This window comes from Garra rufa, chromosome 9, assembly GCF_049309525.1.
Source record: "Garra rufa chromosome 9, GarRuf1.0, whole genome shotgun sequence".
Lineage (NCBI taxonomy): Eukaryota > Metazoa > Chordata > Actinopteri > Cypriniformes > Cyprinidae > Garra > Garra rufa.
In genome coordinates, this window is record NC_133369.1 from 28,058,762 (window position 1) to 28,122,590 (window position 63,829).

Here is a 63,829-nt window from a genome sequence, read left to right on the forward strand (position 1 = left end):
TGTCAAATGACACAGATAACAGTAACTCATACTATTCACAATGCATATATGGCCTGCAGGAAACTTGAAAACAATACCACATCCTACCAAAAAGGGGTCTCACGTGTATTAGTAAGAGAGAGATGTATATTTTTGTAGTACATTTATACCTTTAAGGTCCCAAAATGCACCCTTTAAGCAGATAATAAGATTTTGAAAATGCACCACCTCAGTGACATCTTTTGTACATTTTTTTTTTTTTTTTGTATAAAACTGCAGAAATATTAGAGGTGCCTCAATGACTCATGTCCCAGTTCTGTTAAAATTTGAAAGAGTTTAAATCATTTGAAATGTGTTTAAAATAATTAGTTTATAATCTATGATAAAAAGCCACATCGTGAAAATCGAAATGAGCCTCAAATGTTGTTGATTTGATGCTGACTCGTCTGTCTGTGCACGTCGTGTCATTGTTACATCCAGCTCTCAACTCTTCCTTTGACAACAGTAAAAGCCCAGTAGCCCCAATATGCTGTGGTTTAGGCTAGAGTGGTTTTAGAACAGCTAGGGGGCGTTGTTAGGCACGACGAGGAGAGGAGTAAATAATCAGTAATAAACTTTTTGGCTGTTCGCGTGCGGTCAGAAACCGGTTTAGTCGGCGGAGTTAAGGACTCAGCAAAGACAAACAGATGCCTATTCCCCCTTCCCCCTTTTTAGTTTAAAGGATTGAACAGAGTTAGAGAGAGGGGCATAAATGTAGGTGCGGTCGGTTGTGAGTTAAGGGTTGGATGGTGTGAGGTCGTGAATTCGGGGGCGTGACATTTCTCTGCATAAAATGACCAGTCCGTTCCGCCACTTCTCACTCGCTCCGTCATCTTTTCTTTTTCTTCTTGCTCGCCGTGAACTCCAGCATCACCATGTCACGTAAGAGACTTTTAATTTTATGCACTTTATTGTTTTACAGCTTAAAAATAAACTAATGCATATCACTGCACTATAAGACCTTGATGGGTTCAAACTTTGTAGATTGGCATGTGGTAGTTTGGTTTATATGTTTGCTATATGAGTTTTTTTTATCCATTAATTATTTAGTAGAATAGTTTAAAAGTTTGAATGTGAAGAAAGCAGAGGCAGGAAAAGAAGGCAGTTGATGGTGGATCAAATGTCCAGTGACAAAATCATTTGATCTTTTTCTTTCTGTCTCTCTATTCTGTCTTAATTAAAGGGTATGTAGGGTGTTGGCCGTAATCCGCTTGCGCTTAAAACTGATGTTTTTTCTTTGTGCCTCTTTTTCTGAAAACTCCTACTCTTCAGACAATTAAGATCCACCCCTTCTCTTCCTACTGCTTGCCTCCAGAGGGCTGTAACCAGTTCTGTTTTAAATTGTTGTTAGCCATGACATTTCATATAGTGTAGCCTACTTTTGACATCTCCTCTACTAATATTTTTAGATGTTGTGAACATGATTATTAATATTATTGTTTATGATACACCTACTTTGTATCACACTCACAGAAATCCAGCAAGGAATGGCTATGCTGATTGCAGCATTTCACAAATACTCAGGAAAGGAGGGAGACAAAACCACCCTGAGCAAAGGCGAGCTCAAGGAACTGCTCACTAATGAGCTGGGCGACCTCCTCGGGGTGAGAGGCACTGCAAAACTGTTTCAAAAATATAACAGTTGAAATATAATATCCCTTTTCATTATGACATTTTAATACAATTATATATATATATAAAGTTGTCCTAAAAACAAAATAATACCTGTTCTTGTTTTAGGACAACACACTGCATATATATTTTATTATTAAATAATAAATATATTGTGCAATAATATTAATGTAATTTGCATCACTGTTCTGACAGTATCTCTGATTACACTTTTGTGTTTGTTAAAGAAATCCAATGACAAGACAGCTGTGGACAAGATATTTAAGGATCTGGATGCAAATGCAGATGGCACAGTGGACTTTCAGGAGTACATCACCTTGGTCGCCTGCATCACTATGCTTTGCAATGATTTTTTCCAAAAACAATAACCTTGTCCTTACAGAAAGGATTTATCTGTAAAGCTATGGTATATCTGAAACTGAAAATAAAGGTTTTTAATGTTTTAAATTAAATCTGTATTCTGATAATATATGGGTGTGAGTGTTCTTATTCCCATAGATATATTAGAACTATTGCCTACCTACCACTGACGCTCCAAACATAATACTGACATACAAAGAGTGTCAAATGACACAGATAACAGTAACTCATACTATACACAGTGCATAAATGGCCTGCGGGAAACTTGAAAACAATACCACACCCTATCAAAAAGGGGTTTCACATGCATTAGTAAGAGAGATTAATATTTTTGTAGTAAATTTGTAGTTGCTTTATACAAACTCTGAAAAAGGGTACAAAATCTGTCACTAGGGGAATACTCTTTTTTTGAAAGGCACTCTTTAGATAACATCTTTAAGGTCCCAAAATGCACCCCTTAAAGGGAAAATAAGCTACCTTTTGAAAATGCACCACCCTCAGTGACATCTTTTGTACTATTTTTGTATAAAACTGCAGAAATATTAGAGAGGTGCCTCAATGACTCATGTTGCAGTTCTATTCAAATTTGAGTATTCGAGTATTTAAATTATTTCAAATGTGTTTTAAATTGTTAGTTAATAATCCATGATAAAAAGCCACATCATGAAAATCAAAATGATATTGTTAGGGAGATTTGATACTGACGTCATCATTTTGATACGTCGATGAAGAACATCCAGCTCTCAACTCTTTATTTGACGACTATTAAGGCATTAGAGCACCAAGATGTGTGGGTGGGAACTCCAAAATGAGGTGGAAGCTCTAAAATAGGGTGTGGCTTCCTCCCACTGACAGACAGGTACATGACACGCAGGCACAATTTTTCACCCAATCCACTTCGGTGCAAACTCCGCCCCACAGCTGATTTCAAAGATTTTATTGGTTGTCAATCACAGGGTTGATTTCCTACACTATGCTACCAAAATGCTAACCCCTAAACCTACCCCACACCTTACCCTAACCGTAACCAGTGAAATTGACTGCACAGCAGGATTGGTGCTGTATAGTGTGGTAGATAAAAGTTAATAAGATTATGCGATATGAGATGGCCACGCACTTTGGGGCTCTGCTCTCACTGAGCATATTATTATATCAAATATTTTAGCTTAGTTTAGATCAACTAGAAAACCATGTTTAATTTATAAAGTTTTATTTTGAAATGTAAGTCAATAACAATTGGCTAAGGCCAGAGCCAATGGTGAAAGTCTTTGCACGAAAAGACCCTGCCACATTTTGGAGGTTCTGCCAACTTTTGGAGTTCACACCCCATTTCACCTGATTGGCAGACATCATAGTGACTGTAGGTTTAAGGGTGGGGTTGGGTAAGGGGGATCATTTTGATTGCATGAACACCCACAAATTGCTCTGCAGAGACCTCAATCTCTCCCTTTTTGGAGAACTCTGGTCTGCAGTTATACCTACTTGGAGTATGCTGTGGTTTAGGCCTACGGTGATTTTAGAACAGCTAGGGGGCGTTGTTAGGCAACCAGTAATAATTTGTTGGCTGTTTGCTTGCAGTTAGAAACTGGTTTGGTAGGTTTCGTTAAGTGCTCAGCAAGGACAATAGATGCCTATTCCACCTGCCACTTTTTGTTGTTTAAGGGAGCAAACATAAATGTAGGTGCGGATGTGTGTTAAGGGTAAAGACGGTGGGAGGGCGTGAAAATGGGGGCGTGACAATTTTTTCTGCATAAAATACCCAGTCTGTTCCTTCACTTCTCACTTGCTTAGTCCTATTTTCTTTCACCTTTTGCTCGCCGTGAACTCCAGCATCACCATGTCAGGTAAGTGACTTTTATATTTTTCACTGCATTGTTTTACAGCTTAAAATGAACTAATGTATCTATCTGCTGCACTATTAACCTTGATGGATTGAAATTTTATAGACTGACATTCTTTGAAGGGTAGTTTGGTGTATATATGTTATATGCTTGTCAGTCATTAATAAGTAGAATAGATTAAAAGTTTGTGTGTTGAGAACAAAAAAGCAGAGGCGGGAAAAGAAGGCAGTTGATGGTAAATCAAATGACGAGTGACAAAATCAAGTAGAAATTTTTCTTTCTGTCTCTCTATTCTATCTTAATTAAAGGGTATGTAGGGTGTTGGCCATAATCCACTTGTGCTTAAAACTGATGCTGAAAACTCTCACTCTTCAGACAATTAAGATCCACCCCTTCTCTTCCTACTGCTTGCCTCCAGAGGGCTGTAACCAGTTCTGTGTTAAATTGTTGTTAGCCATGACATTTCATGTAGTGTACTTTTGACATCTTCTCTACTAATAATTTTGGATGTTGTGAACATGATTATTAATATTATTGTTTATGATACACCTGCTTTGTATCACACTCACAGAAACCCAGCAAGCAATGGCTATGCTGATTCGAGTCTTTCACAAATACTCAGGAAAGGAGGGACAAAAAACCACCCTGAGCAAAGGCGAGCTCAAGGAACTGCTCACTAATGAGCTGGGCGACATTCTCGGGGTGAGAGGCACTGCAAAACTGTTTTAAATATATTGTGAGATAATATTGATGTAAATATGTGCTGTTTAATTCCCATCACTGTTCTGACAGTATCTCTGATTACACTTTTGTGTTTGTTAAAGAAATCCAATGACAAGACAGCTGTGGACAAGATATTTAAGGATCTGGATGCAAATACAGATGGCACAGTGGACTTTCAGGAGTACATCACCTTGGTCGCCTGCATCACTATGCTTTGCAATGAGTTTTTCCAAGAACAATAACCTTGTCCTTACAGAAAGGATTTATCTGTAAAGCTATGGGATATCTGAAACTGAAAATAAAGGTTTTTAATGTTTTAAATTAAATCTGTATTCTGATAATATATGGGTGTGAGTGTTCTTATTCCCATAGATATATTAGAACTATTGCCTACCTACCACTGACGCTCCAAACATAATACTGACATACAAAGAGTGTCAAATGACACAGATAACAGTAACTCATACTATACACAGTGCATAAATGGCCTGCGGGAAACTTGAAAACAATACCACACCCTATCAAAAAGGGGTTTCACATGCATTAGTGAGAGAGAGAGATGCATATTTTGTAGTAAATTTAAAAAAAAGGTAGCTTATTTTCCCCTTAAAGGGTACTCTTTAGATAGTACCTTTAAGGTCCCAAAATGCACCCTTTAAGGGGAAAATAAGCTACCTTTTGAAAATGCACCATCTCATCTTTTGTACTATTTTTGTAAAAAACTGCAGAAATATTAGAGAGGTGCCTCAATGGCTCATGTTTCAGTTCTATTTAAATTTCAGTATTAGAATATTTAAAATTTGATATGTGTGAAATTATTAGTTAATAGTCCATGATAAAAAGCCACATGATGAAAATCCAAATTTTATAGTAAGGAAGATTTGATGCTGACGTCATTTATCTGTGCACGTTGTGTCATTTTGATACGTCGATGAAGAACATCCAGCTCTCAACTCTTTATTTGACAATTATTAAGGCATTAGAGCACCAAGATGTGTGGGTGGGAACTCCAAAATGAGGTGGAAGCTCTAAAATAGGGTGTGGCTTCCTCCCACTGACAGACAGGTACATGACACGCAGGCACAATTTTTCACCCAATCCACTTCGGTGCAAACTCCGCCCCACAGCTGATTTCAAAGATTTTATTGGTTGTCAATCACAGGGTTGATTTCCTACACTATTCTACAAAAATGCTAACCCCTAAACCTACCCCACACCTTACCCTAACTATAACCAGTGAAATTGACTGCACAGCAGGATTGGTGCTGTATAGCCTGGTAGATAAAAGTTAATAAGATTATGCGATATGAGATGGCCACGCACTTTGGGGCTCTGCTCTCACTGAGCATATTATTATATCAAATATTTTAGCTTAGTTTAGATCAAGAAAACCATGTTTAATTTATAAAGTTTTATTTTGAAATGTAAGTCAATAACAATTGGCTAAGGCCAGAGCCAATGGTGAAAGTCTTTGCACGACAAGAGGTTCTGACAACTTTTGGAGTTCACGCCCCATTTCAAGTATAGGCCTTCCTCCCAATGTGCATACTATCCATCCTAAATTCTATGTGATATTAGTAGTGTTCAATACTATTTAGGGCAGATAGAGTGGATAGTATGCACATGGGGATGCAGGGTAGGTCTCTGCAGGAAAGTAATGGGAGTTACCAGATCGGGGCATTTTTAGACTATGTTACCTGATTGGCAGACATCATAGAGACTGCAGGTTTAAGGGTGGGGTTAGGTAAGGGGGATCATTTTGATTGCATGATTTAGAAACACCCAGCGGTTTGAAAACACCCACAAATTGCTCTGCAGAGACCTCAATATCAACCATTTTGGAGAACTCTGGTCCACAGTTATACCTACTTGGAGTATGCTGTGGTTTAGGCCTACGGTGATTTTAGAACAGCTAGGGGGCGTTGTGAGGCAATCACTAATAATTTGTTGGCTGTTTGCTTGCGGTTAGAAACTGGTTTAGTCGGCGGAGTTAAGGACTCAGCAAGGACAACAGATGCCTATTCGTCCTGCCTCTTTTTTGTGGTTTAAGGGAGTGAACAATAAGAGGGAGGGAGCATAGTAAGGTAAGAGTAAGAGTAAAGGACATAAATGTAGGTGCGGTTGTGTGTTAAGGGTTAAGACGGTGGGAAGGCGTGAAAACGGGGGCGTGACATTTCTCTGCATAAAATACCCAGTCTGGTCCTTCACTTCTCACTTGCTCAGTCCTATTTTCTTTCACCTTTTGCTCGCCGTGAACTCCAGCATCACCATGTCACGTAAGAGACTTTTACATATTTTACTGCATTGTTTTACAGCTTTAAATGAACTAATGTATCTCAGTGCTGCACTATTAACCTTGATGGGTTCAAACTTTATAGATTGACATTCTTTGAAGGGTAGTTTGGTGTATATATGTTATATGTTTGTCAGTCATTATTTAGTAGAATAGTTTATGAGTTTGTGGGTCGAGAACAAAAAAAGCAGAGGCGGGAAAAGAAGGCAGTTGATGGTAAATCAAATGACGAGTGACAAAATCAAGTAGAAGTTTTTCTTTCTGTCTCTCTATTCTATCTTAATTAAAGGGTATGTAGGGTGTTGGCCATAATCCACTTGTGCTTAAAACTGATGCTGAAAACTCCCACTCTTCAGACAATTAAGATCCACCCCTTCTCTTCCTACTGCTTGCCTCCAGAGGGCTGTAACCAGTTCTGTGTTAAATTGTTGTTAGCCATGACATTTCATATAGTGTACTTTTGACATCTTCTCTACTAATAATTTTGGATGTTGTGAACATGATTATTAATATTATTGTTTATGATACATCTGCTTTGTATCACACTCACAGAAATCCAGCAAGGAATGGCTATGCTGATTGGAGCCTTTCACAAATACTCAGGAAAGGAGGGAGACAAAACCACCCTGAGCAAAGGCGAGCTCAAGGAACTGCTCACTAATGAGCTGGGCGACATTCTCGGGGTGAGAGGCACTGCAAAACTGTTTCAAGTTGAAATATAATTTCTCTTTTCATTATGACATTTTAATGCAATTTTATATGTATATATATACACACACTATATATATATTTTATTATTAAATAATAACAATCAAAAAAGTTGAATTCTTTTGTATTAATTCTCATAAAAAAATTAATTGTCAGATAATATAGATGTAAATATGTGCTGTTTAATTTGCACCGCTGTACTGATAGTATCTCTGATCTCTTTTGTGTTTGGTAAAGAAATCCACTGACCAGGCAGCTCTGGACAAGATATTCAAGGATCTGGATGCAAACAAGGATGGCACTGTGGACTTTCAGGAGTACATCACCTTGGTCGCCTGCATTACTATGCTTTGCAATGAATTTTTCAATAAAAAGAAGTGATCTTGTTCTTACAGAAAGGGTTTATATGTAAAGCTATGGGATGTCTGAAACCAAGAATAAAGGTTTTTAATGTTTTGAATTAAATCTGTATTCTTACAATAAATGTGTGTGTGTGTTCATATTTGTAAATGTGTGTTTATACTGTTGGTGGCATAATGGTTATTCCTTGAACGTTCACCTAATACCGACACTCCTAACTTAACTTAACTGTCACCCATCCACCCTGTGGGACACCTAAGTTTACTTCACCATTTTACAAATAAATCCTAATCTAACCATGACAAACTATATATCATTGGAAAGGTCTGAGGCTCCTAAATAGATATTTTACAATTATTTTGTGTTACAAATTATTTAGGAAATGTAATAGATGAATTTATTTAATTTATTTATTTAATTTAATTAAAAATCTACTTCATAACAGGTGTTCTCACCTTTGTCACAAACAGACTTCCTTGTTGCCCTTTTCCCATTCACGCTTAGAAATCATAAGAAATTATATTTCAGCTGAAAACTTGAAATCTCAAAATAAAATTCATCCTTTGAAAACCATTTTAAAATCAGACATTGCATTTACATGGAAAATTTACATCAAAATCATATTACAAAATATTTTCGTTCATGAATGATAAAAATGTAAGTTTGAATGCTTCATTTTCACGTCTACATTCAAAAATGAGAGTGACAGTTAAGGGGTTAATACTGACATAAAATGAATTGTCAGTCAGCACAGATTACAGTAACTCTCAGTATACTATATACAGTCCATATATGTCCTGCAGAAAACTTTAATACAATACCACAGCATTACCATTTATAAAATACAATACAATACCATATATATAGATGAAGACACTGCTGGCAGTTTATCTGTTTATGCAATCTGCTTACGCAATCTCAGGCATTTCATGTGTATAAAGTATATCTATAATATAATGTTAAAAAACTCAACCTTTTTAACAGTATAGAATACTATAAACAAAAGAAAATACATCTGCCTCAGTCTATGATAAGAAGTCACATCAGATCACAACAACTGTTATTGTCCCTCCATTCTAATATCAAGCTAACACCAATGTTTATTAGTTTTAAAAACTCATCTCTCTATATAGACATGTTCTCTGTATTTGATCAGTGTCTAAATACCTGCAGGACATTAATAAGAGCTACATTAATCTTCACTGGAGCATAAAATACAACATTTTCCAGTAAATGTCTCCATCTTGTGGTGGCCCTCATAAGGGATCTTATAATTGTTACTTGGGCACGCAGAGCAAAAAAGAATCAACTTTATTTCAAATTAATCTCAGAATGAATTTGTTTTTATAATATTCATTTCAGCTGTAATTATACAGTACCTTTACCAATTATTTAGGCAGAGTTTTCCTGTAATTTTGAAATGCAAAAAATGTTAAGAAAATTACAAATGTTGACGTTCTATTCTCCAAAAACGTATTTAAAACCTTAAAAGTAGACACTTACATTTAATGTGCTTTCTGTGGACATAAAATAACTTTTGCAAATTTCTTTTGACGAGGACATCTTAACATCTTTGACCCATATACTCAGGGGCGTAGCAGTCAATTTAAAAGTGGGGGGGACAGTATGGTGATGTGACCCAAAGCCCAAAGGTGATATTCATACAGTATAATAAATTCTAAATAGAAGAACAATGGGCATTTTACAGCCCCAAAGTGGCAATTTGAGGATGCCCAAGAGATTCGCGCTGTCATTGGCTAAGTGTTAGTTCACTCAAATCTAAGTAACAAATCAGAGAACATGGGCGGAAATATTGGCGCTAGGTCAAAAAAGTGCAGGGGACAGAATCACCTTTTTCTAAAAGTGAGGGGGACGTGTCCCCCCCGGTTGCTACGCCTCTGCATATACTGTATAGGTTCCAAAAGAGTGTTTTTGCAGTGATGCCATAGAAGAACCATTTTTGGTTCCCCAAAGAACATTTCAGTGAACAGTTCTTATAGGGGTCATCGGATGCGAAACTCAATTTTACAAGTTGTTTGAACATTAATGTGTGTTGGCAGTTTTTGTATACAACCACTCTACAATGATAAAAATCTACCCAGTGGTATTTTTTTAATCTTTAAAAGTAATATCCTCTTTTTAAAATCAGGTCATTCTCAGCTTGCCCCTCCCACAAGAGTTGATTGACATAAGCGCTTTACCTTAGAACCGCCCTCACCGAGCTGAAACAGTCCGACTCCGATCGCTATTGTGTTGACTCAGGTGCAGGGGAAGACAAGAATGTCTCCGATTGAGGTGTTCTGTTGTTGGATGTAATAATGAACGTAGCAGTAGTCATTTACTCCCAACATAAGAGTCACTGAAGACACAGAGGATTAGCGTTACTTTCGTTTTTGAAAGGAAAGCGTCGATCCCGATCTACATATGCGTCTATGTTCATGCGAATCATGCGTGATGCCGCTTCACCCACAGCAGAAGTGAGTATATGGGTTTTTTATGCATCTTTGCAAATGGCCTTTCTTAATAATGTGCTTGTTAGCAAGTTTCGCAGCTAAACGCGGCTAAAGTAAACATGATAGCTAGTCATCCAACAGGCAGAGAGGAGCAACGGTTTTGAGTTAAAAATCTTCGTTTGTGTTCTACTGAAGAAACAAAATCACCTACATCTTGGATGCTCTGGGGATAAACATCAAATTTTCATTTTTGTTCAGGTGGTTTTCACTCTTCTTTTACGATGATATCATCATAAAGTGGTTTAATGCACTGAATTCTTGTGCATTGACTCTGACACTACAGCAAAACATCCAGTGTTCTGAAGGATTTTTAAACAAATTAGGCACAAAAAAAGCTGATTATTGGCCACTTCCTGAACATACCTTTTAATAGAGAAGAGAAAGAAAGAAAGAAAGAGATCTACTTGATTCCCAGTGGTTTGAAAACACCCACAAATTGCTCTGCAGAGACCTCAATCTCTCCCATTTTGGAGATCTTCAGTCTGCAGTTATACCTATTTGGAATATGCTGTGGTTTAGGCCTACGGTGATTTTAGAACAGGGGCGTTGCTAGGCATGACAAGGAGTGGAGTAAATAACCAGTAATAATTTCTTTTGTGGTTAGAAACTGGTTTAGGCAGCGGAGTTAAGGACTCAGCAAGGACAACAGATGCCTATTCCACCTGTTACTTTTTTGCAGTTTAAGGGAGTGAACAATAAGAGGGAGGGAGCATAGTAAGTTAAGAGTAAGAGAGAGGGGCATAAATGTAGGTGCGGTTGTGTGTTAAGGGTAAAGACGGTGGGAGGGCGTGAAAATGGGGGCGTGACATTTCTCTGCATAAAATACCAAGTCTGGTCCTTCACTTCTCACTTGCTCAGTCCTATTTTCTTTCACCTTTTGCTCGCCGTGAACTCCAGCATCACCATGTCACGTAAGAGACTTTTTACAATTTTTTACTGCATTGTTTTACAGCTTAAAATGAACTAATGTATCTCAGTGCTGCACTATTAACCTTGATGGGTTCAAACTTTATAGATTCTTTATACATTCTTTGAAGGGTAGTTTGGTGTATATATGTTATATGCTTGTCAGTCATTAATTAGTAGAATAGTTTATGAGTTTGTGTCTCGAGAACAAAAAAGCAGAGGCGGGAGAAGGAGGCAGTTGATAATAAATCAAATGACGAGTGACAAAATCAAGTAGAAATTTTTCTTTCTGTCTCTCTATTCTATCTTAATTAAAGGGTATGTAGGGTGTTGGCCATAATCCACTTGTGCCTAAAACTGATGCTGAAAACTCTCACTCTTCAGACAATTAAGATCCACCCCTTCTCTTCCTACTGCTTGCCTCCAGAGGGCTGTAACCAGTTCTGTGTGTTATATTGTTGCTTGGCATGACGTTTCTTATAGTGCACTTTTGACATCTTCTCTACTAATAATTTTGGATGTTGTGAACATGATTATTAATATTATTGTTTATGATACACCTGCTTTATTTAACACTCACAGAAATCCAGCAGGGAATGGCTATGCTGATTGCAGCCTTTCACAAATACTCAGAAAAGGAGGGAGATAAAACCACCCTGAGCAAAGGCGAGCTCAAGGATCTGCTCACTTCAGAGCTGGGCAACATCTTCGCGGTGAGAGGCTCTGCAAACTGTTTCAAGTTGAAATATAATTTCTCTTTTCATTGTGACATTTTAATACAATTTTATATGTATATATACACACTGTATATATATATATATATATATATATATATATATATATATATATATATATATTATTATTATTATTATTATTATTATTATTATTATTATTAAAAAGTTTAATTCTTTTGTATTAATTCTCATAATAAATATATTGATGCAAATATGTGCTGTTTAATTTGCACCGCTGTACTGATAGTATCTCTGATCTCTTTTGTGTTTGTTAAAGAAATCCACTGACCAGGCAGCTCTGGACAAGATATTCAAGGATCTGGATGCAAACAAGGATGGCACTGTGGACTTTCAGGAGTACATCACCTTGGTCGCCTGCATTACTATGCTTTGCAATGATACTTTCAATAAAAAGTAGTGATCTTGTTCTTACAGAAAGGGTTTATCTGTAAAGCTATGGGATGTCTGAAACCAAGAATAAAGATTTTTAATGTTTTGAATTAAATCTGTATTCTTACAATAAATGGGTGTGTGTTCATATTTGTAAATGTGTGTTTATACTGTTGGTGGCATAATGGTTATTCCTTGAACGTTCACCTAATACCGACACTCCTAACTTAACTTAACTGTCACCCATCCACCCTGTGGGACGCCTAAGTTTACTTCACCATTTTACAAATAAATCCTAATCTAACCATGACAAACTATATATCATTGGAAAGGTCTAAGGCTCCTAAATAGATATTTTACAATTATTTTGTGTTACAAATTATTTAGGAAAAGTAATAGATTCTTCTTCTTCTTTCTTTCTTTCTCGGCTTACTCCCTTCAGGGGTTGCCACAGCGGAGTGATCAGCACAGCCGATTTGGCATGTTTTAAACCGGATGCAGGAAAAGTAATAGATTTTTTTTTTTTTATTAAATTATTTAATTTTATTAAAAATCTACTTCATAACAGGTGTTCTCACCTTTGTCACAAACAGACTTCCTCGTTGCCCTTTTCCCTATCATGCTTTAGAAATCATAAGAAATTATATTTCAGCTGAAAACTTAAAATCTCAAAATAAAATTCATCCTTTGAAACCCATTTTAAAATCAGACATTGCATTCACATTGACAACTGACATCAAAATCATATTACAAAATGTTTTCGTTCATGAATGATAAAAATGTAAGTTTGAATGCTTCATTTTCACGTCTACATTCAAAAATGAGAGTGACAGTTAAGGGGTTAATACTGACATAAAATGAATTGTCAGTCAACACAGATTACAGTAACTCACTATATACAGTCCATATATGTCATTGCTGGCAGTTTATGCAATCTGCTTACGCAATCGCAGGTATTTCATATGTAATACAATGTTAAACAACTCAACCTTTATAACAGTATAGAATACTATAAATAAAAACAAAAAAAAATCTTCTGCCTCAGTCTATGATAAGAAGTCACATCAGATCACAACAACTGTTATTGTCCCTCCATTCTAATATTAAGCTAACACCAATGTTTATTAGTTTTAAAAACTCATCTCTCTATATAAACATGTTCTCTATTTGATCAGTGTTTAAAAAATACCTTCAGTACATTAATACAGTAAATGTCTCCATCTTGTGGTGGCCCTCATAAGGGATCTTATAATTGTTACTTAGGCACTCAGAGCCAAAAAGAATCAACTTTATTCAAAATTACTCACAGAATGAATTTGTTTTTATAATATTCATTTCAGCTGTAATCATACAGTACTTTTACCAATTATTTAAGCAGAGTTTTCCTGTAGTTTTGAAATGGAAAAAATATTAATAAAATTACAAATGTTGACATTTTATTCTCCAAAAACTTATTTAAAACCTTAAAAGCAGACACTACTTACATTTAATGTGCTTTCTATGGACATAAAATAACTTTTTTTTTTTTTATTATTTAAAAAATAATTGTAAATTTCTTTTGACGGGGACACCTTAATGTCTTTGACCCATATACTGTATAGGTTACAAAAGGGTGTTTTTGCAGTGATGCCACAGAAGAACCTTTCAGTTAACAGTTCTTAAAGGGGTTGTCGGATTCAAAACTCACTTTTACAAGTTGTTTGAACGTTAATGTGTGTTGGCAGTTTTTGTACACAACCACCCTACAATGATAAAAATCCACCCAGTGATATTTTTGAATCTTTAAAAGTAATATCCCCTTTTTAAAATCAGGTCATTCTCAGCTTCATGCCGCTCCCACCATAGTTGAGTGACATGAGCACCTTACCATAGACCCGCCCTCACCGAGCTGAAACAGTCCGACACTGATCGCCATTGTGTCGACTCAGGTGCAGGGGAAGACAAGAATGTCTCCGATTGAGCGATTGCGCTGTTCTGTTGTTGGATGTAATAATGAACATAGCAACATCCCAGCATCAGAGTCGCTGTAGACACAGAGGATTAACATTACATTCGTTTTTGAAAGGAAAGCGCCGATCCCGATCTACATATGCGTCTATGATTGTGCGAATCGTTCCTGATGCCGCTTCATCCACAGCAAAAGTGAGTATATGGGTTTTTTTAAGCATCTTTGCAAATGGCCTTTCTTAATAATGTGCTAGTTAGCAAGTTTCGCGGCTAAACGTGGCTAAAGTAAACATTATTACTTGTCATCCCACTGCAGAGAGGAGTGGGCGAGCAGAGCTCATTAGCTCATTAGAACATGCAACAGAATAGCTTGCTCCAAAAAAAAGGGCTGATTTTGATGAGGTAAAAAGAGTGTTTTTTACACTACCATTGAGAAATATTAACCAAAGTATGTTATTGACTTCTCATTAAGACTCTAAAGAATCATATCAACTTGTGGAAAATGGGCATCCGATGGCCCTTTTTATCTATAAAGAACCTTTTCTGCATTTGAAAGGTTCTATGGGTGTTCAAGGTTCTTCATGGTACCATCAATGCCAGTAAAGAACCATTCTTTTTTAAGAGTGTATGGTCCACTCGACGAGCGAATAAAATTAAGTGAGGGAATTTAGAAAAAAACTGCTATTAACAAGTAGAATCACTGAAGTGAAGACAACAACAAGAACAGAAACATAACAACTACAATGTGACGATATGAAATGAAGAAGGAAGCAAATGCAGTGAAATGAGTATTTATTGAAGTAAAGGTGAGTGAACAAACATTCAATGGTGACGAAGTCTCTCGGCTGGGTGATGCAGGGGCAAGATGGCTGGAGGTGAAGTGGCGTGAGTCCCGTGGTGGTGGTAATCCTGGTGCCGAACACGACGAAATCCCAGACACGAACAATCCACAAGAAGACCGGCACAACGAAGACAGAACCAACAGCTCCAAACATCCAGACGAACTATCAGACGGGGAAAGAGAGAATGAGGTGAGTATTTAAAGCCTGAGGTAATGGGAGACACATGTGCCGGACTGATTGGCAGCTCAGCTGAGCGAGCATGACATCACATGACAAACCCACAGATCACGAGACATGAGAACACGGCGGATGCGTGAACCGTGACAGTACCCCCTCTCCGAGGAACATCCCTTAACGTTCCCAGATCCCTTTACCTGTTGATTGTAATCATCAATAAGGGAGTGATCCAGGATGTCTCTGGCACGTACCCAACTTCTCTCCTCCGGACCGTAACCTTCCCAGTCCACCAAGTACTGGTATCCGCGTCCCCTCCGCCTAGAGTCCAGAATGCGATTGACCGAATAGGTGGGTTCCCCGTCTACGAGTCGCGGTGGTGGGGGAACCAGGGCTGGCGGATTAATACGTGAAAAAAATACGGGTTTAAATTTGGAAACGTGGAAAACGGGATGAATTCTCCTGTATACTGGAGGAAGTTTGAGGCGGACTGCCACCGGACTAATGATCTTGGTAACAGGAAACGGGCCAATAAATTTGGGAGCAAGTTTATTAGACACGGATCGGAGCAGAATGTTCTTAGTAGAAAGCCACACTTTAGAACCGACGACGTATACGGGAGGCCTCGACCGGTGGCGATCAGCTTTGGCCTTGGTGCGCGCTCCCACCTCAAGTAGAGTCTCGCGGTCTCTAGTCCAGGTGCGATGACACCTCTGGACGAATGCGTGGGCAGAGGGGACCGCAACTTCGGATTCCAGACTAGGAAAAATTGGTGGCTGGTACCCTATACTACATTCAAATGGTGATAGGCCCGTGGATGATACTGGTAATGAATTGTGGGCATACTCCACCATTGAGAGTTGTTGGCTCCAGGAGGAAGGATTTCTGGTGACCATGCATCGCAACGCTCTCTCCAAATCTTGGTTGGCTCTCTCAGTTTGACCATTGCTCTGAGGATGGAACCCCGAAGAGAGACTAACAGTTGCCCCCAGTAATTTACAAAATTCTCGCCAAAATTTGGACACAAATTGGGGTCCCCTGTCGGAGACCACGTCCGTCGGGAGGCCATGTAACCGAAAAACGTGGTCAACGACAGTGACCGCTGTCTCCTTGGCTGAGGGTAATTTGGGCAAGGGGATAAAGTGGACCGCCTTCGAGAACCGGTCCACCACGGTCAAAACTACCATGTTGCCCTGGGAGGGGGGGAGGGCGGTGACAAAATCTAGAGCGATGTGGGACCAGGGTCTCGAAGAGATCGGCAGCGGTTGAAGGAGCCCATCAGGGGGTCTGTTAGACGTCTTACCAGTGGCACAAACTGAGCAAGCCAAAACAAAACTGCAAACGTCATGAGCCATGAGAGGCCACCAAAATCGTTGTTTGACCAAATGTATGGTTCGATTAACTCCTGGGTGACACGCTACATTAGAACAATGTCCCCACTGAATAACCTCGGACCGTAAAATAAACGATTCGGTGGACAAGCGACCGGAGGCGTTACCCCTTCTAAGGCCCCGATCACACCGAACGCGTCTTTTAGTTCTAAAAACGCGAGGCGCACAGCACTGCCTTTTTTGGTGACTTTTAATAAAATAGCAGTGTGCTGCGTTTTTTTTATGTTGCTAAGCAACGACCAAAACAGCTGTCCTGTCAGTCAAATCAAAGGATTATAGCGCGAGCGCTCTAAAATCTTAGTTTTTTTGCTGTTAAGTAAACTGTCATATTAGCAGAAACCCTAAATAATACAGCTCCGGGTTACCCACGATAGACACCAAAGGTTTCTCCTCTAATTCTTGCAGTCTCCGGACTTTTTAAGCAACGGTAAACTTGTCACCACAACAGAAGGCCCGCCTCTCCATTCATTCGATTGGACAATGGAAAAGAACGCGAATGACGTTGGACGTTTTTTCCGCTCAGAGTTGATTTTTTTTCAACTTCAGGCGCTCAGAGCGCTCCTGCAAAAACGCGAGGCGCAGCAGGCGGCGAAAACGCGAGGTGCCGGAGGCGCATAAACAGCCCGCAGAACGCTCACTGCCAACAGAAAACCATTCAAAAGAGGCGCCTCCAACTGCAAAAACGCGTTCGGTGTGATCGCGGCCTAAGGCTGTTTTAACCTTCGCTTCGACCTCCCATGTGAGAGTTGAAACGATAAGCGTCTCTGGAAAAATACTCTCGGGAGTGGACAGGCGATCGGAGTGATCAAAAATACGCGATAAAGAATCGGATTTGACATTTTTGGAACCCGGGCGGTACAAAAGTGTAAAGTCAAAACGTCCGAAAAAAGTGCCCACCGAGCCTGCCTAAAGTTCAATCTTTTAGCAGTTTTGATATATTCGAGGTTTTTATGATCGGTCCATACAATGAAAGGCACCCCCGACCCTTCTAACCAGTGACGCCATTCTTCCAATGCCAACTTGACTGCCAACAACTCTCGGTTACCAATATCATAATTTGACTCAGCAGGTGACAGACGATGTGAATAAAACGCGTAGGGATGCATTTTGTCGTCTGTGGTTGAACGTTGGGACAAAACCGCACCTACCCCCACCTCTGACGCGTCAACCTCCACCACGAACTGACGTAATGGATCAGGGGTAACGAGGATGGGAGCCGAAACGAAGTGGCTCCTCAGTTTGGCAAACGCAGCCTCAGCTGCATCTGACCAACTGAACGTCGTCCTGGGGGAGGTTAAGGCGGTCAGAGGCGAGGCTAGTTGGCTGAAATTGCGAACAAAGCGCCGGTAGAAATTGGCAAACCCCAGAAACCTCTGCAGGGCCTTACGGGAATCTGGAGTTGGCCAATCCACCACAGCCTTAACTTTCTCCGGGTCCACACGAACTCCCTCAGCCGACAAGATGCACCCTAGAAAAGGAACAGACTGTGCATGAAAAACACATTTCTCCGCCTTGACAAAAAGCCCATTCTCTAACAGCCTCTGAAGCACTCGTCTGACATGCTGCACATGTTCCTGGAGAGATGAGGAAAAAGTAAATATGTCGTCCAGGTAGACATATATGAACTGATCGACCATGTCTCGCAGCACGTCATTGACGAGTGCCTGAAAGACCCCTGGGGAGTTGGACAAGCCGAAGGGCATGACCAAGTATTCAAAATGCCCCCTGGGGGTATTAAAGGCAGTCTTCCATTCATCTCCCCTCCTGATGCGGACCATATGATAAGCATTCCTTAAGTCCAATTTAATGAAGACTGACGCTCCCTGCAACCTCTCGAAGGCTGAAGATATCAACGGCAAAGGGTAGGTATTCTTTACCGTGATATTATTCAACCCCCGGTAATCAATACAAGGTCGCAGAGATCCGTCTTTCTTCCCCACAAAAAAGAACCCCGCCCCCGCTGGAGAAAAGGAGGGTCGAATGAACCCGGCTGCTAGAGAATCAGAAATGTATTTCTCCATAGCCTCTCTCTCAGGGACTGAGAGCGAATATAATTTGCCCTTGGGCGGAGACGTACCTGGCAGTAACTCTATAGCACAGTCATAGGGACAATGAGGAGGGAGAGAAGCAGCCCGAGACTTACTGAACACTTCCTTCAGGTCGAGATACTCTGCGGGCACGTTACACATATCCACCGCCTTCTCCTGAAACATAGAAGCAGAAACAGATGGACAAGCAGACACAAGACAAGACTCATGACATTTAATGCTCCACTCAAACACAGACTTCAGCTGCCAATCAATCCGGGGGTTGTGTTTGACGAGCCATGGGTGTCCAAGAACAACGGGCGCATGGGGGGAGTCCAGAATTTAGAAGGGGATACTCTCACTGTGGTTGCCAGATACAGTGAGAGTGACGGGTTCCATGGTGAAGGTGATCTTGGGTAGAACTTGGCCAATGAGAGCGTGGACGGCGATGGTGCTGGTGAGGGGAATGAGAGGAACATGATTGGAACGTGCAAAAGAATAGTCCATGAAGTTACCTTTAGCCCCGGAATCCAGAAGTGCGGTGCAGTGATGATCGTGATCTTGCCATCTTAACCTAACCGGGAGGAGCGTGGAGGTCGAGCTGGATGAGGTCTTCTTAGCGGAGATCCCACCCAACAGTAGCCTCAGATTTACTGTCGGGCTGGCCCTTTTACCGGGCAACTAAATGCAAAGTGTCCCGCTGCCCCGCAGTACAAGCAAAGGCCTTGGGATCTCCGCCTCTCCTTCTCCTCCCGGGAAAGCCGAGCTCGACCCACCTGCATGAGCTCATGTTCGTCGTACTGGCTGACCGCGTCTCTGCCGCTGACTCGAGATGGATTTCCCTCCCCAGGGGGGAGCCGAGCGTCTACCCGCAGTGAAAGATCGATAAGTCCGTTGAGGTTGGCGGGTAGATCCAGGGCGTAGATCTCCTTTTGGACGCGATCAGCCAACCCATGCAGGAACATATCCCACTGCGCCTCCTCGTTCCATTGACACTCCGCCGCTAGGGTGCGGAACTCGATTGAGTAATCGGAGACGGACCTCTCCCCCTGTCGGAGATCCGCCAAAGTCGAACACCCTCTTCATTTCAGCGGAGAGTGTCGAGAACGAGGCACAACAGGGATCTTGATTTTCCCACACCGCCGTACTCCAAAGTGCCGCCCGTCAGTAGGGTGAGAACGAATGCCACCTTGCTTTCCTCACTAAGAAACGTGCATGGTTGTAGAGCAAAATGCATAGAGCATTTAGTGAGGAAAGCTCGGCAGAAATTCGGCTCACCACTATAAACCTCCGGCGGGGGAAGGCGGGGCTCCGGTTGTGGAGCCACAGCAGATGGTCCGAGTGATGCGAGAGGGGCGGGCGGCGTGGGTGGCGTGGCTGGCGCAGCGGGAAGTTGCAACTGTTGCATGCGCTGGGTCAGCTCGGACACCTGCACCACGAGAGCACGAATAGCCTGACCAGAGTCGCTCGTGCTCTTCTCCTGTTTTTCCAGCCGAGAGATGCAATCCCGCATGTAATCCTCCATGGTGGCCGGTGTGGTGCCTGCTGCTTCCATGAGATGGTCCGATAGTTCTGTGACGATATGAAATGAGGAAGGAAGCAAATGCAGTGAAATGAGTATTTATTGAAGTAAAGGTGAGTGAACAAACATTCAATGGTGATGAAGTCTCTCGGCTGGGTGATGCAGGGGCAAGATGGCTGGAGGTGAAGTGGCGTGAGTCCCGTGGTGGTGGTAATCCTGGTGCTGAACATGACGAAATCCCAGACACGAACAATCCACAAGAAGACCGGCACAACGAAGACAGAACTAACAACTCCAAACATCCAGACGAACTATCGGACGGGGAAAGAGAGAATGAGGTGAGTATTTAAAGCCTGAGGTAATGGGAGACACCTGTGCCGGACTGATTGGCAGCTCAGCTGAGCGAGCATGACATCACATGACAAACCCACAGATCACGAGACATGAGAACACAGCGGTTGCGTGAACTGTGACATACAACTGACTTCCAGTTAAAGCCTTCCAGTTGAAATCAACAAAAATAAAAGACATAAAAGGGATAGTTCACCCAAAAATAAAATATGATGTTTATCTGCTTAGCCCCGGGGAATCCAAGATGTAGGTGACTTTGTTTCTTCAGTAGAACAAAAACGAAGATTTTTAACTCAAAATGTGGAAGTCTGTCAGTCTAATAATGGCAGTCAATGGGATCCACAGCTTTGAGAGTCATGACGTGTCATGCACCGGCTGTTGTAAACGTGCTTTAGGACAGTTGAACATATTGCTGTGGATCAGGGGTTTTAAAATCTTATAAATACGGTTCAGTTTCTTGCACAGACCGATCATTTTGTATCTTAACACCTCAATGCATCGTCATGAGCCGCACGGTTTAATTTGGTTTTGTCTGTGTATTTTTTTTACTCTTAAAGCTGTCATTTCTGGGTGAACTATCCCTTTAAATTCCTTAAGATCCAGCAGAGGATTAAAACTCCATAAACAGCATCACCAGCTTTACATATTACAATTTGACTTTATTTTATTTTTTTATTTTTATTTTTATATTTTTTTGTGAATTACAGAGATTTAGATGTTTTATTGAAAATTGGTGTTTGCTTTAATTTGGCTCTTGGCACTTGACTTCAGTTTAGCTTTTTCTGTCGTGTTTTATACAAAGCACATTATTTGTTGCAAAAGAAACTTAAATCAAGGATGTTCAGGTGGTTTTCGCTCTTCTTTTACAATGATATCATCATAAAGTGGTTTAATGCACTGATTTCTTGTGCACTGACTCTGACACTACAGCAAAGCATCCAGTGAAGGATTGTTAAACAAATTAGGCACAAAAAGCAAATTATTGGCAACAACCTGAACATACCTTTTAATAGAGAGAGAAAGAGATCTACATAAAAAAATACCATTAGTGTACTGCCTTAAAGGTGCAGTGTGTAGATTTTTGCAGCATCTAGCGGCGAGGTTGTGAATTGCAACAGTCCACTGCTCACCCCTCCCTTTTGCAGAACTACAGAAGCCGATACAGGATTAAAATCTCGCCGTTTTTGACAGCAACGAATAGTGAGATTTCTTTTAAAACGTAATTTAAGTAAGGAATAATTGACAACGCCGTAGAATTCTTAGAAAATAATGCACACCCGAGGTGGTGATGCGGTCACGACGCAAAGCGGAGTGCATTATTTTCGGGTGTGCATTATTTTCGTAGAATTCTACGGCCCGGCCGGAACGAAGTCAATTATTCCGCTTATACTACAGGCCCCGTTTACACGAAGGGAAAACGCAGATATTTCCCTGCGGTTTGGCCTCTCATTTACACGAAAACCCCGTTTTTATCACAGAAAACGATTATTTCTAAAAACTCCGGCCAAAGTGGATAAATTAGAAAACGCCGTTTTCACGTTGTAGTTTGGACTGTGAAAACGGAGGCTTTTGAAAACAATGACGCATATTTATAGTCATGTGACGCATATTGTACCAATAGATATTTATGTTTACACCAGTAATTGTGCCTGTGCTATTCACACACTGCTGCTAAAGAGATTTACCTTGTACACTCTTCAAATTACAGTCCTAAAATGATGACGGAAAATTTACTCACGGTTGCTGTCCTGCAAAACATGACGACAACTGCTTTTCAGATCAAATATGAATGAGCGCGACATAGATGGGTAAGTGGATGATGAGATATTTCCGTAAATTATCCCGCCAGAAGAATTGCGTGAAAACTTATAACGTCTGTATACTTTTGGAGGCTTTACGCATGCGCAGTAAGGCAAATTTGATGTTTTCCTACTATGTTGTTAGCGCTGCTCTGATGATTAACAACTTAAAAACGACATGACATATTTAGGGCTATAGGCTAATCTTTTTCTTAACTTATATTACACTGTAGATCGAAATAAAATAATTCTTGATCATATTTAACATCGGAGAATCATTGACATAATTTAGAGTACTTCGAAAACGAAACTATTTAAATCTGTATAAAGGAAAGACAAAATAAATCACAACAAGAACAATCTGTATTTTTCTTGTAATCATGAACATTTCTTTTGACAAAATGATGTTTGACAGTGAACAGCATCTCCACCTTTTAACCGCATATAATCGCTGGTGTCAGTCGTAAATATGAAACATGCGGGTCAGGAAGCGGGTTGGGTACAATATTTTAATTTATTTTTTTTGCAGTCCGAGTTGCGGGCGGGTTAGTTGAAAACGCCGGTCGGGTTGGGGTTGTTTATACATTGACCCGCGCATCACTGGTAGGCAGCCCTCTCCCCCATTGTGGCAAGCTTTAGGCTATTGCGAGTGCATGATCGCGCAACTCTTCAAACTGCGCTGAAGGCACGCTCGCTGCTGCCCGTTAAAGGAACACTCCACTTTTTTTGGAAATAGGCTCATTCTCCAACTCCCCCCGAGTTAATAAGTTGAGTTTTACCGTTTTGAAATCCATTCAGCTGTTCTCCTGTTCTGGCGAAATCACTTTTAGCATAGCTTAGCATAGATCATTGAATCCTATTAGACCAGTAGCATCACGTTCAAAAATTGACCAACGAGTTTCGATATTTGTCCTATTTAAAACTTGACTCTTCTGTAGTTATATTGTGTACTAAGACCAGCGGAAATGTAAAGCTGCGGTTTTCTAGGCCAATAAGATTAGGAACTACACTCCCATTCTAGCGTAATAGTCAAGGAAGTTTGCTGCTGTAATATGACCGAAGCAGGCGCAGTAATATCACACAGCACATGTGCAAATGCTTACTTCCGTCAACATATCCAACGTGACTTTGGTATTGCCATTCTGGTATTGCCATTGATAGCAAGGGTCGATCTACCTGATGAAGAAGTGGCATGTGTCGCAACATCCGAGGACTTGCAATGCTGCATCTTGCAGTAGTAGATTTTTTTTTTCCGATTTGACAAAATAAACTGGAAAAACGTCACACGCCGAGTGGACCTAATGGCCAGCTGTCCCAAGAGTAAGTTATTCCTGCAACTACTACAATATATAATATAAAGATTTTGAATGAATACTGTCAGTTTGCATTTTCAGGCTTATATTCATGATGTACATTTTTACTCAAAACTCACTTTAAAACACCACCGACTGTTCGCAATAACTTTCTTTTGCAGTCACACATGGAATTTGGTCATAGCATATACTGTAAGCCAACTGTTCACCCAAACCTAGTCGTCAGGGGTTGCATTTCACAGGTAACGTTAGCCAACAACAATAGCAATTAGTCATGTTACACTTACAGCCATGGGCGATGCTCCTCGTTGTCCTGTCTCCTTTAGACGCCGTTCTGTAGTACCGGTAAAACTATCCAAATAGTCATCTGGTTCAAAATGCTCGGAGCAAACACGCCATTTCTTGATCGTTTCTAACAGTGTTTTGTGATCTATGTTCAGAGCACCTTTTTTGCTTTTTTTTCATGGGAATTCAATGAAACATGGTAGTAGAGTACGTCTTCGACTTACTATCACAGCCCCTTACAATGCACATAACCATAGCTAATCACACACAGGTAAATCCAGCCACTAACAATTTACCAGCTGCAACTCTGACAGCTGCAAAAACCTGAGTTACACAAACTTAGTGCCGGTGTTATGCCAAATTCTGACCCCCGCCAGATTACTACCCCCCTAGTATTGGTAGGTTTAGGGTTAGGTGTGGGGGAGGGGTTAGGATTAGGGGTGGGGTAAGGATTAGGCAATCAGGTAGCGATTTCAACGAGAGGGGGTAGTAATTTGGCAGGGGTCGAAAATGGGCACAACACCTGTCATATTGGAAGTTACCTAGCTGGGAACTAATTTCAGGCGCTGTGTGATATTACTGCGCCTGCTTTGGCCATATTACGGCAGCAAACTTCCTTGATTATTACGCCGGAATGGGAGTGTAGTTCCTAATCCTATCGGCCTAGAAAACCGCAGCTTTACATTTCCGCTGGTCTTAGTACACGATATAACTACAGAAGAGTCAAGTTTTAAATAGGACAAATATCGAAACTCATTGGTCACTTTTGAACATCCTTGATAAAATGGGCGGAACAAGAACACATCCGGGGATTTGAACTGTACTTGCTAGATGTGAACTTTGAATTGGAACAGTACTTGGGCAACAACTGATGACGTTTCACAAGTCCACAAGAACACAAGTCCAGACAAGAACGCATATTGAGAAACGGCTACGGTTAGACTTGGCAGACTCTGCTTAAAAGACCCGCCCTCATCACTTGACAGTTAAAAAGACCAATGAAACTAACGATGACATCAAGTATTACCCAATCAAAAGTAGGAAAGGAGGCATCTTCATAAAATGCGTGTATGATTTGCATGAGACGCTGCTATAAAAAAAATGATCAAAAATACGGGACACTATTCTATTGATTCAAAACGGGACGCGCAATTTCGTTCTCAGATACGGGAGGATTCCGTATTTTAAGGGACGGGTGGCTTCCATGTGAGGGGACCCGCGATGTATGTAAATATAAACTGATAATTCTAAGGTAATAAAAATATTATGGTTCATTAAGTAAGGTCTTTATACACCCCTGAAAACATAGTTATGTATATTATAATGCACCTCTGTCTAGAGATCATCTTAAATATTACACAGTGCACCTTTGTGTTGCATTCCTAATGAAGCCAGTCCAGCAGTCATAACCAGTCCTGTATGGCTGAAAAGCACAGGGCAGGGCCGGAAATTTACTTTGTGTCTAAATGAACAAAACTGCCCCATAAATTCAAGACAAAGGGGCAAAACATGCCCCTTTGCACAGTTAAACAATGTATTATAGCTGAGCGATTAAAATGAATTGTGAAAATAAATTAAAAGTTACATTTAGGTTGTGTTCGCACTTCTCATGTTGGCTTCAATTAAAACGAACTCTGGTGTGATTGCTCTGTTAGTGCAGTTCATTTGAAATGTTTTATGAAAACGTTTTGAATTTGAAGATCAGGGTAACTTATTTTGTCTTCTGGGAAACGTCTTCCCAGAATATGATATTTAGGCAAAATAAGGAAAATGTACACATCTCTAAATGCATAATTTTTTCCTTCTAAAGCATCAGTGAGCATTTGAACCTTCTGTAATAGTTGCAATAGCCCCTCAGTTGACCTCAGTGTGAAAAGATGGATCTCAAAAATCATACAGTCATTGTTGGAAAGGGTTCAAATACACAAAAATTTCAAAAAGCAAAATAATTTGTGAGACCTGAAGGATTTTTCTGAAGAACAGCGGGCAATTTAACTGTTCAGGACAAACAAGGGATTCATGAACAACTATCACTAAACTAACAAACAAACAAACCAGCCGTGGACCATTCTGATAACAACACAAGGCATATTAAGAATTAAGTGTATGTCAACTTTTGAACGGGGTCATTTTTTATAAAATCAACTATTATTTTCTCTTGTTGACTATATAACATCTTTTATGAGAAATAACTTATTAAGATAAGTACAAAATACAAAATAACATGCATTTTGTATGATTCCTCTCATTTTGGTAAAATAATTAACATTTTGGATATTCTGCAAGGTGTATGTAAACGCTTGACCTCAACTGTATATAGGAGGAGAGTCAAAAAAATGATATATGTGGCAGTTTTGTACGTTGATGTTGACATATGTTTTCATTGTTCCTAAATATTTCAATTAAAAATACTTACAATAAAAATGGTTATTGAAATCAAGTATGTGCTAAACTAAAACTGTACCAGTAGGTATGTTGTGAGTGTTCTTGTCTGTAAATTTGTGTTCATTGTATTCGCCTAAAACTAGATTTTAAGTGTTTGTGAGTGATTAGTGAGCTGTAAATAACGACTAAACCAATATAATATTTTCAAGTAAATGTCTCCATCTTGTGGGGGTCCTCATAATAGTTTTTTTTTTTTTTTTGGGACAGACTTGAGTAAGTTAAAGAATTTATTTCATGTGTTGTTTTTATACAGAATCTACTCTAAAATTAGGTTTAGTGTGTTGCTGTAGCGTTGTGTATCTGAAATTGACTCAGAAGACAAAATAAAAATAAAGAGAGGGAGCATCACTTGAATGAATATTTCAAACATGCTTCTGCAGTGCAATCTGCACCAATTACCAGTTAAAACAAATAGCACGGTCGTTCCTTTCTGTCCAATAATAACTGGTTCTTCTTCCATTTTACAAAACCAGCAACCATGCAAATAGACTCCAGCAGGGGCTGGCTCTGGCTGTTATCTTCCACACTACATTTCCCACGGTGCACTGCTTTGTTGTTACGTGACAGAAGTAACTTTCAAGGCACGCACACGCAGCAGTGTCTCGTGATGGGGGCGGTTTGGCGTCAGTCTTTCCCGTCTGGAGTCTGACGCACTCCGCCAGCCAATAAGCTCATGTAGCACTTCGGCGCCCGAGCCCGCTGTGGAGGCAGGATTTCTTCAAATAAAGATGGCAGATGTTGTCGAAGGAGACGGCACTCGCTCCGCTGGCCCTTCCACGCTTCACTCGGCGGCTCGCAACGGCTCCGGCATGAGCTCGGGAACGGGCGCCGGCGGCCTCGTCGCGACCACGGTCACCTCCGGGCCTCGGTTGGTCCGCATCGTCAAGTCGGACTCGGGCTACGGCTTTAATGTCCGCGGGCAAGTGAGCGAAGGAGGGCAACTGAGGAGCATCAACGGCGAACTTTATGCCCCGCTGCAGCACGTCAGTGCCGTGTTACCGGGCGGCGCGGCAGACCGAGCTGGAATCTCAAAGGGCGACCGTATTCTGGAAGTGTAAGTTTATATGTAACGTTAAATGATCTATGGACTACATCAAGGCGCGCTTAGCAGCGCTGCCCACCTTTACCGTCATCCCTTGATAGACAGAAAGCGGCCAGTTTGCTGTAAACACTACAGGCGAAAGTCAACAGTGCATTTAAGGGTTTCTGAAGAGAGAAATGACGCTGTAATCCAGTGCAACTGCTAACGTGGCTAATAAGTGGGTTGATGTATTGGAGTGAGAAGCTGAAAGTTAGCCAACCTTGTCACTGCAGCACTGCATCCTTTCAATCAAGAAAAATACTATATTTTAATTGAAATATACATCAATAGAGCTTCCCTAAGGCATGCTTGTCTAGGACTTGTTTACAGCAGGATTTGATATTCTGAGCACATCCAGGCTTGTCATTCAGACATCTAGTATTACAATCATCCTTTAGGTTTTAGGAAATGTCTCCTTTTTGTAGAAGCTGTCTCATAAATTCAAGGACATCTGACAGACCTGACTTTGTTTTCATAAATTTCAGCCTCCCTGATCTTAAAGAGATAGTTACGCAAAAATACAAATTATGTCATCATCTACCAACCCTCATGTTGTTCCATACCTGACTTTTTTGGGTTTTTCTGTGGACCACAAAAGAGCATCCTAGCCAGGATGACATCCTCAATCATTTCGCTTTCCTTGTATGGAAAAAAGACGGCTTGAAAGTGAGTAGAGACTGTTATATTCACTCAATTGCGTTCTTTAGAAGTAAGTCATATATGTTTGGAAGAACTTGAGGGTGAGTAAATAATGACATGCTTTTTCATTTCTGGCTGAACTATCTCTTTAACATCTCTTTGCATGCAGTGTCTCTGCTTGTCATATGCATCGGTGTATGTCTCTGCGTGAATGGCTGCTTCATTTCCACTAGATAAAGGAGGTTTGTGTTTGGACGCGTTTGTCTTCATTGCAGATTCAGGTCACATACAGCAGCGTGAACAGACGAGCTCTCTCATTCCCTCTCATCTTGCTGTAGCTGACTGCGCACTGTTCTAAACAAAATCGAAATAAACCACACTGGACAATTGTGCGAACAATAGCACACACCTTTTGAATGATAGGTATGTCCTTTTCATGAGTGTGGTGATCTCAAACATTTGCAGCATGATTATGTAACCACAGACTTGTTGGCTGTGAACTACATTAGGGGATATCTATTAGCAGGAGCGTCTGGGTTATATTTGGTTTGCCATGTGTTATTTGATGTTATTGTGTCCCTCGAATCTTCACTGGAGCGGTTCCGGTTGCATGTTAATATTCACAGGGCACCTCATTGATGCTGGCGTTGGTTGCCATGGTGACAAGTGGTTTCCGTGGCGCTGAAGGCGAGAGAGCTCAGCATCAGCATCAGTCAGTGTAAACTCAGGACAGAGAGGAGGGCAAAGCATCTCATAAACACCAACTCTTTTTGTTTGGTGGATGCTTCTAAAAGACAAGCCCCCTAAACTGAAAGGGTTGGTTAAATATGTTTATTTTCTCATTACTTGTTGTCTTAATTTGATCAATCCCGGTATTGATTTTTAAAGTGTAAAGCGCAAACCTTTACACTATGCTTATTTTCAATCCCTGCATTCTGCTGATCTAATTTGCACAACTGATCTAGTTTGGGGTCTTGTTGTTTTTGAATGAATAGTTTTGTAATGTACTTAGTTTTGGGATGCAGCAAAATGACTGTGAACCTCAAAATATTGGCAAACAACCTATTTATATTGAGTCTTCCTTGTATGCTGCTACAATGCATAAACAAACATGCAACATGATAAGTGCAGCTGATTTACAAGCAAATGACTCTTTTTAGTGAACCAGTAAGGATGCGTCTTAACCAATATAGCCTGACTCCCAAAATAAATGACTGTTAACCACCTTATTTTTGTTGTAAGACAGTAAATTGTATGGGTCTGGCTTCTGGTCTCATCCACGTCCAGATATTTTTACCTGTACAAAACAGCTCGCTTTGCTCCTTGATATTGCAAATTGCTGTGTCTAACCATATTATTTTAATAAGGGATGCAACTGTATTATCAGTATTATGGTATCACGATAGCAAAACTGTCACATGGCGATATGTGTACTTTTTAAAATATACTTCTTATTCTAACATAAAAGGTTTGTCTTGGGTTATTATTGCTTTGGCACAGTATCTGTCAAACAAACTAAAACCAAAAGCACAAAATGGCTTAATCTTTTCATCAAGACTGTTTTTGCTGCGTGTTTCAAAGCGCAGAGTGAACCGGCGTGATCCGGTGTTTTCGGTGCCTCAGAACAGCTCAGTTTACAGTATATGCAAATAACTCCTTTTTTTGCATACGCTTTGAGTTTGGTGCATGTTTGGGAACGCAGTTGTGCATTTTAAGTAGTTATGCTTTATTTTTGCTGCAGCATTTCACTTGATTTGTAAGATGTGTTTTTGTAAGCCTGTTTTCATTGAAGCTGGAGTTTGCCAGCTGTATTGCTGTTTCCATCAAAATAAAAGCCTAAAAGTTCAGTATGAATTGCTGACAGCTAGTGGTTTAAATAGGTAACGTTACTGCAATCCAAATTCAATCTCTTTTAAGTGTTGAAATTAGGAAAGAGGTATTGTAATTTCCCTACTGTAGTGTAAAGTAAAAATAATATACCTAGGAAATATTAATTTTCATTTATTTTACAGTGCAACTATTTTGTATGGCTATTACTGTCATAGGAATGACAATAATATACAATTTTTTTTTATTTCTGTAATTATATTCTAATTTGTTTGGCTTCCTAAAACGCCAGTGTGAAGGTAATTTAGGCTGAGACAGTATATCACAAATAAAAAGAGGGTTGAGTCCCCTTTAAAGTTCAGGTACAAGTCAGTTCACAGATTTTTTTTTTTTCTGACTAAAAGAACATGGGTTGGAGCTCTTAATTTTAAACTCTCAAATTGCATTAAAAATAATAATTTAACTTTAAATGTACAAATGTACAAACTTTATGGACAAAATGTACTTCATTTGTCCTTTTTCTTTTTTTATATTCCAATAAATATCGTATCATGGACTTCATATCTAGATATTATTGTATCGTGAGATTGTGATATTGTTACATCCCTAATTTTAGGGATGCACCGATCCGAATCGGCCGATTCATGCTTGCGCGTTTTGTCAGTAAAGCCGGTTCTGTAATCAGCGGTAAATGGCATCAGGTGCATGATTTCACGTTGAGCCGTATATACTACACACAGCCGTTGTTCATTGAGGAGCTGCGCACATTCATACTGATAATGAACATGGATTTGCACAGCTCGTCGGTAAACAACGGCTGTGTGTAGTATATACGGCTCAACGTGAAATCATGCACCTGATGGCATTTACCGCTGATTACAGAACCGGCTTTACTGATAAAACACGCAAGCGATCGGCCGATTCGGATCGGTGCATCCCTACCTAATTTTATTGTATTTTCTTAATTATGAATGCACTGGTTTGTAGTGCAAATAGTTTTACTGTTTACTGCACATTGTTATTCTTCTCATTATTTCCCCTCATAGCGGATAATAAAATGGAAGTCTCACCCCTAGGCTTATGCCGAGTTCAGACTGCACGATTTTCAAAGTAGTCGCGTCACAGATCTTTTCACACTGCATGACTATCTGGTGTAGCGTTCCATCGCTGCTGTGTTTACACTGCAAGATGGATCGGCGACAGGGGGTTTCACACTGCATGACTTTACAATAGGAAGAATCACCGTCAACTTTGTCCCGGTCCACAAACTACGTCTCTCAACCAAACACACGCGAGAAGAAGTGACATGGAAACAACGTGAGGTTACGCGTGCAAGACCGGAGTTCTCGAGTGAGACTGGGATTATTATTAAAAATGGAAGCCCGCAAGAAGCTTGCCATACGAATTGCATGTTTGCAGCGAAGAAAAATAAAAGAAGCCCTTTTCTGAACCGAAACCATGCTAACTCCTCCCCCAACTTTCAGCTGGCCTGGATGTTGCTTTCTCCTTGGCTGTAGGTAATCGCCAATGTTATTTTCACACATTTCACACGGCATGATTTTGAATCACCGACAGGTCCAGATATTTAGCGTGCCAGATATCTCACGGGTGTCGGCGACTCGTCTGCGATTCTCTCAGATCGCGTCTTTGATAGTTCACACTGTGTGATTGTCACTCGCGTGAACGAGCACCGATTTGCCTGTGATTTCAGGCATTTGTCGGCGATTTCTCAAAACCTGTTGTAAAATCGTGCAGTCTGAACTCGGCATTACTTTTACGTTAAGGTGGATAAGCCAATTATTTTAGTTTAGAAAGTCAAGCTGCCTAGATGAATTAGTTAGAAACTCTATCCTGCATAATTTAAATTACTCAGTCATATTAGAGAAATGTTAGTGAAATTTTGCAAAAAAATCTCCATTATCAGGAGAGTAGTGGTCTAAGAAACACAGCCACACAGAAGTCTCTTTCAAACCAAGCAGTTTTCTGTTGGTTAATATGGTGAATCTGCATGACGAACTTGAACCTGTTGTGAAATTTGCATTGGGTAAATCTTTAGCCCTCAGACGAAATTCACATTTGTTTGGATTTCTATTAACATGACTGGATTTCTCCTGCAAAAATTCACGGAACATCAAATTTTCCCTGAAATTTGCAGATTGAATCAGAATCAAATCAAGTGTTTGTGAGAATTGGATCTAAATCTGGAAGTCTGAATCGATACCCAGCATTTTAAAAGGATAGTTAACCCAAAAATCAAAATACTGTCATTAATTACTCACCCTTATGTCATTCCAAATCAGTAAGACCTTCAGAATATAAGATATTTCTGATGAAATCCGAGCTTTCTGACCCTGCATAGACAGCAGTGCAACTGACACGTTCAAGGCCCGAATAGATAGTAAGGACATCGATAAAATAGTCCATGTGTGAAGTTACGAGAATACTTTTTGTGCACAACGAGAACCAAAAATAATTACTTCACTTAACAATTTCTTCTTTCGTGAATGTGTGTCGAAGACAAAGTAGAGAAAAAATTGTTTTTCTTATTTTTCTTGTCTTTGTGCACAAAATGTATTCTCATAGCTTTATAACATTAAGGCTTATCAACTGAAGTCACATGGACTATTTTAACAATGTCCTTACCGTCTTTCTGGACCTTGAACGTGTCAGTTGCATTGCTGTCTATGCAGGGTCAGAAAGCTTTTGGATTACATCAGAAATATCAGTTTGTGTTTATAAGATAACAAAGGTCTTACAGGTTTGAAACAACATAAGGGAGTGAGTAATTAATGACAGAATTTTCATTTTTTGGGTTAACCGTCCCTTTAAATCTCTCAGTTCTCTCTACTCCCTGTTACCATGTTATAAATGGGTAAATGCACTGTAGAAAGTCATGTCAAATATATGATGGAGGGCTCAGCTTTCAGAAAGTGGAAGTACATTCGAAGTGGTCTGGGAGGGGGTCATCCTGCTCTGTCTCTTGTGTTTAATGGAGTGTCAAAAGCAGGGAGATGGTGTGAGGACACAATGTAGGTTGGAGCCACAATTAAAATGTTTCCATGGGCAACACAAAACTGATTCAGTGGCATGATATTTACAGCTCTATTGTACAGTAAGGAGGAGCAGTGAGCGTTTAGTTGATTCAGCGTTTAGTTGAGTGGCTGACTGAGAGCGCTTTTGAGTGTCTACGAGAAACAGATGATAGAGAGAGAGTATGTCAATGTACGGCTGATTGCTGTTGAGTAACTCTTAAGTACTTTCTTCCAGTGATCTTACTGCAACGTATTTGCTGAAAACTCTTCAATTCACATTGCACTACATGTTCAGAAAGGGGTTTTCTTTTCTGCCCTGAATAATCTCTGAAACCTACATAACAGACAGAATGAAATGTCTTTCGTATCAAACACATATACTACATCCATCACAGATTTTGAGGTCACACTCAGGTTTTCAGGACAGGAAATGTCATACTTTGAGTAAGACCTGTTCAGTCGTCTCCAGAGAACTCTCTGCTGTAATAAAACCTGACTTCTAGCAGAGCTCAAAAATAAGGCTTTTTTGGGGCCAGTAGTTCAGATTTGTTTTATTTTTATCTACACTGCTTTTCAAAAGTTTGGGATCAGTAAGATTTTTAATTTTTTTTTTTTTAAAGAAGTCTCTTATGTTCATCAAATTCCATTTATTTGATCAAAAATATGGAAAGTAATATGAAATATTATTGCAATTTAAAATAAGTTTTCTATTTTAATATACTTTAAAATAGAATTTATTCCTGTGATGCAAAGCTGAATTTTCATCATTGCTCCAGTCTTCTGTGTCACATGATTGTTCAGAAATAATACTAACATGCTAATTTATTATCAAAGTTGGAAACTGTTGTGCTGCTTATTTTTATTTTATTTTTTAAACCTGTGATACTTTTTTTTTTAGGATTCTTAGATTAATAAAAAGTTAAAAAGACCAGCATTCAAAATTCAAAATAGAAATCTTTTCTAACAATATAAGTCCTTGCTGAATAAAAGTATTAATTTCTTTTAAACAAAGAATGAAGCAAAACTACTGACCCCCAAACACTTTGAACAGTAGTCTATATTGTTACAAAAGATTCCTATTTTAAATAAATACTGTTCTTTTTAATGTTTTATTAAACAAGGAATCATGAAAAAAGTACCACAGGTTCTGAAAAAAAAATTAACAATCACAACTGTTTTCAATATTGATTATAAATCAGTATATTAGAATGATTTCTGAAGGATCATGTGACACTAAAGACTGGAGTAATGATGCTGAATATTCAGCTTTGCATCACAGGAATAAATTACATTTTATAGTATATTCAAATTAGGGATGGCGAAAACTAAAAAAATTCTTGACCGACCACCGAGCCTCATTAGCCGGTTGAAACCAGTTAACCGATTAGTTTAAAATATGGTACGCTATTTGAAATAACAGCCATTTCCAGCCGCGCCTGCAATTTCGCAACTCTGTCGCATCTGACCGCGATCACACCGAACGCGTCTTTTAGTTCTAAAAACGCGAGGCGCACAGCACTGCCCTTTTTTGGTGACTTTTAATAAAAGAGCGTGCTGCGTTTTTTTTATGTTGCTAAGCAATGACCAAAACAGCTGTCCTGTCAGTCAAATCAAAGGATTATAGCGCGAGCGCTCTAAAATCTTAGTTTTATGCTGTTAAGTAAACTGTCATATTAGCAGAAACCCTAAATAATACAGCTCCGGGTTACCCACGATAGACACAAAAGGTTTCTCCTCTATTTCTTGCAGTCTGGGGACTTTTTAAGCAACCGTAAAATTCCGTCACCACAACAGAAGGCCCGCCTCTCCATTCATTCGATTGGACAATGGAAAAGAACGCAAATGACGTTTGGCGTTTTTCCGCTCAGAGTTGATTTTTTTTTCAACTTCACGCCCTCAAAGCGCTCCTGCAAAAACGTGAGGCGCCTGGGACGCATAAGCAGCGCGTAGAACGCTCACTGCCAACAGAAAACCATTCAAAACAGGCGCCTCCATCTGCAAAAACGCGTTCGGTGTGATCGCGGCCTCTCTCTGCCGCTCTGCCTCCCGCACACACACACACACACACACACACACACACACTGCCACTCGCGTCACTTTTTAAAAATCCCCTACAGCGGGAAACATGAGTCCCGCAAACGCGGCGCCGAAGAGCTTGTTGTATGTAATCGTAGGACAAATGGCTCCTTAGTTTCAAATGGTTTGGGTACAAGGTGATCGCTTTGAAAATAAAGGCGTTTGCCTAGGTTAGAAGCTCATTTGAAACATTGCCACGGCTCATTTAAGAAAATGACAGCTCCGAAGAGACGCCGCTTTAGTTGAGGTAGTGCTAACCATATTAAAGAAAGATGATGATCATCATCACCTTATCGGTTACCACTGAAATGTAGATGTAATGTATTTCCAAATCTAAGCCCATCTTATGCGGAATGTTGCCTAATAGACTGCAACAAAACCAATGGATAAAACAGGCACCTTCAGAATGTGTAAAAGACGCACCGGCACTTTTTTTTTTAACCGACTACCGACAACTTTGACCGGTTAACGTTGATACGGTCAACCACCGGTCAAACGGTCATCGGTTAACATCCCTAATTCAAATAGAAAACCACTATTTTAAATTGCAATAATATTTCACATTATTACTTTTTTTTTCTGTATTTTTAATCAAATAAATGTTTTGATTAGCAGAAAATACTTTTTTAAACAACAATAAAAATATGTACTGATCCCAAACCTTTGAACGACAGTGTGTGCATTTTTATATTTTGAGTTTTTATTAGTGGTGGGCCGTTATCGGCGTTAATCTATTCTCAAAGTTGGGTTGGGAGCTGGGTCTATACTACGCAAGCTATGATGACATTCACCTTGATATTTTAGCACGGATGTACTGTATACCTAGCCGAATTGCACTGTAGGGGGCGAGAACGAGTCTTCGAACCTGTGTGTATGCCTACTGTGAAATTACCACATCAAACATGACATGCTAACATGGATGCAGCTATGAAGCCTTTGGGTTTGCTTCAGGGCAGGGGTGTTGCTAGACCCTTTTTACTGGGGCATGTGCGTGAGTTATATGTACTTTGATAATCCCGAAATAAAGACATTAAACTATATGCAACAACTGAATTGACGCCAGGGGCGTAGCAACCGGGGGGGACGGGGGGACATGTCCCCTGCACTTTTTTTGACCTAGCACCAATATTTCCGCCATTGTTCTCTGATTTGTTACTTAGATTTGAGTGAACTAACATTTAGCCAATCACAGCGCAAATCTCTTGTGTGTCCTCAAATTGCCACTTTGGTGCTGTAAAATGTCCATTGTTCTTCTATTTAGAAATTATTATACTGTATGAACATCACCATACTGTCCCCCCCCCCCTTTTAAATTGGCTACTACACCCCTGATTAACGCTTCTAAAAGCAACGCAGTTTAACCGAAGACTATGCACGCAGATATCCATGCCCGTGCGCATCTGTGTATTTAACTGCAACGCGCACGTCGCACAGCCATTTACGCAGAAGTACATGCAGTGTAGGAATAGTTGGTTATACAAGTTTGTATAGTTAATTGTGTTGTAAATGCAATTGTCAAGCAGTTTGTAATGCATTTTGGAAACAGGAGATGAGCCCCTGGTCTAATGCGCCACCTGGCTTTGGAAACCCGTTTTTAAAGACTTACTTTTAGTCATTATTTGGGTAGTACACTTATTCTGAATGCCTTCGGCAGAATTCAAATTAGCCAAATTATTCTATGCCCACCATTAGTTTATTTATATATATATATAATATATGTATGTATGTATGTATGTATGTGTGTGTGTGTGTGTGTGTGTATAAGATATTTACATATATACACATATTCACCTACTTTATGAAAGCAGTCTGTTATGCTCAAAGGCTACAGTATTATTGAGAAATATTATCGCATTTTAAAATGACTATTCTTGTTTAAAATGTATTTTATTCCTGTGATGGCAACGCTGAATTTTCAGCATCATTACTCTAATCTTCAGTGTAATATGATCCTTCAAAAATCATCCTAATATGCTGATTTGTTGCTCAAAAATATTTATGGAGACAATGATAATTTTCATCAGAAAACTTTGATAAATGCAAATTTGTTTTGAAGGTTTTCAACATGTTAACAAGTTAGATAAATACCATTTCAGCGAGAAAACCAAACATTTCAATATGCAAGGTAAAAAAAAATAGGGAATCAATAATTTTGAAATTTTTTAGTGGCATCACAGCACTGGCTTGAAAGAGCAAATAACTGTTCTGTCAACTGGCCCGAAACCTGGCCATGGGCCAGCGTGCCATCCTTATTGTTGAGCCCTGAAAAGATTAGACCAGAAAATAGGAGCTCCAGGAACTCCGCCTAAGTAGTGGTTCAGGATTAGAAGATATCTGATCTGACATTAACCCTTGAAAAGTTCCTGGAAACCCAAGAATTATAGCATTAACCGTTTAACGTCACACTGGTATTGGCTGTGTAACCAGATCCTTTCTTCTTTCCTTCCATATGCAGAAATGGGGTGAATGTGGAAGGGGCCACTCATAAGCAGGTGGTGGATCTCATCCGAGCAGGAGAGAAAGAGTTAGTCTTGGCCGTCCTGTCGGTTCCTCAGCCAGAGACGGACAGCCTTGATCCCGGGGACGACGGCTCTTCGCAGTCCTGCTATGACTATAGCGACAAACAGGCCGTGCCCATCTCTGTGCCCACCTACAAACATGTGGAACAGAACGGAGAGAAGTTTGTAGTGAGTGTTTTATCTGCTGTGGCCGCTAATGCCTCTGTTTATTTTGATAGTTTTTCCCCCGATGATTTCAGGGTTATTTTTAACAGCGTTGTGTGTTTGTTTCAGGTCTACAACGTGTACATGGCAGGCAGGCAGTTGTGCTCAAAGCGTTATCGGGAGTTTGCCATCTTGCATCAGAATCTGAAAAGGGAATTTGCCAACTTTGCATTTCCCAAGCTGCCGGGGAAATGGCCTTTCTCCCTGTCTGAGCAACAGCTAGACGCTCGCAGGCGAGGGCTGGAGGAATACTTGGAGAAAGGTAAGAGAAGATGACGTAGGAAGGGGCTGTGAGATGAAAATCTAGAAAATAACTGTTTACAGATGTTTCCAACAATCTCTTTCTCTCTCTTGTGTTTTTCTGCCTTTCTCTCTTGATCTCACCAGTGTGTTCTGTTCGGGTGATCGGAGAGAGCGACATCATGCAGGAGTTTTTGTCGGAATCTGATGAGGTAAGCTTTTGTGTGTATAAGTGCTGTGAAAATGTCAGATTTACAATACACAATTATCGAAAGCAAAAGTATTCGCAAAAACGATATTATTGTGCTTCATTGTCTTTTTTTCTGTTTTATAACTGGTGGCAACAGGTATTAAACTGCAATACTGCCACCTACTGTGTTGGAGTATCAATCAGATAATTACTGGCACTAGAGGTGTGCGTAATTGTTGTTTTAACAATGTGAAATTTGACATTAAGTATGCAAACATAACACCTACAGAGTGCGCGCATACATTACGTGAAGTCTATAAGTGAGGTTAAACTAGTTCATGTACGCATTAGAGTGCAATCTTTCACTGCATGATTCAGTCTGTTAAAATGCATTTAGAATGATCACATAATTCAAGATATTTGGGCAGAAAATGAATATAATTCTATCATTTAATATAGTTAATCAATATCACACGAAGAGAGCTGTTTTTTCTTAAAGTCAGCATGGTTACAAATGTAATACTGCTTTTATACAACAGTTCAGTAAACAAGATAATGAAGAGACTTGAGTTCTAGACACCATATTTCCTGTTTTATGCTCTATTTCACTGTTTTGCATCTCTGAGCAACATGACAGTTTTTCGTTCCTGAATGTATCAACCCTAACTGCAGTTAGTTTCCATTAGTTTCTACGCTGCATTTAAACTGTTTAAAATGCCACTTCAGATGCAACTTCTTCAAAGATCAATTTTGTTGATACTGATTTCATTTGTATTGTTATTGTAATTGACTGATTACATGTAAGAATTTGACTCAAAAGATGATGCACACTTAAAAAAAATGGTTTTATAAAGTTAAAAATGCACATAAGGTACAAATCAATTTAAACATATTGGAAAATAATCATTTCTATCACTGCCGTGAACTGAGCACACAGAGTATGAAGAATATCATAAACTTTAGGAGTCAGCTGTCCACGTGTTTTTACTTAATAATAATATTTTTTAAGAATCACTGTAATTGTCTATACTGGTGTATAAAATCTGTTTTATTTTTTCCAAATTCCCTTTATTTATTTATTTAAAAAAAAAAATTTCAGTTTAAATCCCCCCCCCCCCCCCCCCCCCGTAAATTCTATACTCTGTTTGAATGGTTAAATTAAATTTTATTAATCTAATCATGTCTAATTGGTTGAAATATTGCTTAAAACGTACACAATTTAACAGTAATTTATCAAAAGTTTTGAAAATACTAAATTTTTAAGGGCTTATGAAAAAGAAAGAAAGAAAGAAAGAAAAGGAAAAAGGAAGTTTTATTTTTACCACATTATGTTTTCCTTTTTTTTTCTCTTGCTGGACTCCATTTGAATGGCATTTCCAACTATTTGAGTTTATAAAATAATGTATTATTATTTTATTTATTTATTTGTTTTCAGAAATACTGTGTATTTAAATTTTTCTGCTGAATAAATTCTGCTAAATTCTTTTTAAAAATGTTTTGTTAATAATTTTATTATGAGTAGTAGTAGTGTCATTACATTAATATATTTCTGTCCCAGTTTCTTCAAGTTAACCCGAACCTTTATTTTGATGGGTTGCTGTGAAGATGGGTTTCTGCTTGTATATGATATGACGATAAAATGCTGATGAAGTGACTCTCAGAGCAGTTCTAGAGATTGTTTGTGTTCATGTACTCATACATTGAGGCAACAGAGACTGCATCACGTGCTTCAGTATGTGTGTAGTAAATGAAACCGAATGTCTGCGCCATTCATTCACACAGAGATCCACAGAACATGCAGAATTCAAATTTAAATAGTATTTTTATAGCTTAATATTTACAGACAGTAGTCCATATCACGTTTTGATTTAAGTGTACTGACCTACATTTTTATGACTGGATTCCGTTCCACCATAGAGCCCTATATATGTGACACATAATATGTATAATAAGAAAACAGTGCCTTTCCCGCTGATATTCTTCCAGTCTACCTAGAGATTCCCATTAGGGTCATCTGGTCTTAAAAAAATAGGATGAAGGATGGCAGGGCTGTTTGGTGTGTTTTGGTTGCGCTCATAGGGCGTTGCAAGCATAAATGGGAAGTAACATGGTACCATAGGCAATGTCTATTGCCGTTCATCCTCACTAATCACATAACCACTCTGTCTGTCTGGGCAGTGTTGGGGAGTAACTAGTTACATGTAACGGCGTTACGTAATTTAATTACAAAATAAATGTAACAGTAATTCATTACAGTTACTGAGAAAAATGTGTAATTAAATTACAGTTACTTCTGAAAATGTTAAAGATTACAAATGGGGTTACATTAGGGCTGGGTGATAAAACGATAACGATATATATCGCGATAGACAAGAGATCGATATCAATAAAAAATGTGTTCGATAAAACGTTCGATATTTTGTATTCTTCGTCGGCCGCCCAGCCCCCCTTTAACGTCCAGTTCATAGCGCCAGATCACAATAGAAGTTGAGGTTATCTTTCCTACAGAACGGGTCCATGTTGTTGTATTAAACAAACTAAATAGCCTTATGTTATTTATCTTATTTACACGACGGCATGTGATTTCTGTCTCTACATGATCGCGCTTTTACAATGTCTCCTCACAGACGGGATCGCGGACTCCATTCATAAAAACGGACTTTACTATAGGGCGGAATTCGTCGATTTTTGGACCAATATATCAAAAGTTGGTCTGTTAATTAATTCAGATCGCGATATGGACTAGTGTCTGTGAAAACTGAAATGCAAAAAGACTGTTTCAATAAGAATCCTGCATGTTCCGTTTGCCTCTATATGAATGAATGGAGGAGACGCGTTTTATTTTCACTACACGCATACTGCACACGTGACGCTCCCGCTAATTTTTGGCCTTTGCATCTCACATGAACAGACAAACTCCAATAAATACATCTCCAAAGCTGCTGTGAGTGTCACTTTTTGTCAATTTTACCGTTTCATTAGTGAAACTAGCATCATTCATACTGTATTACACACTGAAACTTCACGGCAACCTGTCAAAATAAAAGTACGGTTTAACATGTAACAGAACAATATTAGTCTTGTATTACTGTACAGTATAATGTAGGTGTTTATATGTTCACATTTAAATAGTTTACATAAAACAATATATATATGATAAAAAATAAATACTATTATTATTAAACCTTTTTTTAACTGAATATAATTTTTCTTCTATGTATTAATTTTAACAGTAAAGCTCCGTTTATTTTTATTTTTATTTTTAAAAATAAATCTGTGATTTTGCTTTCATTTGATTATCAGAAAAATTAAAACAAGAATTTCTGAGAAAAAAAAAAAAAAAAAAAAAAGATTGTAAGGCCCTATTGTTCAAAATGTTGAAAGTTTTGGACTTATTTTTTCACTTAAATAAATATTTTTGTTATACACAAAGTATAGGCTAAAGTACCGGGAAAGAAGTAATGTTGGCTACTGGCAACCAGCAGTCTGTGCAGAAAAAATATAATCAGCCAAGTACTTTGCAACAACCTCTGACCTATGGTCAAGCCGTACTTCTGGGCCATACATTAGCTTGACCATTCACTTCATCGACAATGAATGGGGTTTGATTAAGAGATAATTAAGTGTATATTGTGACTTTAGACTTATGTTTACATTTTAATTATTTGAGTTTTCCATGGTTGTTGACATTTCTGTCTTAATAACTGAGGGGATTATGATCAGAGGCAGGTTAAGTTTAAAATAAAAATGCTTGAGTGTAATATATTTTTCTCCTGGTCCTTATTTTAAATGGGTCATCAAAATATCAATAATTATCGATATTGACCGATATGAAACACTGATATCGTGATATAGTTTTCAGCCATATCGCCCAGCCCTAGGTTACATTTAAAATTTTTCTTTACAAATCTGGGATATGTTCAATATCTGTTGCTTTGCCTGTTTTTGATATGCACGATGCCTTCTGCTAAGGCCATTTAATAAAGCGGTACTATTCTGATGCTTTTGATTGATTTTCCGGTTTGTATTTGCGACGCACTACGTCTGCCAATTAGGTTAATCCTCTTTTTCAGCGCGTTCATCGTCCCCTTTGTGTATTCGAGATCAATATTAAAAGCATTCATAACAAATTAGCTAGCCTGCTAGCTGCCTTTACCAGACACACTTGTATTTATGAACCCTTTCACAAAAAAATATCGCATTTTCAAACCATTTTAATTTTGAGTGTCATTTGTAAAATCAGTGTTTAGACTACTGCGTGATTTTCAGCTGAAACGTGACTAATGATTTGAAGGATGAAAATCCGCTGCAGTTTTGTTTATTTTCGAAAAATATAAATCTATTTTTCTGGAGGGCTTGAAACTTTTCTCTATAATGATCGATGTTGACCTAACATGCCACCTAGTGGACAAATCTCTCAGTTTGTCCCATTTTGTCCCAGTTGGTCATTGAATCTAAGCAGTGTTTTAGATGAAATGTAACTTTATTTAAAACAATAAAAAAAATAAACAATACCATGGATTTTATGACACGGCTACAATGATGGAGTCTGTTTGGATTTGGCAGTATCTATTCTAGAATCTATTCTTGCTTCTGTTAGTGAGAAATAATTATTAGCCCTGTATGGTATAATGATTTCCCTTCACAAATAGTGGTAAAAAATTAATAGTATGCAGATTTTTACTATTTTTTATTATATCAGCAAGAAGAAAAAAAAACGTGTTTTTACTACATTATTATAATCTAGAATTGTGTTTTCTCTTAAATATAACTAAAAATAATTATCTGCTTTTTTAGAGGAAACATTCAAGAAATCTTTTTTAAGATTTAAGTTTTTTTTTTCAAGGCATTGTTACTTGCCAATGTGTCCTGTCAAAGCTATGCAAAAATTTGATTTTGTAACAACAGTAAACATTTTTTTTTGTTATAAGGTCTGGTTTTGTGGTGGCTGTACTTTAAAATTAAATTAATATAATCTTAATTCAAGTGATGAAAGATTTTGAAATTCTAACAGTAATCAGAGTGCTACTGTAAGTTCACACCTGCTTGGTACAGTATAAAGTTGAAAATATCCATTAGAAACTTAAAAGTAATCAAAAAGTAATCAGATGTAATCAGTTACTTTACTTTTCTAAAGTAATTGAAAAGGTACACTACTTTTTACATTTTAAATAGGGTAATTTGTAATCTGTAATCTATTACATTTCCAAAGTAACCTCCCCAACACTGTGTCTGGGCATGCAGACTTTGTCCTCTGGGACAGGGTGGCCAGGCTTGATTTTTTAAGCATATTAGGATGATAAAAAATGTTTCATGCCCTGCTAACAGCCAGAGCGCTGCAGTCATTTTGTATTTTTATAGGCCAACCCAGAAGTTTGCGTAACCCTGGTTCCCTCAGCAAAAACCCAATAGGATTTTTCCATTGATTTTTTTATTTTTACAGAAAATAAGCACAGGGACCAACAAATTTTATGATTCTTGATCATGATAATCTTTGCAAATGAACAACTTTTATGAATTTTAAAGGTTTAATGAACCTACTTTTTTGTACTGTTCTCTAAAGTCCACTTACAATGTTATTGAGATTTTACATGCTATTTTCTGTCCTGTTTTGACCCCTCTCATCATAGTTTGAATAAGCATGGCGGATTGTAAACTCAGAAGTAAACACCCACTGCTACGATTGCCTAACAGTTGTGTATGTTTGACAGCTTACATCCTTCATAGATGGACGCAGCTGTGATTTAGTTTAAAAACACATAAATACTCATGTCAAATGGTCTGTAATAACAGACAAAGCAATAGTGATGTAATAAAACAGTTACTCACACTTGTGTAGTGTGACATTACTGTCGGATCCAATATAGTCAGCACAGCATCGTCTTCTATCTTCAGTCTTTCTGAAATCCTGCATTCAATTGTGCCTTGTTTGTAAACGAATCCATGGTATAATGAAGTGAACAAAGGTTGTGATATAGGAGGCGGCGTTGATCTTCTTCTGCGGAGGTGGTGTTTAGCCACACTATTATATCATAAAGTGACACATTCCACAACCTGTCATTTTGGCAGATTGGCTTCAATATAAGCTGTTTTTAGACTAATGAGAAAGTTTTGAGTTCTGAAACTTAAAGATTGTTTTTATAGTACAGTGACCTCTTATATGTCAGATCAAGGGAATTTTAAATTTTTCAGTTCATGAGCCCTTTAAAGCCTAAATATGATCAGCACACAGCAAAGACCGCTAAACGAGTACATGCAAATGTATTTGAACAAAGAGAAGGAGACTGTAAAAACCTGCTTTAGCTTGATTATAACTGCAAATTTCCATGTGATGAAATGGGCAACACGATACGACTTAAGCACACTTCCCAGAAAGGCCGCAAGATGACACAATATTATTTAAAATAAGAGTTAAACAACTAAAAATCAAGATGTAAGCTGAAATCATGTTTATTTGTTTTATTAAAAAAATAAAAAAAATAAAAACCTTAACAGCTGCCATTTATGTACTGTCATAACAAGTTAATTAGTAATATGATATAAACCGTGATTAACTATGAGGTTATGGAATTTAATTATTTTAATTGCTATGCATATTTTGATATTCTCTTACTTTTTGTAAAAAATAAAATAAAATAACAGAAGTATCAGAGATCTAAGTAGCAAGTCAGCTGCCGGCAATAATAGAACTTTGTTGGAAGACAGAAAGAACGAAAGAGACGAATCAAAAGAAAGAAAGAGACAAATAAGAAAGAGAAAGATAGAAAGAAAGAAAGAGACAAATTAGAATAAAAGACAGATTAGAATAAAAGACAAATACAAAAGTGACAAAAAGACAGAAACAAATAAAGAGAAAGAGAAAGAAAGAAAGAGACAAATAAGAAAGAAAGAAAGAAAGACAAAAAGGATAGAAAGAGAAGGAACCAAAAGATCAAAGAAAGAAATCAAAGAGACATAAAAGACAAGGAAAGAAAGAGACAAATAAGAAAGAAAGACAAATGAGAGAAAAAGGAAGAAAGAAACAAATAAGAAAGAAAGAAAGAGACATAAAAAAGAAAGAAAAAGAGACAAATAAGAAAAAGGAATAAAGACAAAAAGGATCGAAAGAGAAAGTAACAAACACAAAAATAAAGAAATGAAACAGAGACGTAAGATATAAGAAAGAAAGAGACAAATAAAAAGAGACATAAAAAAGAGACAAATTAGAAAGAAAGAGACAAGAAAGAGACGAAAAAGAAAGAAAAAAATGAGACAAATAAAAGAGAGAAAGAAAAAGACGAAATAAATAAGAAAGAAAGAAAAGGTATAAAATATGAAAATAAAATTGCAAGAAAAAAACTGAACAGTCCTCCCAGGGCTCAAAAACCGGTACAGTATGTCTTTCAAAATCAGATGGACCTGGTTTCATATCTGTTTATTTTTGTTCAAATGAAATGGATTGTTTAATCAGTATAAAGAAGCAGCTTTTTAAAATGTGGCAATCTTGATGTTATTTGTATACCAATTTGCATTTCCCATTGCTCAGCTGTGAGTGTGAGTCTGTACCTGTCAGGGTGTTTCTCCAGCACACAGTGGACAAGCAGCCTAAAGCACTACTCTGCCTGTTTAGACTGTATTTTTAGGTCGCTCTCTCTCTCTTATTCCTCCTAGAATTATAACGGTGTTTCTGATGTGGAGCTAAGGATAGCCATGCCAGACAAAACTACAGTTACCGTCCGGGTGCGAAAGAATTGCACAACAGACCAGGTCTACCAGGTACTGCATTTAATCATGCAACATTTTATATCAAATGCAACAGTTTTCATATCCATACATTACATTCTTCCTCCTGTCTTTTTCAGGCTGTTGTAACAAAAATTGGGATGGACAGCATTACAGCAAGCTATTTTGCCCTGTTTGAAGTCATTAACCACTCCTTTGGTAAGAGTTTGTCTCATTTAATGCTTGTTTAGTAGTAACAAGTGATGTAGTGGTTTAGATTGCTTAATTTTGGTTTATACAAATAATTGAACCCCATGATCAACTGATTCCAATCTGATTGTTCATATCAATACGTTGATATTGATATTTGTCACCGCAAAATGAAAATTCAGTCATTTACTCACCCTCTAGTTGTTTCAAAACAGTATGGAGTTATTTCTTCGGGTGAAAACTGAAGAAAATATTTTGAAGTATGTTGGTAACCAGGAATAGTTTGGTTACAACTGGTTTGGAACAACTAGAGGGTGAGTAAATGATGACTGAATTCTCATCTTGGGGTGAACTATTGCTTTAATCTATTTTAGATGCATCGTAAGACATGAAATGAAATTTTGCCCATAGTATTTTTTTTTTTAAATTCATATAATGATTTTTTCACAGTTCTCACATTTGCTACCTTTTATTTCCTAGAATTTAAATGGTTCTCTCATGTATGGAGTTTGGGAGCTCACTGCTGTTGAATTATACAAGCCTCTTTGTTTGCTAATCTTCTTATCCAGTCACTTAATGAAGGCAAAATGTTCACGGAAGCAAAGACCAGGAGACTCTTGGGTATCTTCAGCAGGCTTCTTTATTGAGAATGCACCGTGTGGCACTACAGTCATCAAAAGCCTAACTATTGTAACTAAGGCATTGATACATAGTAGTTTATATGCATTTAAGGGGGCAGTGGTTAAAATGGAGACAGAGCATTTGGGTGATGACCTTAAAACATGCAAATTAAGTATTTAGGTATAGCAACCTGCCCCATTTACCAGTCCTAATTCAATCAGCATAAGTAGTCAAAGAATGTGACAGGGTCACCAAGAGCCATTAAAGACCAAATGTGAGAGACTCAGTAGTCTGGCTTATTTGACTTACAATACAGAGAACAGGAACCTCCTGGTACAAACTTTGCTTGAAAGAAACATTGGTTCTTCTGAAATGAATGCCTTTTGTATTTCATATGTGACCCTGGACCACAAAACCAGTCATAAGGTTAAATTTTACAAAACTGAGATATATACATCATATGAAAGCTCAATAAATATGCTTTCTATTGAAGTATGGTTTGTTAGGATAGGACAATATTTGGCCGAGATACATCTATTTGAAAATCTGAAATCTAAGGGTGCAAAAAATCAAAATACTGAGAAAAACACCTTTAAAGTTGTCCAAATTAAGTTCTTAGCAATGCATATTACTAATCAAAAATTACATTTTGATAGGTTTACAGTAGGAATTTTACAAAAAATCTTCATGGAACATGATCTTTACTTAATTTCCTAATGATGTTTGACATAAAAGAAAAATCAATAATTTTGACCCATACAATGTATTTTTGGCTATTGCTACAAATATACCCCAGCGACTTAAGACTGGTTTTGTGGTCCAGGGTCACATATATGGGACATTCTCCCATATTTGGGAGTTGGTGCAGACTGCTGTCCCACAACCAAAAAATACACATAAAAAGCATTTAAGTATTCAAATCTTAGATGTTTGCTATGATCTATTGAGACACACAATATTCAAAATATCAGTAAGCTTAGTATATATAAAATCATCATTTAGTGGGAAATAGCAATAGGGAGATGGCTGTCTTTTTTTTTTTTTTTCATTTCATTCCATTGTTGTTTTGAAAAAGTAAAGTATTCTGAATTATCAACTAGGATGTTATGATACTGTTTGGTTTAATGTATATTCAATCTAATGAATCCTTAATCTTGAAATCATATGATCAACTTTTTGCCTTTTACAAGGAAAAATTGGATTCAAAATACAAGTCTCATACTTGAAATATTGTTAAAACTGTAATTGTTATTGATTTACCTTTTGAAAATGTTTTAATAAACGGATAAATATATATTTACAACGTAGGTGTAAGCAAAATCTAAATAGGTCAATATAACCCTTCTTATTAAATTATAGATTACTGTGTTTCGTTAGTGGCAAATTTGGGGAGAGGACAAATATTTCAAAACTTCCTGAAAATAAAATGAGAATTAACTGCACAATTATTAGAAATGTGTATCTTGGATATTATACAGTTTGCATACATCCAAAATTTATGGAAAAATACACATTTTTACTTTTTTGGCCGAGTTTGAACCAATTCTGTAGAATGGCCTATATACACGATTGTTCAAAAATTGTCTGTAAGATTTCTTTAATGTCTGTTAAAGAAGTCTCCAATACTTCCCAAGCCTACATTTAGCTGGGGGAAAAAAAAACAGTAATATTGTGAAATATTATGATTTAAAATGTTTTTATATGTGTATTTAGGCTACATGTATGTATACACCCCAAATGTTTATTTTGTTGTTTATTATGTTATGGGAAAGCTGAATTTTCAGCAACAGTACTCCAGTCCTTCTAATTTGTTAATAAAGGAACATTTATTATTTTTATCCATGCTGAAAATAAATGTGCTGCCTACTATTTTTGTGGAAACCGTGATGCATTTTCTCAGAGTTTGAATAAAACCGCATTGAATCAAACATTAAAAAGAACAGCTTTTATTTAAAATAGAAGTCTTTTGAAACCGTAGGAAATGTCTTTGCTGTGATACTTGGTTAATTTAATGCACCTCCTTGCTGAAAAGAATTTTTTTAAACCATATACTATCTATTAACTCTAAATCTGTAATATTCATGTTATAAAGTGATATATAAAGATGAATGAAGTGCATAATGAAGTCTTCCTATAAATACCCGGACACTTTCTCTCTGTCCCTGTTTCCTTATGCTTATCGACATCTATATCTCCGTCTCTCTATCTCTTAGCACGCAAGCTGGCCCCTAATGAGTTTCCACATAAGCTGTATGTGCAGAACTATACATCTGCTGTCCCAGGCACCTGCCTCACGCTTCGCAAGTGGCTCTTCACCACAGAAGAAGAGATTCTGCTCAACGATAATGAGCTGGCCATCAACTATTGCTTTCATCAGGTCTGCAAACTTGTGTGTTTTCAAGCAAATGTATGTTAGTGGCTGTGTGCTGTGCTTTTAATCTGTTACTTGTGTGTTTACTTGTGTCCTCTCTCAGGCTCTGGATGATGTGAAAAAGGGATTCATCAAAGTGGGAGAGAAATCCTACCAGCTCCAAAAGCTCACAGAACAGAGGAAAATGACCATGGTCAGTCTTTAAACAATGCAGATTCACTGTTATAGGAAATGGTGGGGTTCTGGGGGAGGCATAGTTAATCAAAAAATGAAAACTTTGTCATTTACTTACCATCATGTTTTTCCAAACATGTATGCTGTTATGTTTTCTGTGCAAGACAAAAGGAAAGTTTTGAATCTTGGAATCCTTTCCAGCTCTCAAATTAAATATCAGAAGTCATAGGTTTGACACCATGAAGTTTGATTTGATCTGATTCAAAGGGTTAGTTCACCCAGAAAAGAAAATTCTGTTATTAATCACTCACCCTCGTGTTGTTTCAAACCTGTAAGTGTTCATCTTTTGAACACAAACTGATATTTTAAATGAAATCCAAAAGCTTTTTTACCCTGCATAGAAAGCAATGCAACTGGCATGTTCAAGGCCCAGAAAGGTGTTTTAAAAATTATTGTAAATTTGATGAGAATAAGATACTTTTTTCAAAAACACTAAAATGTCTTTCCAACCCTGAACTTTTGAACAGTTTAGTATTAATGTACAGTAGCGTACACGTTTAACTGAAAAGTGAATGAATCATAATGCAAGTGCTTCCTGTACCTCTCTGCAGTATTTAAGTATTCTGAGGACTTGTGAGGGCTACAATGAGATCACTTTCCCGCACTGCTCCTGTGACTCACGTAGGAAAGGTCACGTCATTACAGCGATCAGCATCCGCCACTTTAAACTCCATGCGTGTACAGAGGATGGCACTCTAGAGGTGAATATGTTTGCTTTGATAGAGTAAAAAGCTGCGTATTAGTAGTGGATGTTGTTGATACTTCATTTTATATAAATTAGAAAATAATTCAGATGATGGTTTCTAATGATTTCAAATTTGCTCTTTCTGTCATTACAGAATCAGGTGATAGCATTTGAATGGTCTGAGATGCAGAGATGGGACACAGATGAAGAAGGAATGGCTTTCTGTTTCGAGTACGCGCGAGGGGAGAAGAAACCTCGCTGGGTCAAAATCTTCACTCCATATGTGAGTCACACTGAGTCATGCACTTGACTGTGTCGCCATGAAAATGCATCATTTTTAATGATCATATTTAATGGACAAGTTCACTTCCAGAATGAACATTTCCTGATAATGTACTCATCCAAGATGTTCATGTCTGTCTTTCTTCAGTCAAAAACATTCCAGGATTTGTCTTAATATAGTGGACTTCAATGGGGAGCAAAGTGTTAAAGGTCGGAAATTGTAGTTTCAATGCAGCTTCAAAGCTGTACATGATCCCAGCCGAGGAATAAGGGTCTTATCCAAGCAAAAACTTCCCGTTCTCTCTATTGAAACAAACACGGAAGTGACCCAGACCGCAATTCATCGACTGGCCGCTAGAGACTGGCTCCAAAAGGGAGTCATTTCGATAGACTCCCCATTGTTAAATGGCCAACTTTACAGCAGAAAAAATGTTTACAGTCTGGTACAAAAAGTCCTCCATGTCAACTGTGAGGGTGGGGGGATTTTTTTATAACTCATCCGTTTAAGTAATATTAAGCCTCAAAGTTCTGCATAATTAAGGGCGTGGCCACTTGAGTGACAGGTGGGTCGCAGCTGCTGTCACCACTGTCGCACTAGGCAGGCGTGGTTTCAGCAACCAGCTCCACCCACGTCCCGCCTTTATTGCCCATTTTCGATTATCTGGGAGTGATTCCAAGATGGCGACGGCTGACTCCCGGCCACTTTGAGCTTAAAAAATGTTCTTCAGAAACCTACGGTGACGTCACAGACACTATGTCCATATTTTTTACATTCTATGGTCTTACCTAGTGAAACAATCGGTTGTTTTCAAAAAATGTATATACTTTTTAACCATAAATGCTCGTCTTGCTCTAACTCAACCTCACCCATTATGTAATTATGCACGCGTAATGTAGCCGGTACTACTGACATGGTGTTTATAAAGCGAGCGTGCAAAAGAAAGTCAAACGCCCGTTACAAACAAATTATGATTTTGAAGTTGGAAAAGCTTGACCTTTCCAAGTTGTTGATGTGCATCGCAGAGCTAGTTCAAGGCCAGCATTTGTGGTTAAAAAGTATATACATTTTTTTACATGTTTTTTTTTTATGAAAATGAATGATTGTTTCGCTAGATAAGACACTTATTCCTTGGCTGGGATCATTTAGAGCCCTTTGAAGCTGCATTGAAACTGCAATATTGGACCTTCAGCCAGTTGGCTGCTATTAAGTCCATTATACAGAGAAAAATCCTGGAATGTTTTCCTCAAAAACCTTAATTTCTTTGTGACTGAAAAAAGAAAGACACGGCATGGGGCTGAGTAAATTATCACTCTTTTTAAATTTTCACTCTGTTAGTGAACGTCTCCGTTAAACATACTGAGCCCTGGCACTAAAAATGCCTTTACCTTTCTAGTTCAACTACATGCACGAGTGCTTCGAGAGAGTCTTCTGCGAGCTCAAATGGAGAAAAGAGGTGGGTACTTCAGTTCTGAGTGAGAGTCTGCTTGCTCTTCTTGTTCTTATTGATTGATATATATTTTCAGGTTGAAGAGGAGGCCACAGACAAGGACAATAAGAACTGCAGTAAAGATGGTATGTGCGGTAAGGTAAGGCTCTGCCTGCCTCCGTTTTGAATTGTGGATATTAAAGAATGAGTTTACTTCCAGAGAAAAAAATCCTGATAATTGACTCACCCCTATGTCATTCAAGAAATTAAGGTTTTTGAAGAAAACATACCAAGATTTCTCTCCATATAGTGGACTTCAATGGTGGCCAATGGGTTGAAGGTCTAAATTGCAGTTTCAAAATTGTTCAATTTTTTGGAAAATGACTGATCTCTTCTTCCTCGGCTGGGATTGTGTAGAGCCCTTTGAAGCTGCACTGAAACTGCAATTTGGACCTTCAACCTGTTGGCCACTACCCTGGAAATCCAGAGGTCTCGCGAGAGTACAATTTGAATTGTCTCTGCAAGACACTCTGGCATCGAGCAATGATGCACGTTACTGCATTATGTAAGCAGTTCTGGGAACCAATCAAATTGGTGTATCTGATGTAGGCGGGCCAGAGGCAAGCTAAGCTGATGACAACAGTGTTGCGACGTCCGGAATCATTTAGTAAACTTTGAAAGATGGCTACAGATGAACACCAGTTGTTTGAACAATGAACGAGTTAGACTTGGCTTTTCATATAAAAGATGAACAGAAAACCGCGCTCGAATCGTTCCTTTGCAAGAAGGACCTTTTTGCTGTTTTGCCGACTGGATACGGCAAGAGTTTAATCTATCAGTTAGCTCCGCTGTTGTGATTGGTTGTGGCATTATCCAATTGAGTGCAGTGAGAGTTTCAAATGCATGCTTGGTGCCGCCCCTCGAGTTAGGCCCTTTTCGTTGCTCGATGCCAGACCCTTAATCTTAATAGATTAGGGTCTGGATTTTTTTCAGGCTAGTTGGCCACCATTGAAGTCCACTATATGGAGAAAATCTTGGTATGTTTTCCTCAAAAACCTTAATTTCTTTTCAACTGAAGACAGAAAGACAAACATCTTGGATGAGTAAATTATCAGGAAATGTTTATTCTGGAAGTGAACTAATCCTCTAATGAGTGTGCGTAATGTGTGCTCTGAAACCAGTCTCTCTTTGACAGAATATCTTCCAACTGTTGAGACACAGAAGGGATGGAGGCACATGAATGAAGAGATCATCTCCTCTTGAATTCTCAAACACACGCACACGTACACTAAAAGCTGCATACAGAGACTCCGAAAACATTTCAAACCAGTCCCATATGCTTATACGTACTCCACTACTGATACACACTTACCGAAATAGGAAGATACGAAGCAGGAAATGACATAACCACAGTACAACGATCAAAATATGGAACTACAAGAGACTTTTAGAGACTTACGCCATCATTTCACTGGACTGGACAGAATTATGTTGGACGTACTGACCACCAGGGAGAGATGCCGCTGAAAGTGATGTCTGATGAGCGCACCCTGGTCGTTGACATGGCACCAGCATTGTGACTAATTCATGTCATGTGACTGGTCTTCAGATGCAGACAGCTGAGAGACTGACCTGTCCTTCTGCAGAGAGTGTCAATTTGAAGACATGGAAACGTTGGCGGTCTGACTAATGCATCATCCTGACACTAACACGTGCACCTGTGAGGGCAGAGATGCTCTCTCAGAATGTATCCATTCAAAAAAAGAATATATAAAACCATTACTACATTTTCCACTTGGACAATCAGAGTGAGAGAGGGAAAGAGAAAACGAGCCTTTTCAAGCGAGTAGAAACAAGGGCGAGAGAGACAGATCAATACTTTCCATGCTTTTCCACACTAAATTGTCTCTTACCTCACTATTGCCACTGTGTTGGTAGTAGGTTTGTACAGATTTTCAGCCCTTTAGCTGAACTGAGGTTTTTAATTTAATTTTTGTTTGTGCTCTCATCTGTCTTTTTATTCTCCAAAGCAGTATTTGATTGCGTTAGCCATCGCCAGGCCCAGATGGAATTTCTGTTCTGATTTTTATTGGACATTTCTGCTGGTAAAATGTGTTAAATGGGTCAATGACATAATGCTCTTTTTAAATTATTTATTCAAAATGTTAAAAATACAAGTCATACATACAGATATTGAATACACCTCCTATGAATCTTTTTTTCTGATATAAAATATTTTTGAGGGTTAGTTCAGGTTCCAATTCATTCCTTACATATTTATAATTCATAATATTTGTGTAAACAATGGCACTTTAAAATAAGGTTTCATTTGTTAACATTAATGTATTAACTAACATGAGTGAGCAATGAACGATACATTTATCACACTATTGATTCATCTTTGTTAATGTTAGTTAATATAAATACTGTTATTCATTGATAATGTTTGTTCACAGTACAATAACTGTTAACAAACACAGCTTGTATTTTCATAACGCATTACTAATTGATGAAATTAACATTAAAATTAATACATGCTGTAAAAGTATTGTTCATGCTTTGTTCATGTTAACTAATGTAGTTAACTAATGTTAGCTAATGAACCTTATAGTAAATAGTTAGCAGAAGGGTAACACTTTACAATAACTAATGTCAACAAATGACACCTTAATGTTTTAAATAGCATAAACAATGAACAATACATTACAGTATTTATTCATCTTTGTTAATGTCGGTTAATAAAACCAGTTGTTCGTTGTTAGTAAATGTTAGTTCACAGTGCATTAACTGTTAACAAACACAACTTTTGATGTAACGCATTAGTAAATGCTGAAGTTAACATTAACTAAGATTAATAAATGCTGTAGAAGTACTGGTTAATCTTCGTTTATGTTAACTAATGTAGTTAGCTGATGTTAACTAATGAACCTTATTATAAAGTGTTACCAAAACAATACTTTTCACCTTGAAAGATATATTTAAAAGTTTTTTCTCAGTGGTTCTCAACAGTTTTGCCTTTCCAACACCGTATTTAAAGTATTAGTTAAGTTGTTTTAATAGAACTATAATTTAAATAATTGTAAGTTATCTTAAGGCCACGTTGTTTTTTAATATCTTATGAAACAACATGAATATAAAAGGTGTACAGTATTTCTGAGAAAAAAAAAGTCTTTTAATGGGCATTCTTACATGTCAAAGACCCAAACACAGCTGAGAGTAGACTTTAGTATCAGACTTTATTTGTATAACCTGTGAACACTCAAGGGCTGGTGAATATGATCAACTTGTGAATTCTGGGTGTTGTGAATCTGCAGAGATTGTGTGTGGGTCTGGCCATGGCTGTAGAGCACCTGCCCACTGATCATCTGTACCAGTGCTGTGTGGGTGTTCGCTCTGCTCATATATGACTTGAGTTGTATTACCAGTGTTATAAATGTGAAGCACTGAATTGGAAAGCCAGCAGTGTTCGTTATGTGTGCATATTGGGCTGCATGGTTTACGATTTTTAGGATGCCATGCCTTTATCCGCCAATAGGTGGCTCTGAACGCACAGGAAGCCGTCTGCATCAAACCAAGTGTGAGTGAGATCATCCATTTGACTTTTTTCAGTGTTACTTACATTGTAGCGCAGGCGCATACAAACCTGTCACTCCGGACCAGTCATGACATGTTTTGCACTTTTTAAACAGTGTGTGTGTGTGTGTGTGTGTGTGTGTGTGTGTGTGTGTGTGTGTGTGTGTGTGTGTGTGTGTGTGTGTGTGTGTGTGTGTGTGTGTGAGGTGTGTGTGTGAGGTGTGTGTGTGAGGTGTGTGTGTGAGGTGTGTGTGTGAGGTGTGTGTTAGAGACTTGACAGCATGCCATTTCTGTCCTGTACTGTTCCATTATGTTTCTGTCATCACATTTATCAACTTTAAAGGGATATTTTGGTTTTAATATCCACGCTTTTTTTAAAACGTAGGTAAGCCTGTGGGTGAGACTTCCGGTTTATTATCCGCTAACTTAATAACAGAAGAATAACAACATGCAGTAAACAGTAAAACTGTTTGCACTACAAACCATAATTAACATAACATATTAAAATAATATGATAAGACACGATTTTGCAATATCAAGCAGCAAAACTAGCTGTTTTGTACAGTCGTGGCCAAAAGTTTTGAGAATTACATAAATATTGGAAATTGGAAAAGTTGCTGCTTAAGGTTTTATAATAGCAATTTGCATATACTCCAGAATGTTATGAAGAGTGATCAGGTGAATTGCATAGTCCTTCTTTGCCATGAAAATTAACTTAATCCTGAAAAAACTTTCCACTGCATTGTTAAGAAGGCTTCAGGGCATCCAAGAAAGTCCAGCAAGCGCCAGGATCGTCTCCTAAAGAGGATTCAGCTGCGGGATCGGAGTGCCACCAGTGCAGAGCTTGCTCAGGAATGGCAGCAGGCAGGTGTGAGCGCATCTGCACGCACAGTGAGGCCAAGACTTTTGGAAGAAGGCCTGGTGTCAAGAAGGGCAGCAAAGAAGCCACTTCTCTCCAAAAAAAAACCATCATGGACAGATTGATCTTCTGCAAAAAGTATGGCGAATGGACTGCTGAGGACTGGGGCAAAGTCATATTCTCTGATGAAGCCTCTTTCCGATTATTTGGGGCATCTGGAAAAAGGCTTGTCCGGAGAAGAAAGGTGAGCGCTACCATCAGTCCTGTGTCATGCCAACAGTAAAGCATCCTGGTACCATTCATGTGTGGGGTTGCTTCTCATCCAAGGGAGTGGGCTCACTCACCATTTTGCCCAAAAACACAGCCATGAATAAAGAATGGTACCAAAACACCCTCCAACAGCAACTTCTTCCAACAATCCAACAACAGTTTGGTGAAGAACAATGCATTTTCCAGCACGATGGAGCACCGTGCCATAAGGCAAAAGTGATAACTAAGTGGCTCGGGGACCAAAACGTTGAAATTTTGGGTCCATGGCCTGGAAACTCCCCAGATCTTATTGACTTGTGGTCAATCCTCAATCCTCGGGTGGACAAACAAAAACCCACTAATTCTGACAAAGTCATTATGAAAGAATGGGTTGCTATCAGTCAGGATTTGGCCCAGAAGTTGATTGAGAGCATGCCCAGTCAAATTGCACAGGTCCTGAAAAAGAAGGGCCAATACTGCAAATACTGACTCTTTGCATAAACGTCATGTAATTGTCGATAAAAACCTTTGAAACGTATGAAGTGCTTGTAATTATATTTCAGTACATCACAGAAACAACTGAAACAAAGATCTAAAAGCGGTTTAGCAGCAAACTTTGTGAAAACTAATATTTGTGTCATTCTCAAAACTTTTGGCCACGACTGTACAGCTAAAAGTAGCTGAACATGGATGAGACCGGAAGGCTAGTCTCAGCCTCAGACGTTGGAATCAGAGCGCCCATGGAACGTTGGCTAAATGTCTGATGCATATGGTACGCTTAACTGGAAACACTTCAGGAATGTCGAAGTTGTCATCTGATTAGTTGAAATTGACCGGATTTCCGGAAGACGCGAGTGTCGCGTTTATTTTCGGTCTGCCGGGAAACAAAGACTGATTTACTCGCGTTTTGCTAAAATGTGCTTATGCGGACGCCATTGTTGTTATACACATATACACATATGCGACGTTCGCGAACAAATTACTGACTTACTGCTTGTTCTCCCTCTTCTTCGTTATCTTTCAATGCTGGTTATTTCAATGACTGACTTGTTGCACGCCAGTCTGTTGTTGTGGGGGCATTTCCACGCACAGAAACATGACGCTGAACAAAACGAACTGTGATTGGTTGTTTGACATGTTGATCAAACGGTCTTATGGGCGGGACTTGGCCAATGAAAGCTGCCATGAGTTCCAGACCTTCAGCCGTCAGTCTGAAGGTCTGGCTATGCGAGACTACCGGAAGGCAGACCCATAACATTTATAAAATGGCCACGCCTGCTCTTTAGTGAAGAATGTGGACAAGATGTGCTAAATTTTTGCCATAAAGATGATTAACACAGAAAGTTTAAATTTTGGTTACAATGAGGCACTTAGAATATTTGACGTAAACATTAAAATACTGTCTTAATAGTACAGACACTAGACACAAAAAATATATTCCCTGTTGAAAAAAACAGCATATGCTGGTTAGGTAGCTGGTTTATGCTGGTGCTTTGCTGGTTTATGCTAGTCCAACTGGTCATGTTGCTGGTCAAGAACCAGCATAAACCCGCTAAGGACTGGCTTAAATCAGCATCCCAACATCAAAACCTACCTAACCAGCATAGGCTGTTTTTTTTTAACAGGGGTGACACATTTTATTGTCAAATCACTTTTGAATTTTCAGACAATGAATCACAATGAATTTTCAGATCTTTCAGAGATATGAAAGCTTCTAAACCCTAAAATCCCTGCTGAAAAAAAAACAGCTAAAACCAGCCTAGGCTGGTTAGCTGGTTTTAGCTGGTCAGCAGGCTGGTTTTAGAGGGGTTTTGGCCACTTTCCCAGGCTGGTCTTAGCTGGTCAGGAGGCTGGTTTTAGAGGGGTTTTTGCCACTTTCCCAGGCTGGTCTTAGCTGGTCAGGAGGCTGGTTTTAGAGGGGTTTTGGCCACTTTCCCAGGCTGGTCTTAGCTGGTCATCCAGGCTGGTTTTAGCTGGTCAGCAGGCTGGTTTTAGAGGGGTTTTGGCCACTTTACCAGGCTGGTTTTAGCTGGTCAGCAGGCTGGTTTTAGAGGGGTTTTGGCCACTTTACCAGGCTGGTTTTAGCTGGTCAGCAGGCTTGCTTTAGAGGGGTTTTGGCCATTTTACCAGGCTGGTTTTAGCTGGTCAGCAGGCTGGTTTTAGAGGGGTTTTGGCCACTTTACCAGGCTGGCCTTAGCTGGTCAGCAGGCTGGTTTTAGAGGGGTTTTGGCCAATTTACCAGGCTGGCCTTAGCTGGTCAGCTGGCTGGTTCTAGAGGGGTTTTGGATACTTTCCCAGACCGGTCTTAGCTGGTCATCCAGGCTGGTTTTAGCTGGTCAGCAGGCTGGTTTTAGAGGGGTTTTGGCCACTTGTCCCAGGCTGGTTTTAGCTGGTCAGCAGGCTTGTTTTAGAGGGGTTTTGGCCACTTTTCCAGGCTGGTCAATTTGGCTGGTTTTAGCTGGTCAGCAGGCTGGTTTTAGAGGGGTTTTGGCCACTTTACCAGGCTGGCCTTAGCTGGTCAGCAGGCTGGTTTTAGAGGGGTTTTGGCCTCTTTCCCATGCTGGTTTTAGCTGGTCAACTTGGCTGGTTCTAGCTGGTCAGCAGGCTGGTTTTAGAGGGGTTTTGGCCACTTTTCCAGGCTGGTCTTAGCTGGTCAACTTGGCTGGTTTTAGCTGGTCAGCAGGTTGGTTTTAGAGGGGTTTTGGCCACTTTACCAGGCTGGCCTTAGCTTGTCAGCAGGCTGGTTTTTGAGGGGTTTTGGCCTCTTTCCCTTGCTGGTTTTAGCTGGTCAACTTGGCCGGTTCTAGCTGGTCAGCAGGCTGGTTTTAGAGGGGGTTTGGCCTCTTTCCCTTGCTGGTTCTAGCTGGTCAGCAGGCTGGTTTTAGAGGGGTTTTGGCCTCTTTCCCTTGCTGGTTTTAGCTGGTCAACTTGACTGGTTCTAGCTGGTCAGCAGGCTGGTTTTAGAGGGTTTTTGGCCACTTTCCCAGGCTGGTCTTAGCTGGTCAGCAGACTGGTTTTCGAGGGGTTTTGGCCACTTTCCAGGCTGGTTTTAGCTGGTCAGCAGGCTGTTTTTTGAGGGCTTTTGGCCACTTTCCCAGGCTGGTCTTAGTTGGTCAGGCTGGGAGGCCACCATCTAAAACCAGCTACTTGCATCTTGAACCAGCTTAGGCCGGTTTTAGCTGTTTTTTTTTTTTCAGCAGGGATGGCTGACACAAACAAGTTTAAAAAAAAAAAAACTGTATAACCTTTATTTTATTTTTTCTCATTATTTTAAAAATAATTTTGAAGAAAAGGACAAATGGAGAATATTTAACTTGTATTAAACCTAGAATATTCCTTTAATAGACAAACTGAGTGAAACAGTGATTATGAAAAGAATGATCAGCGGATTTGGTTGTGTTGGATTACCTCAGCTGTCTTATGTAACGGTTATGCTGGTTATCATAGGATTTCACAGATTCATGCAAAGCCTCTGCTTAAGCATACGGTTCAAATCTCTCTTCTTTCCTGTCAGATGGCCTGTTGTAGACTTTAAGATGAAACTTTTACCTTCGTCTGTGCGTATCTCTCCCCCTCTCTCATTCTTTACTCCTTCATTCTCTTCGTTCGTTTGCTCTATGGACTGATACTTTAATTTATTTGAATATGAAACTCGAACACAAATATCTCTGTGTACAGTATTTTCAGCGGTGTGAGTTTTTGAGTAACCTTTTCAAAAATAAGGCACAAATACATTTACAAAGTGACTCTAAGGTGTAGTATAAACTGAAATAAGCAATGTAGGGCACATACTGCAAATTTAACAAAAAAACAAGACAAACGGGATATCTGGAGGAGATTTTGAAATAGAAATCTAAATGTTTGGTCACAGCATTTAAATAAAATGTAACCTATTCTTTTAAATAAATTGATTTATTGACTCAACGGTTCCTACTGTGTGGCTTTTTAGACCTTTTGTTGGCCCCTCAGTGAGATACCGTCTTTTTGAACCAGTGACAGACATTATCCTGAGGTGGAGGGGGATAATTCAAGTACATCAAAAAGAAGTGGGCACGAGGTGCCAACGTGTAAATAATTGAGCAGGCGTATAAATTGTGAATGGGATTAGTAACAGTAGTGTTGCTGTCTGTGGGTCATGTCACTGACCTTCACCCTAGTGATTTTATCAGGCACTTAACAATTAAAGAACAAATGGGGCCTGAAACACAAGACGGCTTGTGTCACTTCAGCAGCAGCGTGAGCGTCAGGCCTGGTATGGGTTGTACTGCCTTTGCCAGCTGAGGAAGTTCAACCTGCCACTGAAACCTGCTGATACGGGTCCATTAAGTAGTAAATGAGTCCTTCATGTACACCTTTAGAAATGTCTGGTTAGGTTTGCTCACCAAATCAGACAAAAGATGTCAGTCAGGATATACACCTCCAGAACAGGGGGTTTTAATCATTTAGATGGCATGAGCATCCAAAAATGATGATTCTCCTGCAAGGGACCCATCCTTCAATTTAAAAGGCAGCTATATAAAAACTCAATTTATAAAGACCCAATTAATACTATGGAACGATTCATATTTAATTTCTGTAATGTTACATCATTGTGTGGGGTTTGTTTTCTATCACTGTAATATATATCAAGAGAGAGTTAGATTTTTTTAATTTAAATATTTAGTTATATTTACTTTTAATTGGTATTTATTTATGTAGTAATTAATCACACTTCTAACTATCTAATTTTATGTACTTAATAATATTTTTTTATTTTAATCAAATGTTTTATTATTTTTAAAATCAGATTATATATATATATTGATTTAAATCAATTTCTCATTTGTTTATTATTTATTAATCAAATGGATACATTTATTATTATTTAAATCAATTTTGTTTTATTTTAATAAAATGTATTTATTTATAATATTTTATCTTTATATATTTGGTTGGTTAAATATTTTTTAATCTTTCAAAATTTGATAAATTTGTGTCATCTTACACACGTTTTAACTGGGTTACTAAAATGATATACCAATTAAATAAAAATTAAATGGACCATAATTAATTTATATAATAATATATTACAGTATAATACAATGTAATATATTACATTATATTATACTGCCTTTTGTTATATATTATATATATATAATTTATATAATGGCTTATAATATAATATAATATAATATAATGAAAAAATATTATATTATATTATATTTATTATATTATATTATTCATAATCGCCCAAAGACTTTACTTGTTATGGATTAAAACAAGGGCTATTCTAAACAAACAATAAATTAAAAAAATAAATAAAAGTAAAAATAAAATAAAATGGACTATAATTAATTATATAATTATTAATATATTAACGTATAATGCAATGCAATATATTACATTATATTATACTGTATTATATTATAAATCAATATATAAGTAATATATATTATTTACAAAGGCCTAATGATTTATAATACAATACAAATGCAAAATATTATAAAGTAATTATATTATATTACATTATATTATTCATTATCGCATTTAGATTTTACTTGGTATGGATTAAAACAAGAGCTATTATAAACAAACAAGTAGTAAAATAACAGTTTTCAAGTCATGCATGCATCACACTAAGAATTATTTCATGTCATTAATGACCGATCGTGCTTTGAGCATCACATTGCGGTTTCTTGCGAAGCGCACACGTCATCAGAGAGCGTCAAAAACGCCGTCGCAGCTCCGCGCCACATTTCATTGTCATTCACCAGCGTTGTGTTTTCAATCTGCATGTGGCCTTTTGCAGGGACGTAGCTGGATTGTGAACGCCGTCCGCGCCTGTAAGTATATTTACTCCCTGTAACGCACATAACCATGTGTTATTTAACATTTTATTGCGTTTCCTGAACAAAATGAGAACTGGATCGTGCCGAAGCGAGAGAGGCGCTTCAAAGCTTTTCCGATCGCGGATATGGCTGGCTGTCGCATCAAATGCCGGATCCCCAAACACACAGTTTTCTCATCTAGGTCCTTCTAGTAAGCTGTTGCATGCTTGCAGTTGAATGAAAGAGTAGCAAATGCGTAGTAGCGTGTTGCATTTGTTCACTTTGTTTATTTGCAACGATATAAGCCGATCAACCTCCGATGTCCTTGCAACGTAGTTTTCCAAATTTTAGCTTAAAAAGGCTTAAAACTTGCTTAAGAAGATTATAAGCATGACTAGTTTATAAAAACACGTCTGCGTTGAGCAAGAAAAAGAAATAACCATTAAATAGCGTATAACTATAATACCACGTTTTTCTCCTGCGCGTCTTTTGAATTTACTCCGTTTCATCGATGTTTGTCAATGGCTAGATACGTTTAATTACTTTCTAAAAAATATTTGTGTATTGTAATATTTAAATTCAGACAGAGAAGTTGGACAATAACCAAATAAGTAGCATATTATCGTGTAATACAGTCTCTGGTACCACCACAGTATGAAAATACGCTAATTAATTTCGTATTGATTGGTATTGATTTTTTTTTTCAGAACTTGCCAAAGCATCAAAACACACAAAATGCAGTGACAGAAAAACAACAAGGATATCTATAATATTAATAATTGATTAAAATGAGCATTGAAGAATGCTGTTTTACATCGTCAACAGCAGCGGCTGTTGTTCTGTCTTTGATGCTGTGTATCCTAGAGCCCTCAGCTACAAAAGTAGCAACTTTGCGTGACTGTTGTATGATAAAGTGGGTTATTAAGTGCCTCAGGGGGACGTTTGTCCGCACATGACCCGTATTCTTTCGGACTTTTTCTTTTAGGGGAGTTAAGGCCGAAGTACGCGCATCCTCAGAAGCGTTTTACACTTAGGCGCTTCTAAAGATGATGTTTTGCACTTCAGGCTTCAGTAGGAGGTTATAAACTGCAGTGCAGTTTCATGTCGGTCACGGTACTGTAACCTCATGTATTATGCATCTGTGAGGGTCGCAGGTGGAGGTTTGCTTTCAGTCTGCTGGCTGGTGAAATTTGAAACGAAACCAATAGTTCAGCGGCTATGATAAAATGAGTAGTGCGATGCAGTATTAATATGTCGTGCTGTTAACTGATATGCGGTATTATAAATACAGTCGTCCCGCATGAGTTCTTTCAAATGCTATATACCTAGGGATGCTTGCTGCCATTTATAGATAGATTTTCTGACGCGCTTTACTCATCTGTTGCGGTAGTACTGTAATTAAATGATGTAAGTACACTTTATAAAGCT

At 38.5% G+C, this 63,829-nt stretch overlaps 6 protein-coding genes across 7 annotated transcripts in view; all 6 read left to right on the forward strand.

The window, feature by feature from the left end:
* Positions 1-741: 741 nt before the first annotated feature.
* LOC141342620 (ictacalcin-like) lies at positions 742-2,102 on the forward strand. Its single transcript, XM_073847116.1, has 3 exons — positions 742-900; positions 1,492-1,622; positions 1,878-2,102. Exons 1-3 carry the CDS (start codon positions 894-896, stop codon positions 2,016-2,018), a joined length of 279 nt encoding a protein of 92 aa, XP_073703217.1. The 5' UTR covers positions 742-893; the 3' UTR covers positions 2,019-2,102.
* Positions 2,103-3,695: 1,593 nt separating this feature from the next.
* Positions 3,696-4,917, forward strand: LOC141342621 (ictacalcin-like). The gene is made up of 3 exons (XM_073847117.1): positions 3,696-3,854; positions 4,423-4,553; positions 4,676-4,917. Exons 1-3 carry the CDS (start codon positions 3,848-3,850, stop codon positions 4,814-4,816), a joined length of 279 nt encoding a protein of 92 aa, XP_073703218.1. The 5' UTR covers positions 3,696-3,847; the 3' UTR covers positions 4,817-4,917.
* A 1,774-nt stretch (positions 4,918-6,691) lies between these two features.
* Positions 6,692-8,059, forward strand: LOC141342619 (ictacalcin-like). Its single transcript, XM_073847115.1, has 3 exons — positions 6,692-6,850; positions 7,420-7,550; positions 7,813-8,059. Exons 1-3 carry the CDS (start codon positions 6,844-6,846, stop codon positions 7,954-7,956), a joined length of 282 nt encoding a protein of 93 aa, XP_073703216.1. The 5' UTR covers positions 6,692-6,843; the 3' UTR covers positions 7,957-8,059.
* A 3,141-nt stretch (positions 8,060-11,200) lies between these two features.
* On the forward strand, positions 11,201-12,626 carry LOC141342622 (ictacalcin-like). The gene is made up of 3 exons (XM_073847118.1): positions 11,201-11,359; positions 11,937-12,067; positions 12,366-12,626. Exons 1-3 carry the CDS (start codon positions 11,353-11,355, stop codon positions 12,504-12,506), a joined length of 279 nt encoding a protein of 92 aa, XP_073703219.1. The 5' UTR covers positions 11,201-11,352; the 3' UTR covers positions 12,507-12,626.
* A 14,606-nt stretch (positions 12,627-27,232) lies between these two features.
* Positions 27,233-60,518, forward strand: snx27b (sorting nexin 27b). Of its 2 annotated transcripts, none has more exons than XM_073846605.1 (13): positions 27,233-27,628; positions 37,685-37,916; positions 38,022-38,214; positions 38,340-38,404; positions 46,033-46,137; positions 46,224-46,302; positions 49,128-49,291; positions 49,389-49,478; positions 50,071-50,220; positions 50,359-50,487; positions 51,881-51,940; positions 52,011-52,073; positions 53,109-60,518. In XM_073846605.1, exons 1-13 carry the CDS (start codon positions 27,303-27,305, stop codon positions 53,151-53,153), a joined length of 1,701 nt encoding a protein of 566 aa, XP_073702706.1. In that variant the 5' UTR covers positions 27,233-27,302; the 3' UTR covers positions 53,154-60,518. The 2 variants fall into 2 exon arrangements, with proteins under 2 accessions (XP_073702706.1, XP_073702705.1); XM_073846604.1 differs by having other exon boundaries at positions 52,011-52,059.
* Positions 60,519-62,306: 1,788 nt separating this feature from the next.
* Positions 62,307-63,829, forward strand: part of adar (adenosine deaminase RNA specific) — a 25,653-nt gene continuing 24,130 nt past the window's right edge. Inside the window, exon 1 of the mRNA XM_073846718.1 lies at positions 62,307-62,416. The gene's annotated coding sequence lies outside the window, so the exon portion shown is untranslated. The remainder of the gene's footprint in view (positions 62,417-63,829) is intronic.

Bases quoted from the DNA above. Each gene is read 5' to 3' on its own strand.
- LOC141342619 (XM_073847115.1), top strand. The intron at 7,551-7,812 runs GTGAGAGGCACT...TGTTTGGTAAAG, and splicing joins AGCTGGGCGACATTCTCGGG to AAATCCACTGACCAGGCAGC.
- LOC141342621 (XM_073847117.1), top strand. The intron at 4,554-4,675 runs GTGAGAGGCACT...TGTTTGTTAAAG, and splicing joins AGCTGGGCGACATTCTCGGG to AAATCCAATGACAAGACAGC.
- snx27b (XM_073846604.1), top strand. From the start codon at position 27,303: ATGGCAGATGTTGTCGAAGGAGACGGCACTCGCTCCGCTGGCCCTTCC. The intron at 46,138-46,223 runs GTACTGCATTTA...TGTCTTTTTCAG, and splicing joins CAACAGACCAGGTCTACCAG to GCTGTTGTAACAAAAATTGG. The intron at 49,292-49,388 runs GTCTGCAAACTT...GTCCTCTCTCAG, and splicing joins TCAACTATTGCTTTCATCAG to GCTCTGGATGATGTGAAAAA.
- LOC141342620 (XM_073847116.1), top strand. The intron at 1,623-1,877 runs GTGAGAGGCACT...TGTTTGTTAAAG, and splicing joins AGCTGGGCGACCTCCTCGGG to AAATCCAATGACAAGACAGC.
- LOC141342622 (XM_073847118.1), top strand. The intron at 12,068-12,365 runs GTGAGAGGCTCT...TGTTTGTTAAAG, and splicing joins AGCTGGGCAACATCTTCGCG to AAATCCACTGACCAGGCAGC.